Consider the following 72,089-nt stretch of genomic DNA (forward strand, 5'->3'; position numbering starts at 1 on the left):
ATTTATTTAATGCATCACTTGCTTCTTGGAAAAATGATTGGTTACTTGATTCAGGAGCAATTTGCCACATGCCTCATAGAAAATATTTTTTTGAATAATTTACTGACAATGTTGACGGAGTAGTATAATTTGCAAACCAATCAAAAATCAAGCCATCAGGGCTTGGCACAATCAGGATTAAATTTCCTGGTCTTCTAGACTTTCTTCTACATCATGTTCTATATCTCCCACAACTGAAGAGAAACTTGTTGTCCTTGGTCCACATCTGCCAGCAAGGTCACTCCATTCATATGTTTGATGGCAAGCTTGAGGTGAGAAAAGCATCTAACCACTCACTTGTCATGAGGGGAATAGAAGAAGAAAGGCTTCTCAAGCTGCAAGGTACCTCTGCTTGTGCACAACATTTCTCATACAATTCTCATTATGAAGAAGGTACACTTCCATCAAGTTTATTATGGCATGCTAGATTTGGAAATTTGAACTATGCCAGCCTCCGCTTGTTGAAGAAAAATGGTGTTGCTGGTTTGCCTACAATTCCTAGGAAATTTAAGCAATGTGATGCTTGCATTCTAGGAAAGCATAGCAAACAGTCTTTTCATGATTCATGTTTAAGAGCACATAGAAAACTTGAACTCATTCATTCAAATTTATGTGGTCCAATCCCTATTCCTTCTGCAAATGGAAATAAATATATCATGACATTTATTGATGACTACACCAAAATGTGTTGGGATTATTTATTGAAGAACAAATCTGATGCTTTTCAAACATTTAAAAACTTTCATAAATGGATTGAAAATGATGCCCAATCTCATATTGGGTCTATTCGCACTGATAATGGAAAAGAATACAAATCAAATGAATTTGAAAACTATCTTCCCCAACATGGGATCAAACATCAAAAAATTGTGCCTTATAATCCCCAACAGAATGGTGTAGCTAAAAGAATGAATAGGACAATATTAAATATGGTATGCTCCATGCTCTTCTTCAAAAATGTAAAAATAATGTTTTGGGCTGATGGTATTCTCTGTTTTGCATATATAAAGAATAGATTTCCATCTAATGCTATTAGAAACAAGACTCCATATGAAATGTGGTATGGGCACGTTCCTTCGGTAAAGCATCTCAGGGTCTTCGGTTCCACCTGTTATGCCTTGATACCAAAGGTACATAGAAAAAAACTTGGTGCAAGAAGTCGTAAGTGTATCTTCCTGGGGTATTCAAACACCTCCAAAGCATACCATCTCTATGATGAAGTCAATAAAAAGTTTGTTGTATCTAGAGATGTAATTTTTCTTGAATCATCCAAAATTGACAATGTTGTTGAGCGATAACTTGATCGCTTGGATAGATTCGCAAATGAAAAATCATTTCAAGAATTTGATAATCAGATTCCACATCTTGAAGGGGGGATTCCTATACTATATAAACATGTGGAATCTTATTCTGAAGAACTTTCTCCCCCGCATGAAACTCCAACAATGGATGATGCTTTAAGTGATGTGATTGATAGAATTGGGAGACTCAATATTGATTCAGTCCCAACTCAATCAATGGAGCACCCTGAACCATTTGAGAAAGGTCCTCCAAAGTGGCCGATAAAGACACTTTAAAGTGTTCATCCTAATGAGGTTGGAAAGACAGGAACTAGAAATTCAAACCGGTAAAATGGAGGTGATGTAGATGACTCTAATTCACCTGTTAATATGGATGTTTCTTATGATTGTGAATTGAATTTGTCTACAGGTTTTGAACCAACTTCCTTCAAATAAGTTGCTTCTCATGATGAATTGAAAGAAGCAATGCAAAAGGAGTATGATGCCCTCATAAAGAATGGCACTTGGAAGCTGGTTGATCCTCCATTAGGAACCAAACCAATTGGCTGCAAGTGGGTCTACAAGAACAAGTATAAAGCTGATGGCTCACTTGACAAGCACAAAGCCAGGCTTGTGGCAAAAGGTTTTGCACAGAAGGAAGGGGTTGATTATGAGGAGACTTTTGCCCCCACAACAAAATGGGCTACCATCCGGACACTCTTTGCCCTAGCAACTCAAAATGGTTGGAAAGTCCATCAAATGGATGTAAAAACTGCTTTCTTGAATGGAGATCTAAAAGAGAATGTTTTGTGTCCCAGCCTGAAGGATTTGCTGTGAAAGGACATGAACATAAAGTATGCAAAATTGTGAAATCCTTGTATGGCCTCAAACAAGCACCGTGAGCCTGGTATGAAAAACTAACTGAACATCTTCTGAAGTTCAATTTCAAACATTATGATCTTGATGATGCAACTTTATTTGTCAAGAAAGTTAGAAAAATAGTTGTATATCTTATGGTATATGTAGATGATCTTTTGATGACAGGGAATAATGAAATCTACATTGCATCCATAAAGAAGGAATTTGGGAAAAATTTTGAAATGACTAATCTGGGCTATGTTCATTACTATCTTGGTATTGAAGTAACTCAACATCCGAAGTCCATATTTCTTTCTCAAAAGAATTACATTGGAGATCTGTTGAACAGATTTGGCATGACAGAATGCAATCCTCTTACTACTCCAATGGAACAAAACTTAAAGCTCGCATCTATTGAAGGAAAAGAATTTGAGGATGCAACAAAGTATAGACAGCTTGTAGGAAGTCTCAACTACCTAACTACTACCATACCCGACATTTTGTTTGTTGTTGGAATCCTCTCCAAGTTTATGCAAAAGCCTTGTGAGGGACATTGGTCTGCTGCAAAAAGAGTTCTAAGGTACTTGAAGGGAACTTAAGACTTTGGAATCAAGTATACATAGGTGGACGACTTCAGCTTGATCGGATACTCTGATTCAGACTTTGATGGAGACAAAGAAAGTGGGGTATCTACTTCAGGATATTCTATGAGTCTTGGATCAAGAGCTGTCTCTTGGAGATCATGCAAAAAATAAATTCCAGCAGATTCCATAATAGAAGCATAATATGTGGCACCAGCTGAGGAAACAAAAGAAATTGTGTGGCTCAAGAAAATTCTTGAAGATTTGTAGGTAAAACAAGTACAATCAACTCCACTCATGATTGAAAATACCTCTGCAATAAAGCTGGCTAAGAAGCAAAAGTTCCATGATCAAACGAAGCACATCAATACTAAATATCATCTGATTCGACATCATGTTGAGGCCAAAACAATCCATCTCCGCCATTGTTCCACGAACGAGCAAATTGCAGACATCTTCACCAAAGCGCTTGGAAGAGAAAAGCTTGAACGATTCAGAGTGATGCTTGGACTCACAAACATCCCTTCAGATTAAGGGGGGGAATGTTGATACCTAATCATCAGGATTGGGTGAATAACTGAAATTGATGTAAATAAATAATAGAGAATATTAATATTCAATGGGAGATGAAATGAACAGTCTCTCCCTCATGTATATAATAAACAACAACCTAAATGAAATCAACGAATTGTTTTGACGAGTTACTGCCTAGTCTGACAGTCTCAATACTCTTAACCCATAGGCTTGCCCAAGACATATGGCAAATGGTGTTTGTGATGGTGGCTACTTGACCTAGAAAACACACAATACAAATATGCAAAAAAAAAGTAAGAAGAAGAATCATATGCACCTTATCATGGAGGGTGGCTATTTGACAATTGAAGTGATAGAATTCCTTGAGATTTTGTCTCTGTGAATCTTCTTACCTACGACTGACACACAAACAACAACCTCTGATTCTATGTTCCTGCAAACTAAAGTTAACATGAACATTATGAAAACCCAAATACAAACACAAGTAATATCAATTAGTACTATGTTGGTAGGGTGGGAAGTATATGCCCTCATTATACCAATGGTGTTAACAATAGTCGCTCCCTTCATAGTCCCTGTTCGTATATTCTCCTCTCACCATAGATCATTGTCAAGGTACACAATATTCTACAACTTCTTGCAAGTAGAAATCAGGTTCTCATTCTCACAACATTACGTTACATAAACTTTTCTCCCTTTGTTCCATGGAAAGTATTTCTTATATAGATGGGTTTGGAGTAGTGATCAAATGTATATAGACATTTTTTTGACACTATTGATATGGTGTTTTCATCCTTATCTTCTAGAACTGATCACTTTTGGCCTTTTCTACCCTTATCCATTTGCTATGCCAACCCTATCTACTTCAACTCTCTTTTGTTGTGTAACTAAAGCATTGCAACTCTCCCTACAGGTGTTCTAGGCTATTGAAGATGAAAACCACTAGTAAACCCAAGGGGGAATCACTTTGAGTTATCATAAACCTTGATTGTGACATTTTGAGTTGTAATATATGCCCTCTAATGTATGAGATTAGAAGAGAAGTTGGTGGTTGAAATACATTACAATTATAGTCTCAATGGGTACGATAGATGGAGGGAGCCAAGGACGTGGAACCTATAAAAGACTACAAAATTCATAGACAAATACAAATAATATATATCCCCAAGGTAGGTATACCCATTCTCGGTACTAAAATAATAGAGCATGGTTGCCCACGAAACATACTACAAACTCATGCATTGAGGACCGATCATGATACAATGTAGATCGTTGTCATAGTAGATATTAGTAGGGAAAAAGATACCAATGCCAGTGCCCAAATGATGGCCCTCAAAGTATATAATACATTCTCCAATGTAGCTTGGGGGATGCAATGTGCTTGAGTGAGATAGCCCCATGCCCCAAGGTCTTCGTCTCATCCCAATTGCATGAATCACAACATGCAAATGAATGAGACGATGTCAAGCATGTGTGGAGACTATCTAATTACCAAGTGGTAAGGGATCCCTTTAACATACATGAGGAAGACCACCACTAATGAAAATGGTTCCCAATTTATCTAACACAATCTATGGAGTGTGAATTCAAACGAATTGATGTCAAGCACTTATAAAATTGGTTAACATGGGCCAGTAAGGGAAACCCACTATCAATAGCAATGAAACCTTCTACTGACGATGAAAAGCTCCAAGGTACTAGATTATTTCTATATATACACCCTAAATAAGGTGTTGGCAATGATGGGAAGAGATCCATCAAAGGAGGCCCTTGATGTACCCCCCATCATTCAACATGAAACTGACACTAGGATGAGTTGACTTATGGTAGAAAATGAAGAAATGATGCACGAATGATATAGGATGAATGACGCAAAAGGTAGGACAATATTGCAAATGGCTGACTCTAATTAGGACTTCCCTTGAACATATAACAACATGACACAAGTGTTTACTTGACAACTTGGACTGAAGAATACCATACAAACATAGTGCTGACACAAGAGGCATCACCGTAGCCTAGGGACTAGAAGGGTAAACAATAGGGTGAGATATTGACTCAACAATAGAGTGACTATGTTAATGATGTGGTTCCAAAGCCAGGAAAAGACAAAATGTAAGAGTATGACTCAAACAGTGCCATGTTCAAGGGAGTCACAACGACCATGACAAAATGAAGAGAAATAGGCTCTTCCACCCTTTTACCTTTTTGTATAGATGATCCCCTTCAAAGTTTAATTCATGTGAAAGAGAATACAAGTGAGCTTGATAGTGTCGTTTTAATTTAGTCTTGATGAGATTGAAAAATAGTTAAAGGAATACTCAAATCAGTGTCTTTTTCATGAGTTTTATAGTGAGGTAAAAAAAGAGATAAAAGTACACTCATGTCTTTCTTGTGGTTTAACGAACATGAGAATAGGGAAGAGCTTGCTCACTGACTTTACTCTTGACTAACAAGTAGGAAAGCATGGAAAGAATTTGACATCTTCCAGTGATTTAATGAGCATGAATTGAGTGCAAAATAAGCTCGATATTTTCATTGTTTAATGAGCGTGAAAAGAAGACCAAAATAAAGCTAATTCTAGATAGACAAGTGGTATCATTGTATGGATTTAGTTCCTATGCTAACAAAATTTACCTAAGAAAAGCAAGAGAAAATGGCAAAGTGTATGGATATGGAAATCTACTCATCGCATTGATCTCTCTAAAAGGGTGAGAGAGGTTGCAAGATGGAGGTAAGGTTAATGTGAAGGAAAGAGATCGAGCATGGCTACAAAGGTGGGAAGTGTGATGAAGTCAAGCAATGTTATGATAAAAATCTAGTAAGACATTGAATATCATAGGCATAGGTGACCAAAAGTTAAAAATAAAAAGAGTGGGGATCCCCCTGTATGGGTTATAGATGGCTAGAAATAAAATATAGAGAGACATTAGGCTCAATTTTGATGTCATGGTGGGATCTAAAGAGGATTCACATACCTAAAAATGAACATAGCATGGGCACCAAGGCAAAAATCGAGTGCTACTCTAGGGCACCCATGAAGGGTATATTTTACCACACAAATTACGACATGCAAAAAGGCATGGTTAATGTTGCAACCTGATAGTGTTAGACCTAAAGCACATTGAAACGATATGGGAAAGATCAAAAAATGTAGTGGCAATATAAATGTGAATCCTAACCCAAATCCTATTTTTAAAAGTATAACTCAAGTCATAATGAAACGTGATACAAAATTCATGTTCTTTTCCAATAGAAAACCAAAAAATCCTTACATAATCATTAGTAGCATGATAATATAGTGAAAATACATTAAAAATACCCCAAAGAATGAAATATAGAACAAAAATACATTAAAAATACCCCCAAGAATGAATTTGAATATATTAATATTTTTGTATATTTACAATAAATGTATATTACAATGTTTTTCCTTTTGTGGAAAAGTTTACATTCGTTAAATTGGGCAATCCTTTAAAGATTGTATCATGGAACATATATAGATGACATCAACCACAACTGCATCACTAAATCTTTCATTGTTGAACATTTATTTTATCTCTAATCATTTAATTTTTTACAAACAAACTAAAATCTTGGGCATAGCTCTTTGTTACACCTCTTGCATTATCCTTGATCTGAATATGTAAACTTGAAGATCTTTAACAATTTGCAAGTGAAAATTATGTGTTTTGGGTAGAGGATTTATTTTATAAACACATAAAAAAAGTGAATTTAAAGAAAATTTACAGCGAAACAGAGATAAAATAAGGATATCTGAAACACAATCCAAAACATGATAAAAGAGTTCACCCCTCCCCTGGGACAGATCTCCTAGTCCAGCTTCCAATGCAGGGCCTCTTTCATTAAGTGATCATAAGTGTGTTTACATGATTTTACATTATTCAAAAAACAAAAATGATGTCTTCAATGGGTTTAGCACTATCAAAAATCCCCATATGGGTTCTTTCTGCACCTCATTTCGCCAAAAATTGAGTAAGTTATGCCTGTTACAAGTTTTTCCCAAATTATATGGCTAGTCATCCTATAATTCGATCCAAATCTAGCTTGAGCACCCCAAACCCAAGAACAATGTGCAAACCTGGCCTACAATCCTGCCCGCTGGGTGAAATTGTAGGACCCTTAATCCAGACATTGAGCCCACAGTTCCAAAAAACTTGGTCACGTTGTCACATACGACCACATTAGGGGTTGAGATTTCAGGGCCTAACTCCGCCAACTTTTTGATCACCTCTGATAAGGCTGCACTCCTAGACACATTGGGTCTCGGTGACTTGGAGATAGCCCCCTTATCTCCTTCGTGCCTACTGTCCTGTGGCTATCATGTGCCTTGGGGGTTCGCTCCCTCCTCTTTTCTACGTGCCCAATGTTATGGGGTGCCATGTGACCCCAAGGCTAGCCCATTAAACTTTATCGCCATGATTCTTTGCGTATGGATTTGACTGTGTTGTTTGTGGGGTGTTGTGATCGTGGGTCGAGCTAATGCTAGCCCCTTGGCCCCTCCGCCTGTAGTCCTGTTGGCGCTGGGGTGGCTAAGGGCTAGGGCTTAGCCTGGCCCCCTTCCCCATATGTGCTACCATTAAACTTTAAATAACACCCATCCACCATATTTATTAAGCAACACTTGTGGCGCAGTGGTGGAGCACTGTGTTTCCACTCCGGAGGTTTGTTGTTTGAATCCCATGGAGGCCTGATCTGGCTATAAACCAAATTTTTCTAAATAATAGGAGGACATGTGCTAGCCACTGATTGGCCCACATCGCTCTCCCTCATTGGTGCATCACAACAACCAATGAACCAAAAAAAATGACCATACACGAACCAATAAGAACAAGACAAGTGTCATCCATCCATAGGTCCTCATAAACACAATCAAATGGGCAGTCAACATACAAACTGCTTATTGGGTGTACTTGCAACTTCAATTTTTAAAATTTTAGTTGTTTGAAAAATCAACCAGAACATCATATGAGGAGCATATGATATCGGTTTTGAGTGAAACGAGTTGCGTTCGATTCAGATCATCGAAATATATTTAGTCTTTTAGGTTTCGAGCTCTATCACACACTTGATTTTTGAGAACTAAATTGATCCCCTCGATAACTCCTCCCCATTGGAAGCTCCTAGACCTCCAAAAGCTCATTTTCAGTCAACAATTAGATGAGGGTACAGTTCCCTCACCCTTCCAACCTCAATCTAATTAGCTTTTCTTTCATTTGTCTCTTTGATCTTTTCATGAAAGTACATCACTTTCCCTGATATTGGAGTCCTTATCTTGCTGTCAAAGATGACATCTTTCTACAATTTTCCAAGATATGCAGAACCAAAAACTTCCCTTGAAGGAATCTGAACATTCCCTCCTTGGTCTGAAATCAATGGAAACTTAAATAATTTTAAGTTCCTTTCAACATTTCGGTCATGACGATGCTTATCATTTCTAGCCTTGCACTTGGCTTGATTCTTTACCAAATGTGATCACCATCACCATGCACCATCCTTCTTCAAAGCCAAAAAATTATGAAACCCAAAGGAAGATGTTTTGGGAAAAATGTCCTCTTTTTCAAATAACCTTTACATTTACGTTTTTACCTCTGCATGCTTTAACATTAGCTTCTTGTTCATACCAATGTTCAACAATGAAGCAACATGCTCCAATTGCACTTCATTTTGTTTACCCCTTTTAGGAGGCAACTTGTTAGAATCTTGAAACATCTTATCACATGAATTAGAAACCTCAATGATATCATATTTCAAAGTTGATTCATATCCTTGAAATGCTTTAGGTTCTTCAACATATTTGTGCTTGAACATTAACAATGCAAAATTCTAACTAACATTCACAATCATTCCGTATAGGGTAGTCATTTTTGTATTCAAGCTTCTGTGATCCATAATGAATTAAACAAAGTCCTTGGGTAGAAATCACATGAGAGAAATTTTTGGCCAACGCGTTTTGAACCAACAAGTGTGGATCATCATCAGGACTAGATGAAGAGGCAGACCATGGCAAAGGCTTAAATAGAGAGCAATATAGAGACATAATTTCAAGTAACGGCTATATTTGAACAATAATGTTTAAATTATAATATTAAATTATTAATACATTAAAAACAAATATTATTAAGTAACGGCTATGTTAAACGGCTAGTTTTTGAAAAAATATTTAAATAATGATATTATTTCATTAGTTTATTAAAAATATTAATAGGTAACGACTGTATTAAGCAACTAGTTTTTGAAAAATAATATTTAAATTAATTTATTAAAACCAAATATTACTAGTTCTTGAAAAATAATATTTAAATAATGACATTAGTTTTTAATTTATTAAAATATTAATATGTAACAGCTATATTAAACAGCTAGTTTTTGAAAAAATATTTAAATAATGATATTATTTCATTAATTTATTAAAAATATTAATAGGTAATGGCTATATTAAATCGCTAGTTCTTGAAAAATAATATTTAAATAATGATATTAATTTATTAATTTATTAAAATACTAATATGTAACGGCTATATTAAACGACTAGTTTTTGAAAAATAATATTTAAACTGTGATATTAGTTTATTAATTTATTAAAAACAAATATTAATAAGTTAAGTTGTTGAGAGCCCTATTGTAGCTCTGTTAGACATAGGGAAGGATCACATCCCATGTGCATGGGTGCTTCGAGTTATACATGCATAGGATTTGCACAATCATCCTATTGACGACCTCTATTTGGCCATTAGTTTTGGGGTGAAAGGCCATGGTCTTAGTGGGCTTGGTATTTAACGACGACCAAAGGCTTAACCAGAATGCACTTAGGAACTGGTTGCTACGATCTGAGATAATGGACTATGGGATCCTAAAGTGTACCCATACTCGCTCAAACAAGAGTTTGGCAGTGGATTATACTAAGATACTCTTCTTGCAGGCCGCCATAATAGCCATCTTAGAAAATATGTTGATGATCATTAAAACATAGTCATTGCCATGCTTGGTATAATGAAGGCCTGATATGTAATCCATGGAGATGGATTCCAGGGTCCGAATAGGAGTAGGCAGAGGAGCATACAGGCCTTGTTTCTTGATTGTAGGTTTGGAAATTACGTAGGTAGTGAATGATTTGATGTTCTACTTCCCAACATCCTGTCAAAGGTTTGGCCAATAAAAATACTTCTGGAGTACTGCCATTGTCTTTCCTACCCCAAAATATCCAGCAAATCGACTGTATTGTGCCTTCCAAATAATCTTGGCATGCTTGCTTCAACGTACATAGAGGTGTCCGAGGTAGCATAATAGCGCATCCTAGAGGTGAAATTCTGGAACCTACTTACCTTCCAGGAGCATTTGGTATGTGGTGTTGAATTCTGGATTGCCCTTGTAAATATGTGGCCATTTCGAAGTCTTATGTCCACAAGAGTCAATCAGAGTGGTCAGCACCATGGCCGGTGATAGACTGAGGCAGTGTGAGACATTATTGGTGCTTCCCTTCTTATTGCAGAGATGACCATTTCTGATGGCGATTGTTCTGCAACTTTCCTTATGTCTGTATGAACTGCAGGGGTTGGTGGTCTGTGTGGATAATCATTTCCTTCCCCCATAATGTAATGCTTCCATTGTCGACAAGCCTGCACAATGGAATACATCTCTTTGTCATAGGTGGGATACTTTCAAACTGTGTCTTAAAGTGCCTCACTGTGATATGCCACCGGATGCCCCTGCTAGGTAAGAACGGCATGAATATCATAGTTGGAGGCATCTATCTCAATCTCAAATGGTTGTTGAAGGTCTAGTAATGTGAGCACTGGTGCAAAGGAGAGATGATGCTTCAACTCAAAAAATTCCTTTTGTTTGGATTCAAACCAAAAGAACTTTTCTTTCGGTCTGCCCTTGGTGACTTGATTCAAAGGTCAAGTGATATGAGAGAAACCCAACAGGAACTTGTGGTAGAAATTGGCAGGACTTAGAAAGATGCAAAGCTGTGTTAGAGTGGTTGTGACTGTCCAATCCCAAACAACTTGTATCTTGGTTGGGTCCACATGCAAACCCTGATCATCAATGATGTACCCTAGATATTGAACCTGGGTCATACCAAAAGGGCATTTCTCAAAATTGGCACACAATTTGTTTTAACACAGGGTTTGTAGGACCTGTCGAATATGGTGAAGGTGAACTTCCAAACTTTGGCCGAAGATCAAGATGTCATCCAAATACACTACCATGAATGAGTTGGTGAAGGGATGCAAGATGTCGTTCATTAGCCCCATGAAGGTTGTGAAGCATTTGTCAACCCGAAAGGCATGACCTGTTGAAATGTGGCAACAAGAATATTCCAATTTTAATTTGTCCTTGAATTAAAATTCGAAATTAGTCTCACCGGCTACTTGAAGAGAAAAATAATTAATTAATTCATTATGGATTAATTAGTTGGAGAAATTCAAGTTAGAAGTCTTTGTGAAGTCATGCAACAATTATCCCTTAAATTAAGGAGATTATCCCTTAATTAAGGAGATAAGATTGAGCTATATTTGAGTTGTAATTAGTTAGTTCAGTATATTGAGTTAAGTCCAGTTAAATTAGTTCCAAACTGTTTGAGGAACTAATTGTGAGTTCAGTGAGTTAATGCGTGCATGCATCCAACTAGTGTACTCTAGATAACTAAAGATTCTCTCATCAGTAACTCATGCATGTCTATTCAAAGAAAGACCAAGTTGAGATTAAAGATAGGGACAATATACTATCATTTGCATGTTTTCTCCTATAAAGGAAACTCATGCATGCAGAAGGAACAAGGTTCCTTGAGGATTGCGCAGTTCTGATAGGGTGTAGGAACAACGTGAGTGATCAGTGTTACACTTGGTAATAGGAGGATCACCCCGAGAAACTACGCAAGGAAATAGGAGGCTTGGAGGGCAGAGGAGAAGGTTTGTGAGAAGCCTTGTTTTCCTGTGAGCACCCAGGAGGATTGTACTGAGAGCTGGCTAGCTGTGAGAGCTAAGGCTTTGTGTAATTCTGATATATTTCCACCTTGTATGATAATATAGATAGTGGGGTTTTTAGATGAGGCTTTCCCCTGAGTATTCTTCTCTGTTTTCATGTGCATTGATTCTTCTCTGGTTATATGTGTTCTGCTTAATCTTGCTCAAATCTTTCAAGCTTCTGCTAATTGATTGTAGAAGTAGATTAAAGTAATTTGCTTTAGTTATATTGCGTTATCAAGTTAATCTACAGTCAGAATTTCTACATGACCAACCATTCGAAAAGGCCCTCCTTAGATTTGAAGGCAGTCTTCCACACATCGGAGGCTTCGATTGGTACCTTGTGATAACCAAACTTCAAGTCAATCTTGATGAAATATTTAGCCCCCTTGAGCTAGTCTAGGAGGTCATCAATCTATGGGATTGATACTTATTCCGAACAGTGATCTTATTCAGTTCTCATTAGTCAATACAGAGTCTCCAGGTCTCATCCTTATTCTATACCAACATGATAGGGCTCCCATAGGGTGATGAACTTGGTCGAATGTGCCATTTCTACAATAGCTCTCGAATCTTCCTCTTGATTTCATCGTTCTCCAAAACAGAGTATCGATAGATCGCTCCGTTGGGTAGCGACGTGCCCAGGGTAAAATGGATGGATTGCTTGACCTGATAGTGTAGGGGTACCCTTGTGGGTGAGGTGAACATGTCCCTGTACTCCTCCATGACCTTGTCCATCTGTTGTTGCCGTATGGAGGATCTGTGTCTAGAGGTCGTGGATGTGGCCACAATCTTCTTTTTTCCCTGAGGGCGAATCATAAGGTAGAAAAATTTAGCAATAATTAATATAATTTAACAATAAAAAGTAACAAGAATTAAGCATGGTTATAGTGGTTAGGTTTTAGTGTTCCTCCGGGGACCACCCAAATGAATATGCCACCCTGCTAACTAGAAACTACCTATCTAGCTTCCTAGTTCAGAGAAACTCCATAGGTTCACTTACCCTCCTGGCCCATGTACTAGTCATAGTGTGTTCGATTTCTTAGAGACAAATTCCTCTTGATGCCCCACTCAAAATTCACTTCCCTATCCAAAACTCCCTTTTGCCTTCCATTGACCTCCTCCCCCCCACTTTTCCACCAAAAAGGTGTCCCATCTGAAAACTTCAAAAAACAAAAGTTTTCGTCCTCCATCTCCCTCCTTGCACTTATCTCTCGTCAAGTCCAAAGTCTTCCCCCACCCACCGCCCTAATCAGTGCCACCTAATTTTCATTCATGATCCTCTAGCCACTGCCACCTTACCTCTTGCACCTACCTTATTGCAACCCCCACCCCAATTAATACCTTAGGTGGTTGAGTCATTCACACACCCCTTTAATGCAATAAAAAAATAATATAACCTTTTAAAGGTGTAGGTGGATTCTTAAGACCAATATTTTGAATCTCATTCTAGTACCACATATGAGATCTCCTTCTATGGGTCTCAAGCTTGTAAAACAAAAATAAATTAGCAAAATAAAACATTTTTGTTTATTTCAATTTCATACTTAGTTTTTTATTTTTCATTCACAACATACTTATCATTAATGTGTTTCGTATCATAAATTTAACAAAGACATTTTAAATGAGCACAAATTGATTCATAAGAAATTCATATAATTTAACAATAAAAATAACAAGAATTTTTTTGTTACAGTGACTTGGTAGCAATGTTCCCTCTAGGATCACTTGATTGAATATGTGACCCTACCAACTAGAAACCACTTATCTAGCTTCCTAGTGTAGAGAAAATCCTTAGGTTCTCTTGCCCTCCTAGCCCATGGATAGACTAGACTCGTAGTGTCTTCGAATTCTCAGAGACAATACCCTCTCGATGCCCTGCTCAAAATCTGCTTCCCTATCCAAAACTCCCTTTTGCCTTCCATCAAATCTCCTTTCCCCCACTTTTCCATGAACAAATGATTCCCATCTGAAAACTTCAAAAAACCAAAGTTTTCATCCCCCAATGCCCTCCTTGCATTGATCTCTCGTGAATTCCAAAGTATTACCCCACCCACCTCCCCAATTAGTGTCACCTAATTCTCATTCATGACCCTCTAGCCACCGCCACCTTACCTCTTGCACCTAACCCATTACACCTACCCCCACTAATTAATACATTAGGTGGTCAAGTCATTCACCCACTCCTTTAATGCAATACAAAATTAACAAAAATAATATAACCTTTTAAGGGTGAAGGTGGATTTTTAGGCCCAATCTTTTGGATCTTGCTCTAATACCACATATGAGATCACCTTCTATGGATCTCGAGCTTGTAAAAAAAACTTAGGAAAAAAAACATTTTTGTTTATTTCAGTTGCATACTTAGTTTTTTTGTTCACTCACAACATACATATCATTATTATTTTATTAACATACATTTAAAAACACATTATAAATAAGCACACTCTGATTCATAAGTAATCCATATACTTTGACAATAAAAATTAACATGAAAAAATGTGGTTATTGTGGCTCGAATGTAGTGTTCTTCCTAGGAACACCCAATTGAATATGCCACCCTACCAACTAGAAACCACCTATCTGGCTTTCTAGTGCAGAGAAAATTTGTGGAAACTCCATAAGTTCCCTTTCCCTCTTAACCCATGTCCATATCGTAGTCGTAGTGTATTCGATTTCTTAGAGACAACACCCTCCTGATGCCCCACTCAAAATCCACTTCCCTATTCAAAACTCCCTTTTTCCTTCCATCGACCCTCCTTTCCTCCACTTTTCCATGACAATATGATATCCCATTTGAAAATTCAAAAAACAAAAGTTTTTATCCTCCAGCTCCCTCCTTGCATTTATCTCTTGTGAAGTCCAAAGTCTTCCCTGCCCTAAATTAATGCCACATAATTCACATTCATGACCCTCTAGCCACCACCAGCTTACCTTGGATATTAGTGAATGTTACATTCACAAAACATATGTACTAGGAAGATCCACTTAAAGGGATCACTTTTTGCCGACTCAACCACAGAGCCTAACCCCAAGAGTGTTGAGATAATTGAACTCGTAACCTCTCAATAGAAAATGTGCTTTAACGACGAGAACTTGACCAATTGAGCTAACCCTCATAGCTATTAATCAATTATTAGTTACACTAGAAGGTTAATCATTTAACTAACTACTAATCAAGCTTAAGTATATTAATAAGTTTAAACATTTATCAATATTAAGGTTAATAATAACTTAATCATTAATCAATCATCTAGCATATTAAGCAATAGAATACTATTGTATTCATGCATGGTCTATGTAGCTAGCATTCACATACCTCATGTGTATACTAATAACACTAATAAGGAACTATCGCATCAAGACATCTCACAACAGGTAGGCTAACAATTTGGCACATCATAATATGGTAAGGGAGTGATAATTACACTCCATTAGCATTAGAATTCCTCTATTTGAAATATATTATGAACCCATCACTAGTCGTTGGCATCACATTAATTTGGGCTTTATTCAATGCCCTTTACAATTTTTCCTACACACACTTCAATACACCTGCTAATTTATTGGATTCCTTATATTCTCTCACAATTGACTCAAAACATTATTGTCCTCCCCATGTTAACAAGGAATTAAATGTAAACTTCATGTTTTCTCATTAATATCATTAAACAAATACTAGATTTCCTTATTTCTTCATAATCCTATGCTTATACTTTTGTGCTTATCTACTTCAACAAATAAACAACAACCCACCAATAACACCATTCTTATATCAGTATCTATGTGTTGAATGTACACCCAATATTATGCAAGAGAAAAAGAACCCCAAACTACACATTTAAGAGAAATCGACAACCTTACTTTACATTAAATGGGACATGTATGACATAAAACTACAAATTAATCTCTACCATATTTATTAGAAGTAATGAAATTAGATATAATACTCAAAGGATGAGAACAACTCAATGTTAAAGTACCACACTGCCCAAAAAAATTGAGGTGACTCAGGAAAATCCAATAAGATTTTGATGTGAATCCATTATGAAGCTAAAGATTTGAAAGACTCCAATAAGACTACAATAAATTACACTAGTTTATTGATAGTTGTAAAACCTTATAGGCCTGCCACTAGAATCCCAGTATTTCAAATAGCAAATAGTCCCAATGTGCTTAATTTACAATCTTTAAAAACAAATTCCTCCAAATTATTTTCATTAATATGATCTAATTGTAAAGTATAAGCAAATCCTAGATGCTAGCCCCGAGGGTTAGTTCAATTGGTAGAGTTCTCATCGCTAAAAGCATGTCGCTAATGGGAGGTCATGGGGTCAATTCTCCTCAACGCCCTCGGGGTTAGGCTCTGATAATAAGTTGGCGGGAAGTGATCCCATTGGGTGGATCTATCCAAATATTTCCTTAGAAAAAGATAAGCAATCCTAGATGCCAGCTAAATTAACATTGGATATCTTTTTGTTTTAGCATTCATACATTACTACAATATATTTCCTTCTCTTTGCCTTTAGCATTTCCATGTAATGTATTATTTGAGGAAGGAAAAACAATTTTGAATGAACATGACACAATAGTGGAAAATGTGATTTGCATAAAATTTACATCACTACATCATTGTTAGAGATTTACGGAATATCACTGTGTAATATATGTAATAGGATGGATCACATATATTACACAATGTTATTCCAGAAATCTCTAACAATATGAATAATTGTGGAAGTCTCCAATCATCACCACACCATTTCCCAACATCCTCTTTTTCAATGCATGCTCTTATTTACATTGTATTACTCGTAGAATGAGAGTCACATGAAATTATTCTATAATGTCTTGTGGTCATACATTCTTAAGAAACAAAATTTTAACTCAAGTTTTCATCATTGTTTCTCTGAACACATGTTTTTTGTGTTTGATTAGAATTGTTATGTTTGGTTGTTACATCTATTAACACTCAAGAGTTTTTATTGGATGTGAAAAAAACTATTAAGGTAAGCTTTTCAACCAAACTTTTAGGTTAGAGGCTAGCCCCTCCAACCTAGAGAGGCCTCTCTCTTACATCTCAATCACCCAGTGTCACTTCAGTAACTAACTATGTACTTGAAATAATGGCTAGATATTTAGTCAAGGGGTGTTGAAAAAGGGTTTGGTTGGGCATGAGAGAGACAGCCCATTGGGAAATGGAGTCAACAAGCTATGGTTTGTTGCAATCACGAAGACATTGGCTACATGATGAAATATTTACAAAGGAAAGATATATGACACACCATAGAAATTTAGAAGTTATCATTGTGGATGGCAGTAGAAAATAGGAAAAAAAATCCACTGCAGTAGGGCATGGAAACTGAACCCTAATGTATCTTTATAAGGAAGGACTGCGGGAATTTGAATTAATGAAACAGAGCATTAGATTATGAATTCCACAATTTATTTCATTCAAACATGTGAAAATAAACATTCAAATGGAATAATAGAGAAGGGAATAACCATCACATGAATCTTTGTGTTAATAATCATAAATCTTCTAATGTTGGCAACTGTAAAATGCATATAGATTTGAAAAAACACACAAACAATGTCTATATTTTTATCAAAATCCAACCCTTGGACCCTCCTTTTACATGTATTATATAGAATAATATATCAAGCTGAGATCCACAATGTTTGGCGAAATTAAAATTACAAAATATGTTAAAATATTAAACAAATATCAAGATCGAGAAAAATGGATCTAAAAACCTCCTCATCCATCTTAAGTTTGTTGTTAAGTCGAATTGATGAGGTGGCTCTCCAACTAAAAGCCGATTTGGATTTTTTTTTAAAATAGAAAAATTAAATCTCGTGAATTTCTAAAAAATAGGTTTCAAAGATGCATTCAGATCTTCCAAACCAGGACGCTTGTTGCAAAACTGAAAGAGGTTTTTGTAAATTAGCTCGTTCCCAACAAAAATCTCTTTTGGATCTTGAAAAAGGGTTGCAAGGATTCCTTCGTATCCTCCAAACCATGATAGCTGGGTAAAAAATGAGAGGTTTTCGTAAATTGGTCCATTCTTGTAAGAAAAAAAAACCTATTTTTCTTTTCAATAATTTATTTCCAACTATGCAGAAACTAATTTAAAGTTTTTTTAAAATGACTTTCACCTAATACTTCAAAAGTAACAAAAACCAAGCGAGAATAGAGTTGGTTTCTTTCAAAGGATTTTTTAACTTTTGGAAATGTAAAAAATACTGCTAATAACATCAATACTTTCTACATGTGTATTGAATATTGCATCATAATGGCATTATAAGTGTATCAAAATATAAAAAATTCGCATCTTATTGGCATCATCTATGTTTCAAAATACATAGATTTTGCATCATGTTACATTATTTTTTGTTCTTTAATAAAATTGATAGTAAATGGATTGATAAAGAGAAAATGGTAGAAAGGATCAACAAGGCCAAGACTTGTGTTCAAGGTGATGAATAAGGGGCTTCAAAGACTAGTTAGGTCTATAACCATCTTCTCTATTGAATTCATCATGGTGCTTTTAGATTTCAATGGTTTGAAGGATTGTTCCAGGGGATCAGTTTAGTGCTAAAATTCAAAATGTGAAACATAGCTCTAAACCTGAATGGTTGGATATATCTCGACGATCTGAATCCAATGCAACTTGTTTCACTCAAAACTGATATCGTATGCTCTTGATATCGTGTTTTGATCGATTTTCCAAACAACTAAAATTTTAAAAGTTGAAGTTGTCGGTACACCCAGTCAGTAGCCGATACACTGATTAGGCATTTGACAAGGTAGGTGACTATGTTTATGAGGACCTATGGCTGGATGAAATTTTTCTGGTTCTTATTGGCTCGTGTATGGTGGTTTTTTATGGTTCGTTAGTTGTTGTGCTACACTAATGAGGGAGAGTCGCATGGGCCAATTAGTGGTTGCCACATGGCCTCCTCTTATTTGGAAAAATTTGTTTTATAGACAGATCGGGCCTCCATGGGATTCGAATAGTAGGCCTTCGGAGTGGCAGCATAGTGCTCCACCACCGTGCCACAAGTAGTTCCTAATAACTATGGCAGATGGGTGTTATTTAAAGTTTAATGGTAGCACATATGGGGGAGGGGGCCAGGCTATGCCCTAGCACCTGGCCACCCTAGCACCCACATGATTGTAGGCAGAGGGGCAAAGGGGCTAGGCCTTAGCCTAAGCCATGGCCACAACACCCCACAAACAATGCAGTCAATGCCCAACACAAAGAACCATGGAGATAAAGTTTAATGGGCCAGCCCCAGGGTCACATGACACCCCATAATGTCAGGCGCACAAAAATGAAGAGGGGCCCAACCCCAAGGCACATGATAGCCACAAGACCGTAGGTGCGGTGGAGATAATGGGGCCAACCCCAGGTCACCGAGACCCAATGCGACTAGGAGCGCGGCTTTATCAGAGGGGCTTAAACAGTTTGCGAAGTTAGGCCCTAGAATCGCGACCCCCAATGCGGTTGCATGCATCAACGTGACAAAGTTTTTTGAAACTAGGGGCTTAATGGGTGGATTAAGGATCCTACAATTTCACTCGTCGGGTGGGATTGTAGGCAAAATTTGTGTGTCTCTTCCGGGTTTGGGGTGCTTAAGCAGGATGTGGTTCGAATTGTAGGATGACTAACCATATAATTTGGGAAAAACTTGTAACAGGCATAACTGTAGGTTTTAACCCCATACAAAAATTACCTGCATACTAATTCTAAAACACAAAAAATAAACAATGCGAGAGCATAACACATAAAACACATATACATAGAGATTTTCCCCTGGATCCCAAAACCGGGACTACCAACTTGATTTTTCATTATGTTCCTTTCAATGTTACAATACATATTTATACATGCTGAAGCATCCAATACCATGGACCGAAAACCATAGCGTCCAAAACCATGGACCGAAAACCATCGCGTCCAAAAACATGTGCGAAAATCATGCACAAAACCATAGAGTGGGGTTACCTACACCCCTCAAACCCCCTGTGACCCCCCCGCTGTGCAATCGGCACAAAAAAAGGGGGTCTCCACCCCCCCTCTAACCGCCCAGTTAACTACGTGGGCTAGTTGTGGAAGTAATATAACACAACCCAACATTCTCCCACTTGTTGTTTTCTTTCCACAGGGGGCCACAAGAGAGTTTAGTCATTTATCCAGCCCTGCAACTCCCATTGTTTCTCTACACCAAGAGAACTTCTTAGAGCTCACATATTTTGTCAATGCATCTGCAGTATTCTTCAAAGTGTCCACCTTTACCGGCAACACCTTTTTGTCTTCTATCATATCCATCACAAAGTGACACTGAACATCAATGTACTTTGTCTTTGAATGACATGCAGGGTTCTTTGCTAAGAAAATTGCACTTTGGCTGTCATAGTCTATCCTTATAGCTCCCTGTACTAACCCAATACTTGAACACAATCTTTGCAACTAAACTTCTTCCTTGCTTGCATGTGTGGCTGTCATGTATTCTACCTTTATAGTTGATAGTGCCACTACAGACTGTTTCTTACTCATCCAACTGACTGCACCTCCAAATAGGTTAAACACATACCCACTTGTAGATCTTCTCTGATTTAGATCTCCAGCCCGATCTGCATCAACAAAGCCACGAATATCCAACACTCTGTCCAATTCTGGTCTTCCTTGGTAGCACAAACCATAATCACTAGTGCCACACAAATACCTGAAAAGCTGTTGCACTGTTGTTCAATGCTTCTTTCCTGGTTTTGACATAAACCTGCTCAATACTCCCACTGCATGTGCAATGTCTGGTCTAGTACAGACCATCGCATACATCAGGCTACCAACTGCACTTGCATATGGAACATGGGACATGTCCTCTTCCTCTTCTTGTTTCTTGGGACACTATTCAGCAAACAACTTTACACCTACAAGAATAGGAACCTTCACCGGTTTACTATCCTTCATATTAAATCTCTACAATATTGTCTCAACATACTTCCTCTGGTTTAACCAGAGCTTCCTCTTTGCCTGATCTCTTTTCATTTTGATGCCCAAAATATAGTTTACAACACCAATATCTTTCATGTCAAATTTGGAGGACAATTGGGTCTTCAAATCCTCAATAATTTCTTTGTCATTTCCAACCAGCAACATATCATCCACATACAAGACCAAATAAATAACACAGTGACCAATTAATTTAAAATACACACAGTGATCTGCTTTGCTTCTGGTGAAGCCAAGTCCCCGTATAAATGTATCAAATTTTTGACACCACATCCTTGGTGATTGTTTTAACCCATACAGAGACTTCTTTAACTTGCATACCAGTGCTTTCTTACCCTTCACCGCAAAGCCTTCAAGTTGCTTGATGAAGATTTCCTCTTCCAGATCCCCATGAAGAAACGTTGTCTTCACATCCATCTATTCTACCTCAAAATCAAAAGCAGTAGCAACAAATAAAAGTAATCTAATAGAAGTTACCTTGGCAACAGGAGAAAAAATATCACCAAAATCAATTCTCGACACCTGGGAATAACCTTTTGCTACCAAGCGAGCTTTGTATTTCTCCACCTTTCCTTCTTCATTTGTCTTCTTCTTGAACACCCATTTGCTGCCAATTGGTTTCCTTCCAACCAGCAACTCCACCAGATCCCAAGCCTCATTTTCGTGCAAAGATGCCACTTCATCAACCAAGGCCTCTTTCCAGAGTTTTCCATCCTCTGAATCTATTGCTTCCTTCACAGTTCTGGGATCATCATCAGTAATAGATAAAGCAAAATTTGAATAGAAAGAAGATGGACTATTCCTTTCTGGCTGCCTTCTTTCTCGAACCGATCTTCTCACAGCCAGAGTTTGTGGCTCTTCATCTTTTGATTCCTCCTCTGTTGTAGAGTCTGATTCTTCCTCCTTTAGCTCAAACTTTATCTTCTTAAGTTCCTTTGGTTGGAATTCATGTTTAATAACATCTTTCACCTCTCTAAACACCACATCTCGGTTGTACAGAACCTTCCTTGTTACTGGGTTCCAAAGCTTATAACCCTTTAAACCATCCTTATACCCAATAAAGATGCAGTTTTCAGATTTACTATCCAACTTGGTTCGTTTCTCCTTTGGAACATGTACATATACATCACATCCAAATACCATCAGATGTGAAAGAGAGGGTTTCTTACTAGTCCATACCTCTTGTGGAGTCTTATCCTCCAATGCTGATGAAGGTGATATATTGACCGGGTAACATGATATCTCCATCACCTCTGACCAGAATTCCAGTCCTAACTGGACACCACTGAGCATGCTTCTTGCCCTTTCCATCAACATCTTGTTCATTCTTTCTACAACTCCATTTTGCTGAGGTGTATAGGGAGTAGTCTTCTGTCATGCTATACCACACTTCTTATAGAATTCTTCAAATTCCTTACTGCAAACCTCTCCATCGTTATCTGTCCTCAATACCTTTATCTTCTTCTCTATCTGGTTTTCCACCAGAGCCTTAAATTCTTTAAACTTGTCAAAGACTTAATATTTCTTCTTAATGAAATATATCCATGTATTCCTTGAGAAGTCATCTATAAATGATACATAGTACATAGAATTACCCAGTGATGGAACCTTCACAGGTCCAAACACATCACTGTGCACAAGCTCTAATATCTGTTTCGCCCTCTTACCACCAGAGGGGAAACTCACCCAATTCTGCTTCCCATATACACAATTTTCACAGAAATCAAAATCCAGAGAGTTATTACTCATACCTTCTATCATACCTTTACCATGAAGTATTCGAAGGCCCTTCTCTCCAATATGTCCAAGACTTTGATGCCACAGCATGGTCTTCTCTCCAGAGGCCACTAGATTTTCTGCTCCACTTTCAGGAACCATGGAACTGTTGCACCCATCAACAATAGTGCTACCTTGCAGCTTGTATAGAGTTCCAATTCAAACTACCCGCATCAATATCACTGCCCTCTGAACCATCTTGCAGGTATCCTTCTCGAACACTGTTTTTACACCTACATCATCCAGCTTGCTTACAGAAATTAGATTTCTGGCTAATGCATGTTAGAAAATTATATATTACGGAGAAATTGAACACATAAAATATTGCAGAAATATAAACACAGAAAACACATAAAACAAGAGAGACACAGATATATGTGGTTCACCCAGTTTGGGCTACGTCCACAGAGAAACAACCAGTCCTTCCTTTTATATTATCCAACAAACTGAAGAGATACAACCTACAGTAGATTCACTGTAACACCCTCTTTGCTCTCAATCTCCTCTCTCTTTCTCACTCAGAATACAGATCTACATAGACACAATACAATTCCCTCATATATAGTGAGGGGTTGACTTCTAGGGCAAAAAACCCTAAATTAAACATAACTTCTACCGTCAGATCTCCGCCTAATGAACAACCCAAATTGACTAGAAATTACTATACTTTTACAAGGCAATTTTACATCTATTCTTAGCTTCGGGGGTGCTACCCTCGAAACCCCTTGTTAGGGGGGGTGCTCCCCAAAGGTCGCAGTTGCCCCCCCGGACCCCCCTTGCGGCAAATATTATACGGGCAGCGTTGCTGCCCCATTCCAAACTGGGGTCCAATGTGGCGATACCTTTAAATACAGAAGATAATTAGGCTCCACACCCAACAATGCAGGAATATGTAAAACACCCGGAATTGTTCTAACCCTTCCACCTTGCAACTTCAACTTTATTTTTCTGCGACCAATGATTCTAGCCTTCCTATCATCCCCTAAGAAGACATCACCACCATTCTATTTCTCATATTCGCAGAACCACTCTCTATGGGGAGTGAAGTGAAAGGATGCACCTATGTCAATCAACCATGCCTCATGATCTACATGTGTACTTGAAGAAACCAAGTACACATACCCACCTTCGTCTAAGGTGGTTTTCGCTTCTGCAGAAGGAGCATCATCATATCCATTTCCTTTATCAGGAGCTTTAGATTTACAATCCCTTTTGTAGTGCCCTTCCTTTCCACAATTCCATCACACCACCTTTACAGGTTTTCCTAGAGATTTAGATCTCCCACTTGATGACTTATTTTTGTTTCTGTTCTGGGACCATCCTCATATAGACAAGGCATCACCATTCTAGCTCTCCATATTTTTCTGTCTCATCTCCTCCATCAGCAAGGATGAGATTATTTCATCAAACTACAAGGCAGATACATTGCTACCTATTTCAATAACTAGACTATCCCACGAATCTGGTAGAGAACACAACAAACTAATGCACTTATCTTCATCTGAAATTTTAATATCAACAGATGCTAACTGACTTACCACCGTATTAAATGCATTCATACGCTTTGTCATCGAGTCTCCATCTTTCATCCTCAAGTTATATAGTTTTTTCCACAGGAATAGTTTATTCACCAGAGACTTAGATTGGTACAAAGTCCGTAACTTGTCCCACAAAGCTTTCGTTGTACTTCCCGTGAGACATTCAGTAATATTAAATCTGAGACACACAATCGTATTGTGCACTTTGCCTTCTGATCCAACTTCTTCCATTCTTCATCAGATATCCCCGTTGGTTTAGTACCCAGATCTACTGCGATCCACTAATCTTTATCCACCAACAGATCCTCCATCTTGAGTTTCCACAACTCAAAACTCTGACCATTAAATTTCTTGATCCGGATTTAAACAGGAACACAACAAATTACAGAGATAACCATATACACAAAGATGCAGTGGAAATAATACTTCATTTCATTAATGGAAAATACTGAAATATGCTTACAACCAGAAATGGAAATAAACCAGCTAGGGCGATGGTAGCTTATCTCTGCGAAGAGATGTGATGGCTACATGCCTCTGAACTATGTTACAATGACGCTCGAAGGCCTATTTATTGTTGAGAAACAATGGAAAACCCTTAACATTCCAAAACCTAACCCTAGGAGATGAAACGCCAAACTGTGGGCCCCGTTTGGAGTAAATTGGTACATCAACTTCCCGGGGTCGTAACTTTGGCATATGATCTCCATTTGACGCATACAATAGCTCGTTAGAAAGATCTATCCGAGCACTATCATTGTTGGAATGGGAAACATCGGTCCATTCCATGGACCCATGTTGCCCCCGGATTCCCCAAAAAACGTCGTTTAGGGCCTCAAAACGGCTCCGGAAGTTCAGGACCCGAAAAACTGCTAAAAATAGTAAGTTGTGCTACAATTAAGGAACTGAAAATGATGAGAAAGACAATGGTGGGGGTCCAAGTGGACTTGGCAGGTGGCCACCAATATCCACCTGGATCATTCCTCCCCCCTTAGGAAGCAATGGTCCCCATTGCGTTGAGCTCCTCCATGAGATGAGGAAACTTTTGCTGAACTTGTTCCTTGGTGAGCCACTTGCCCTGCTGAAGGAGTTGACCTTCTTTGACAACTCGATACAGTTGGATATTCTGTTGGCGAGTGTTCTTGATCTGTGTGTCCATGATCCAATCAGTTGCAGCTTGTTCCATGCAATCTAGATTTAATTATGTGGGTTTGAGCTGTTCTGCAATGTCGGATGTGTCTAGCAATGGTGGAAAGTATGGCCGAAGGCGGTCCACATTGAACACTGGGTGCAGGCCAAGGAATGGGGGAATGTTGAGCTCAAATGCATTGTCTCCCATAGCCTTAGTAATGGTGTAAGGACCATATCGAAGTGGTCTCAATTTTCGATAGGCTCCAGTAAGGCGTTCCTTTTGCAAATGCAACCAGACTTTGTCGCCCACCTGAAACTTATGTGGCACCCGGTGTTGATCATGTCGCTGCTTGTACTTGGCATTTGATTTCTTAAGAATGTCATGGACTTGCTGGCGAATATGTTGGATGCTCTCAATGAAGCTGGTGGCCTTATCTGTTTCGGACTGGACATGGGCTGAATTCATGTGAGTAGCTGCAAGTGGCATGGCCACATCAATGGGGCATAGTGGCTGGAATCCCAAACCCACCTGAAAAGGGCTATGGCCAGTGGAGCTGTGAAGAGCTCGGTTGTAGCTGTGCTGAACATAGGGGAGGCTCTCGTCCCATGTGCGTGGATGCTTTGAGTTATACATGCGCAGAATGTGCACAATCATCCTATTGACAACCTCTGTCTGGCCATCAGTTTGAGGATGGAAGGCTGTGGACTTCGTGAGTTTGGTGTCCAGCATTGACCAGAGACTGGACCAAAATGTGCTGAGAAACCGACTGTCCCGATCTGAGATGATAGACTGTGGGATCCCAAAGTGCACCCACACTCGTTCAAAGAAGAGTTTAGCAGTGGCTTCTGCTGTGATATTCTTCTTGCAGGCCACCATAATGGCCATCTTCGAGAACCTGTCGATGACCACAAAAACACAGTCATTTCCATGCTTAGTGGAAGGAAGGCCTGACATGTAATCCATGGAGATGGATTCCCAAGGTCGACTAGGGGTAGGCAACGGGGTATAGAGGTCGTGCTTCTTAATGGTCGGTTTGGCAATGGCACAGGCAGTACATGATCTGATGTACTTCCCAGCATCCTGTCGAAGATTCGGCCAATAGAAATAATTTTGCAGTACTGCCACTGTTTTCTCGACCCCGAAATGCCCAGCAGCCCGACTGTAGTGTGCTTCCCAAATCATCTTGGCACGCTCGCTTGAAGGAACACAAAGGTGACCGAGGTGGCATAATAGGGCATCCTAGAGGTGAAAATCTGCAACATGCCGACCCTCCAAGAGTGTCTGGTATGTGTGACCGAATTCTGGGTTGCTTTTGTAGAGAAGTGGCCAATCAAAAGTCTCGTGCCCACAAGATTTGAGCACGGTGGTTAACGCCATGATCGGTGGTCGACTGAGGCAATCTGCAACATTATTGGTGCTACCCTTCTTATACTTGATATTCAAATGGAACTGTTGCAGGTATGTAGACCACTTCTGATGGCGATCATTCTGCAATTTCCCTTGGGTCTGTATGAACTGCAAGGGTCGGTGGCTGTGTGGATGGCCGTTTCTTTCCCCAAAATGTAATGCTTCCATTGTCGGCAGGCCTGTACAATGGAATACATCTCTTTATCATAAGTGGGGTACTTCCGTACTGTGTCTGAAAGTGTTTCACTGTGATATGCCACTGGATGTCCATGTTGAGTAAGGACTGCCCCAATAGCATAGTCAGAGGCATCTGTCTCGACCTCAAATGGTTGTTGTAAATCTAGTAACGCGAGCACTGGTGCCGTGCAAAGGCGATCTTTCAACTCCATGAATGCCTTCTGTTGAGATTCAGACCAAAAGAATTTTGCTTTAGCCCCTCCCTTGGTGACTTGATTCAAGGGCCAAGAAATATGAGAAAACCCCAACACAAACCTGCGGTAGAAGTTGGCAAGACCGAGAAAGTGGTGGGCTCCAGTATTGTAGCAATAATGCTACAACTCCTGGAGCTTTCTATCTCTAATTTTATCAACCCGGTAGTTCGTAACAAACTTGGAAGCGACGGTGCTCTATGCACAAGTACTAGCTCTTGTCGCAGCTGTCACTTGGTCAGCTGGCACAAGTACGCTAGGGCTCAAGCCAACTTCTATATGTTCTCAGAAGAAGTTTTCTAAATGATGAACGAAGGTTATCTTAAAGGAAATTAACCTACTTTGCAAGAATGAACTGAAAGCCAACCAAACAGGGAAACCCTAGTAAACCCTAATCTAACTAGTTTAACCTCTATGATGCAATGGTGGGAGTGAAAACTTCTAGAAATGATGCCATTACTTCTAGTGAGATGAGATGCATGAATTTGAACTACTTTCATTGAAGAGAACACATTTTTGTATTTTTGCTCAAGTGGGTGGAGTTATTGTGATTGTGCTTCTTACTAGGTCTTGGCTGCGCAGGGGTAGTTCGAGGGAAGGAAGGCTTGGAAAAGGTCAGGAGGGCTAGGAGAGGTTCCAGGGGATCCCTAACATCATTCCACAGGAGTCCACAACGTTCAGGTGCTTGGCAACCGAGTTTGCAGGCTTCTACAGGATGTCTGCAGGGGATCCTACAGGAAGCTCGAGACTTCTACAGGAAGTCTACTAACTTCTACAGGATGTTCTGCGGTTGGAGTTTTTGGTGATGGAGGAGTGAAGGAGCGGTATGGGTGGATAGGTAGGATGAAAAGGGAGCTAGTGATGGCTCAGGGACAGAGAGATGGGATGGAGAGAGAGTGCATGCAGTTGGTTGGTGGATAGAAGGGTGGAAGCAATGAAAAGTCAAAAAGATGGAGCTACGTGAACAGTAGAAGGGTTGGAAGGCAAACGAGCTGAACAAAGGTTAAGCAGGTGGCTTAGGCGTGGTTGAGAAGAAGAAGAATATAATAGAACAATGTTGTGTAGTGTAAATGGAACAAATCCTCTATGTCTTGCACAAAACTGGGAATTCCATCAACCTATTTTAACTGTGTTATTAAACCAACGAACAGCAATGTAAACATCAGAGAGAAATCGTGCATGGTGTTGGAACGAAGAAGTACTGCTCAAGATCAGAATGCATGGATGGTTCTATGACTGAAATGATTGTGTTGCAGCTTGCATGAACATATAAGACTGCGTTTTTTTTGTGGTTGGTACGGTCTACACCCCCAATCTCTAAACAGAGATGGCAGTGAGTGCACTGTCAACCTTTTCTTGGAGCTCTAATGAATGCTAATCCTCCTACCCTAATCTAAGCTACTGAAAGCACTTTAACCATAAACTAATCCTACTCAATCACATTAAAGAAATTAAATCAGCAGACTGTGTTTTCCAAATGCATGTCAAAGCAAAGAAATGAAGTGCTGAAAGGAAAGACAAGTAACAATACAAGGAAAAGGAGGTCTATTGCTCTCAGGTTGGGCCCTAACCTGAGAGCTATAGCTCCTCTTAAGAACTCAGGATTGAATCCAAATCTGCCTGCCTTTATTAAAAGATCATAACCATGAGTCTAACATCATGCCAAAACTGGCTTACAAAAAGCAAAAACTGAGCTGTAGCTCGTACTCAGAAATTGCAACAGTAGTTCAAAAGTTCAAAAAGCTCCTATCAAAGGCTATGACCTCAATATTTATACATGATGAGGATCAAGCTGGCTTCCTCAATTAGTGGAGCTCGGCTGTCCAACTAAAAGTAAACTGTTGTTCCTGTAGAATCCGTTGGCTGCCTTTTAGCTCGGTGGGGATAGCTGTTGGAGCTCGGAGTTGGGGTGGAGATCACGAGGGAGGTCATTCAAGACTGTGGACAACCTCCCTATAAACCTGCAATGCCACCTTTGTTGTCTCCTTGTCTCCTCCTGCGTGGTCTTTTCTCCATTTAATGTCAAAAAACCTGAAATCATCATGTATTAGTCACATAGGAATAATGCCTGCCCTTCTTCCTACAAATAACACGAATATACTAAGAAATGATGCATAAGTGATAAAAGATGAAGGGTTGAGCAAGGTAAGTAGGCCAAATGAGCCCAAATTGTTACCAAAAATTGAGGCTCATCATCACCCCCCAGCTAAAATATTTGCTCATCCTTGAGGAACTTAGTCCAACTCTTCATCCTTCATTGCTTTTACTGCTACCCTTATATCCCAAGCCTCTGTGGTAGTGTCCTCCTTGCTGATATGAAACCCAGCTTTCCTGTTCACCTCTTCCCATTGTTCACTGTCATCCTCCTCTGTGCTGCCTTCAATCAATCCTAGCAGCAGTGGTGGGCTGAGTTTAAGGCCAATCCAGCTGGCCTGGAGGTTTTGCATGGATTTCTTGTAAAGGGCTACCCTTACCAGAGCTTCCCTCATCCGAGTTGGGGTATGGTACTCTCGGATTTTCAAACTGTGTGCCAATGTATTCCATCTGCGTGTGCATGCTTGGACAGCATTTTCTCCTAACAGTCTCTCCATGTCTTCATAATGAGCTATGGCTTGGGCCTGTTGATCCATATATCTTAGTGAAGCTGTAGGATCAGCAGACAAGCGTTGTTGTGCTGAGATGAGTGCAACTGGATCCTCTGGTTCTGCCCGAATGAGCAATGGCTCGTTCAATTCTCGGTTCATGACCGATTTTGCTTCTGCTGCTCTTTGATCCTCATGGTTCAACCATGAAGCGAACGCCATTAATTGCATATCTCCCAAGGCAGTATTGGGATCCCAGGAAACTACATTAGGCAAGGCCAAATTATGGAGGTAAAACTCTGCTAATTTGGCTTTATCCTCTGACGAACTAGTGCTGCACAACTCAGAAAATTGTTGTGGGTCTTGGATCTGAGAAATACCTCTTTGTGCCAAGGTATTTATTTGGAACTGCAGCCATTGGTCTTTCAAGTACAAACCATAGGACTTGGCAGGTTGTCTGCACTGTATTGCCTCCATGGCCCAACTGGCCATGCAGGCCAATTGTGCCTCTTTTTGCTGCAGCTGTTCTTTTAGAGCTTGCACTTCAATTTGTGCTTGCTGTTCTACTTCCTGTAGAAGTGTCATTGGCTCCCCAAGACCGGTGGTCAGTTCCTTTTTGCCTTGCTGTTCTTCTGTGGTGTCCTTGGAGGATGTACCTGTCCCTGCCCTCAGCTCCTGTAGCTGCAATCTTAGCTTCTGGTTTTCTTCCTGTAGGTACACTCTTTGGCAATTGGCCACATGTTTAGCCATGGCTAATTCACTCCTGGCCTCCTTGAGTTGCTCTTGTAAAGGACCTATGTCTGCCACACCCTTTGACTTGGCGATCTTCATCCACGTGTGTGTACGGACTCTTTCTTCCTCTAATGCAAAAAACAGGGGCACAGTAAATTTCTGCGGTATGATTTTGCCCGCCTCTAAAAAGGTGTAGTATGAACTCAGACTAGGCTGAGGGCTGGGCTCTGGTATATGTTCTTTTTCAGCCTCTTTAGGTGGCTCTACCTCGCCCTCCCTTGGTGGTGATGAGGGTCCTTCTCCTTCCATCTTCTCTGTTTCCTGTAGCCGGGCCAGAGTTTCCTGTAGAACATTTTCAGCCTCCTGTAGCCGAGCTTTTTCAGTCAACAAGTCTAACTTTTCTTGCCACGTAGTTTTCTTTGGGCTCCCCCTCTCATAGGTGACTGATATCCTCGAGGGGGACGTTTCCTTGGGCGATGTAGGGGCATCTTCAATAATAATCGGGCTGCTGGACGGAGGCTGTGGCTTGCCCGTCTTTATCCTAACACTTCTTCGAGCTTTAAAGTATAGAGGGGTCTCCCTCTTTCTCTTCTCTTTTGGCTTAGGTGGCGTGCTGAGGGCGGCCAGCACAGCTGCTGCCTCCCTTTCACGAATATCAGCTTTCTTCTCCTTGGGTTTCACTTTTTCAGGGCTTCCTGTAGAAGACCCTGTTTTAGCCAATTTCGGGCTTCCTGTAGAAGACCCTGTTTTAGTAATTTTCGGGCTTCCTGTAGAAGACCCTTTTTCAATAATTTTCGGGCTTCCTGTAGAAGCCGGTTTCGGCTTTCCTGTAGAAACAGGTGTTGCCGCCTTGGTTTGCTTTGCTGCATGGGTTTTGCTTTTTGGTTTGGTTGCGGGTGCTGATGTGGTACTTTTGCTGATGTGGACCTTCTCAGCTTTGTCCGTTCTGCCTTGCAACCTTTTCTCTCTTTCTGTCAAGATGGGTGTGTCATCTTTCTCCTTGGCATCCTTTTTCTCGTGCTTCTTCCTTTGTTCTTTCTTCTGCACTGTGGTCGGGGTCTTCTGGCCTGTTTCTTTCTTTCCCGCGGCCACTGATTCTTTTTCCTCACTGCTGGAGGAACCACTTTCTTCGGTCAACATCCTTATGTCTCCATCTCTTGTCAAGTTTCTGAATGCTTCCCATGAGAGGGGAACCTTGTATGAATGAAGCGCATCCTCCATGAGAAGTTTGATCAATCCATGGTGGGCTACCTGGTCTGGTATGCCTTCTTTTAACTTTGTGGCACACTCAATTAGAGACTGTAGCAGGAAATAGGGGATGCTCAGTTTATTTTCTACAGGAAGATCAATCTGGTGCCTCAATTCAGTGAGCAACCTAAAGTGATACCCGTACACAATGCTAAAATGGCCTTCACAGGTTATATACTTCATGATCTGCAGGCTAACTTCATTCCATGGTGGCAGCAAACTGGTTCTACGCACCCCATTCTTGTCTTCCGAGAATTCCTCCTCTGGGGGAAAGAATTCTTTCTTAGCCTGTTGGCTCAACTTCCTTTCTTCCTTATCCCATGGCAAACCCATTGGAAGTTCAGTAATTCGACTGATATATTGCGGGGTGAGCTTGAGGCTTAGGCCCCTGAAGTTCACGGTGGCCAATGTTTTGGATTTCGGCCTCAGAGCCTGCAAAAACTCTTCTGCCACTTCGTTGTCATAACCCTGCAATTTGTCACAGAAGGATATCCATTGTGCTCATATGAAGAGCTCCACCACCTCCTGGTTTTCTCTTAACTTTGTTGAATCAGTGGGTTCTCTTCTAATGAACCCACTCGGCATGATAAAAATTGTTGCTTTAGCTAGAGGTGGCGACGCGGAAGAAATTTGGTCTACTGAGACAGAGCGTAGAATTATGCTTCTGTCATGCACATAATCCACGAAGCTTATCTCTGAGGACCTTAACACAGCTTAATTACACTGACATCCTATAGAATGACAGTTTATGCACAGCAGACAACAACTGCAACAATTTTCTACGACCAGACTGTAGACGACGATTCTGCCACCTTCAAAAGCCAATTGCATGGAGAGTTTAGGTTTACCTTTTTAATCCGCCACCTTTTGACGTGAGGAACCCGCCTTCCTGTAGAAACAGCGTTTTTGTAGGAGCAGTGCGTGATTTCTGGGAAAGACTGTAGTTGGTCTGCGCTCTTGGTGTTGCTTCACAGGCGTTCTGATGGCCAAAGGCTCGGAGTATCGAACTGCAGAGGGATCCGGATGATCACTCGAGTTTCAAACGGTGAATGATAAATGCAAGAGGTGCAATCTAGCCGATTAGATTTGAATCGGCGGAATCCGTGGCGTGGGGGTGAGTTGTCCCTGCCGGACCGTTGGACGACATCATCCCATCATTTGCCTGCGAGTTCCCTTACTGCCGCATCATCCCTCCGCAGATCCGCCGTCGTCTCTTCTGTTAAACTCGTTTTTCCCGACGAGATTGCTCTCACGTGTGTGCTTCCCATTCCTTTTGTCATGGCCGCCACCCAAACATCTGACTAGACCATTAACTGGTCGACGTGGCCAGTCAAATGGCCATACAGCCGCTCAACCCATTCACCTCACACTTTGCAAACAATTTCAAAGTAAAATTCATGCAATCTGACGGAAGAAAGGGTCGAGACACTTACCTGTGCGGCTGCAACATGATTTTTCGGCTTTCGAACGATGATGAGTGGATTCGTTTGCCGCTGATGAATTTGCACAAGCCTGGAGGTTCATGTTTACAGGCTGCCGACGATGGATTTGATGCTTGGCTGCATGCGCCCGCGTTTTCATTGCATATGGCCAGCGCTGTGAATGGTGCACACTCTAGCGGGCTTAACTGTTACAGGACTCCCGCAGGATGTCTTGTAACAGTTCTTCCTCCTCGGGTGCATGCTGCACGACGAAGGATTTGGCCTCACGATCACACTCCCTGAGCTCATGGATGGCTGGGATGGATATGGTATGACATCTCAGCATTTTTTTATCTTAAAAATTGCTTTCTCTTTGATAACTCAACGATCTGCTTTGCTGGTGCAGGTAACTTCATTGCATGTCGACAAGGATGGTAGAATGAGGTGACAATAGTGTGCAAGGGTGACAACAGTATCTTGCATGCGTCCAAACCGATCCTTAGTCGTTAGATCTCCTCATAAAATGAATTATGGGCCGTCCCGAACTTCTATAGGAAGTTTCCTGTAGAAATACAGAGCTTCCTGTAGAAAGTTTGCGTTTCCTGTAGAAAGTCTGCATCTTCCTGTAGAAAATCTGCATCTTCCCATAGAAGACTCAAGCCGTGATGAAATTGTGCACATACCTTGGAGAAAAGGAGTATTCTTGGAGGAGGTGCTGGTGAGGTCTCCTGACAGCATGATAAGGATCCTTGGCTCTGAGTTGAGAGGCTTCCTCTCCTCCATAGAACACCTGCAACCTGCATGCAATTTTACATTATGAACTTGTTGTCCTTGTCTTTTTTGCTTATTGTTTTTTTCTTTTTTTTTTTTCTTTTCTTTTTCTTTTTTTTTGAAAGATAACAGGGGCGCCTCAATGAGGTTTTCACCCTTGCCATCTGCCTTAAGCGCCTCAGAGAGGTTTTCACTCAAGGATCTTTTCGAATCTCTTTTTTTTTTCTTTTTTTTTTTTGAAAGACACTAGGGGCGCCTCAATGAGGTTTTCACCCCTACCACCTGCCTTGGGCGCCTCAGAGAGGTTTTCACCCAAGGATCTTTATTATTTTTTCTTTTTCTTTTTCTTCTTTGTTTTTTTTTTTTTTTTTTTTTTTTTTTAAATCTTTCAGGGTATGCCCAAAGCAGAGGCAGAACCCTTCTCTATGACCATCACTGATTTCTCCATAGTTTTGATGAACTCTTGTCTTAAGAGAGGCTTCCTGTAGATCTTCAAGCGATGCCCATTGACAAGCATGGGGATGGATTCCTCATCAATGGTTCGAATAAGAACAGATCCATTGTCATGACATTTTTCCACTGCATATGGTCCTAGCCATCTGGTTCTCAGCTTCCCCTTGAAATCTTTGTATCTAGAGTCATACAACAAGGCCCAATCTCCCGGCTGGAATTGCTTGTCATGGAGATGTTGGTCATGCCACACCTTTCTCTGAAGTTGAACCACTTCTGAGTGAAGGAGGGCTTGCATTCGGTGCTCGTCCAGTCCATTCAGCTGCAATAACCTTTCTTGTTGTGCATGGCTGAGATCTAGATCTAGCTGAGTTGCCATCCTCAAAGTGTTGTACTCAAATTCAATGGACAGCAAAGCTTTCTTCCCATAGACCAGCTCATAAGGTGTGAAGCCGGTGGTGGTCTTCCAGGTTGTGTTGTAAGCCCATGTGGCCTCAACTAGGCGATCTGCCCAGTCCTTTCTCCTGCTGCTCACCATCTTAGTCAAGATCCCTTCTAATGCTCTATTGGTGACTTCCACCTGCCCATTTGCTTGAGGGTGATAGGGGGTGGAAGTCCTATGCTTGATCTTGTGATGAGCTAGTAGGTCTTCAACTAGGTTGGATGTGAACTGGCTCCCTTGATCGGTGACCAGCTCTCTTGGGTAGCCAAACTTGTAGAAGATGTTTTCTCTTAAGAACTCGGCCACCTTCTCTTCTGTTGCTGCTTTGATTGCTTTAGTCTCCGCCCACTTTGTCAGGTAGTCAGTGCACACAATGATCTAAGACCTTTGCCTCGAAGGAGGGTTGATTGGACCCACAAAATCCATACCCCACTTCTCAAATGGCTCAAGAGTCACTTGAGGTTGGAGAGGCATCTCATCCCTTTGAGTCGGTTTCCCCATTCTTTGGCATTGGTCACATTGGCTGATATATCTTCTGACACCTTGATGAAGTGTGGGCCAATAGTAGCCTACCTGCAGGATTTTGAAGGCAGTCCTCTTTGCTGCAAAATGTCCTCCACAAGGCCCATCATGACAGGTGAGGAGGATATCAAAGACTTCCTCCTCCCTTACACAACGCCTTAAGATCTGATCGGGGCCAAGCTTGAACAGATTGCCCCCGATCCAAGTAAATGAGGCACTTTTTCTGATGATTCTGCTCTTCTCTCTTGAAGATAGGTGCGGAGGGAACTGTGCTGAAACAAGGTAGTTGGCTATATCATCAAAACATGGAGAGAGTGCTGAGATAGCAAATAGATGTTCATCGGGCATCTGGTCATCCACTGTCCCATCCTCATCTGCATATAAATCCAATCTAGATAAAAAGTCAGCAACAACATTTTCTTTACCTGGTTTGTCAACAATGGTCAAATCAAACTGCTGCAACAAAAGTAACCATCTAATAATACGAGCATTCACATTTGGTTTATTCATTAAATATATAATTGCAGCATGGTCTGTATGTACAAATGTTTGGTAGCCAGTGATGTAATGTTGGAACTTGTTCAGTGCATGGACCACAGCCAAGAATTCTTTCTCGGTTACAGTGTAATTCAGCTCAGCTTTGGACAAGTTTTTGCTAACAAAGTAAATGGCATATGGAAGTTTTTGTTCAACTTGTCCTAAAGCTGCACCTATGGCTTTGTTCGAGGCATCAGTGTGGATGTGGAAAGGTAGGGCCCAGTTTGGACCTCTCAAGATTGGGGCTGACACCAACTTGTCCTTCAATTCATTCAAAGCCCTCTGACAATCGTCAGTCCATTTAAACTCCACATCTTTTGCCAACAGGCCAAAAAATGGCGAGGCTAGCTTGCTGAAGTCTTTAATGAATCTCTTGTAATACCCTGCTAATCCTAAGAAACTTCGAACATCCCTTACCTTTTGAGGAGGTGGAACCTTCTTGATAAGAGCAATTTTGTTAGGATCCACCTGTAACCCTTGGCAAGAAATGGTATGGCCTAGCACGGTCCCTTCAGTCATCAAGAATTCACATTTTTCAGGACTAAGGGACAGGTTCATCTCAATGCATTTGGTTAGGACCTTTCCCAGATTGGACAATGCTTCCTGGAAGTTGGACCCGTAAGGAGTGAAGTCATCCATATAGATTTCCACCGCATCATGGACCAACTCCGAGAAGATGCTCAAGACAGCTCTCTGGAAGGTAGCAGGAGCGTTGCATAGCCCAAAGGGAAGAACTCGGTAGGAAAAGGTACCCCAAGGACAAGTGAAGGTGGTCTTATCTTGGTCTTCTGGGCTGATTTGGATCTGGTTGTACCCGCTAAACCCATCCAGGAAAGAGAAGAACTTCTTTCTTGCCAGTCCATCCAACACTTGATCTATGAAAGGTAGAGGGAAATGGTCTTTCTTGGTAGCTTTGTTCAGTTCTCGATAGTCCACACAGATTCTCCACTTCCCATTTTTCTTGGGAACCAACACCAGAGGGGACACCCATTCACTATCTGAGATGGGGTAAATGAATCCGGCATCCAACAGTTTTTGCAATTCTTCCTTGAAAATGTCCTTAAGGGCTGGGTTCATTCTCCTCTGAGGTTGCCTAACCGGTTTACAATCCTCCTTGATGTATATGTGATGGGTACAGACCGAGGGATGGACTCCTTTCATCTCCTTATAGCTCCAAGCAAAAGCATCTAGGTGACTGGCCAACAGGCTACACAGCTCCTTTTCCTGGGAAGGAGATAGGGAGGAGCTGATCTTTAACGTTCTCTCAGGGCCGAACTCCACATTCTTGACTCTGGGAGTGACAGGGTTGGTTGTACAAAGATCCACTAAGGTGCTGGCTTGGGCATCCCCCACCAATTTCTCTAAGGATAGTGCATTGGAAGGTGGATTTTGGATCAAGGTCTCAATCCAGTCATCCTCTGTTGGGGGGTCTCTTCTAGTGGTATCTAGGGTGCACAAAGGTGCTGAGTACACTTCATCCTCTTCTCCTTCCTCCAACCAAAGTGGTAAGTCATGCTCTAAGGAAGGTTGGGCAGGAGGGTATAGGACTAGTTGCTTGGACATAGGACCGTTTTTGATGGTCATGTTTCCTGCACGGAAACTGATGTAAGCATCTGCAGTGGCTAACCAAGGCCTTCCCAAAATGAGAGGATATCCAGTAAGCTTTGCCTTGGGTTACAGAACCAGGAAATTTGTAGGGTATTCCCAAGAGTCGACAGAGACCAAGACATCCTCCACAATCCCTTCGGGAGTCACAGTGGAGCGATCTGCAAGTTGCAGAACTGTCGAGGTCTTCCTCAAGGAACCCTGAAGATTGAGTTTGAGCATGGTATCCCTGGTCATCACATTAATGGCAGCCCTCAAATCAATCAAGGTGTGAGGTATGATGGTGCCATTGATGTGGACATCTACTACTGGACTCCCAGGATCTAGATACTTTGGGCAGATGACTTGTCCTAACATAAGGTCAGACAGTTGTCCTAAGACATTGATGGTTGAAGCATCTCTCTTTCGCCTGCCTGGGTGTTTGAAACACTTTTCCTTAACTAGTTTGTTGTATATAGGCACATCCTTAATGGCTTGGAGAAGTGGTATTTTCACACACAACTGCTTGAGCTCTCCCAAAAGCTCATCCTCTTCTAGGTTGGGTTGTGTGGTGGCTGTTAGTCTCTCAGGAAAGGGTGGAATAGCCTTTGGTTCACTTTCCTGTTTATCTTCCTCATCCTCTGGGGGAGGAGGTTGGCGATCCGGAAGAGTCTTTCCAGATCGAAGATTGATCTCCTGGATCTCCACAGCATAAGTAGGGCATGATGTTTCCCTAGTGTATACCTGTTGGGCCTGTCTATTGTTGGGGTTCGGGTTCGGTTGAGCAGGTATTTGAGGTTGCCTTGGAGGAGCAGGAGGTAATGGCTGAGGTTGAACTGGTGGTGGAGGCAAAATGGCAGGAGGAGTGTTGTACTGGGGCCTCCACCCCGACTGAGGTGCATTCCACTGAGGCTGTGGCTGGGCATGTGAATGATAAGAATGAGTAGTGGGTTGAGTAGGGTACTGAGGTGGATAAGGCCACGGAGGATGCATAGACCAGGAAGGATGAGCAGGGGGACCCCAGGAAGGCATAGGAATCGATTGGTTGGGGTTGTAATAAGCTTGAGGTGCCCCTTGCATCCCCTGCTGGTAAGGTCTAGGTCCTTGTGGCCTCGTTTGGTTGAAGTAATAGAGAGGTTCAGTGGGAGCTTCTGTCCCTTGGTACATAGCTTTAAACCCAGGTAAGGTTGGACATTGATTTGTGGGATGTTCTTCCTCACAAACGAAGCACACTTCAACCGAATGCAATGGGCATTCGTTCTTAGGGTGTCTCCTTGTACATCTAGGGCAGAAGATAGCCAAGGCCCTCTCAGCTTCTTCCTTCTTCTGCTGGATCCTGAATGTGTCCAGTTGCATGGCAATAGTCTATCTCACCTCACTCTTAAGATCTTCTAATTGATTGGCAAACTCATGCTTGGAGAAAGGGACACCAGTTGAGAGGAGGTTTCCTCTACCTCGTTTCCGAGCTGCCCTGGAGTGGTTTCTAAACACAGTCTTGATGTCCTCATAAGGCAGTTGGTAAATATCCCCCCCAGCTAACATGTGAAGGGTATCTAAGAGGTCTTCAGGGACTCCTCGGAGCAGGACCAACTTGAGGGATTCAGGGTCAAGTGTGCACCTGGCCTGCTTATAGCTAAGTTGGAACCTCTCCTCATAATCCTCTAAAGACTCATCATTTCCCATGGTCATCCGAAAGATTTCTCCCTTGGTTTCCTTAGACCTACAATAGTCCCGGTACTTGGTATTGAAAGCTTGCTGCATCTGAGCCCAAGTAGTGATACTATTCCCAGGTAAGCCCATGAACTAGCGTAATGCTGCATCCTTAAGAGTTGAAGGGAAGAGTTTCAGCTTCTGCTCATCTTTAGTATAATCATAGGTTCTACAAAGGACAGCAAACTCAAACAGGAAGGTATCAGGATCTTCAGTAGTCAGTCCATGGAAGTGAGGTAAAGCGGAGGGGCTAATGTTCTTCATTTTCATCTCTCCATTGGTCTCTCGGATGGGGAAGGCACCTTCTATTCTCTCATCTTCTCTTCCATTGTCAGCCATGGCTGCAGATGGGATGGTCTCTAATTCTTCTTCTGCTATAGGATCTTCGTATATCTCAGGAGGTTCACCTATAGGTTCTTCTGGATCACTGTCACCGAAGAAGAGAGAAGGGTGACTCAGTGATGTGGTGGGGGTGTTGGGTAGGAATTTGCCTGTTTTATCTCGGTTCCTACGAGGCATGAAATGGAAAGACTTTTTTTTTTTTTTGATTGCTTTTGTTTTTCTTTGGTACCTGCAAAACTGAAACAGATTGATCTACAACTAACTATCTTACTGAAATAAAGATGCAGAATTAAATTGAAAGCATGAAAGAACTAATCTACTTTGCTCAAATGAAATTGCATGAATGGAAATGCTAGTCTACGCTTGCAGAATTGAAAGGCTAATCTACGCTTGAAGAAATGAAATTGAAGAATTGAAATGCTAATCTATGAAAGCAGGAAATGTCTATGCTACTTTTGCAGAATGGAAATGAAATAAACTACTTGGCAGAAGGCAAGAGTAAGAAAATAGAAGAAAAGCAACAATTACTAATACTCTGACGCTTCCCCGGAAACGGCGCCAAAAAGATGGTGGGCTCCAGTATTGTAGCAATAATGCTACAACTCCTGGAGCTTCCTATCTCTAATTTTATCAACCCGGTAGTTCGTAACAAACTTGGAAGCGACGGTGCTGTATGCACAAGTACTAGCTCTTGTCGCAGCTGTCACTTGGTCAGCTGGCACAAGTCCGCTAGGGCTCAAGCCAACTTCTATATGTTCTCAGAAGACGCTTTCTAAATGATGAACGAAGGCTATTTTAAAGGAAATTAACCTACTTTGCAAGAATGAACTGAAAGCCAACCAAACAGGGAAACCCTAGTAAACCCTAATCTAACTAGTTTAATCTCTATGATGCAATGGTGGGAGTGAAAACTTCTAGAAACGATGCCATTACTTCTAGTGAGATGATATGCATGAATTTGAACTACTTTCATTGAAGAGAACACATTTTTGTAGTTTTGCTCAAGTGGGTGGAGTTATTGTGATTGTGCTTCTTACTAGGTCTTGACTGCGTAGGGGTAGTTGGAGGGAAGGAAGGCTTGGAAAAGGTCAGGAGGGCTAGGAGAGGTTCCAGGGATCCCTAACATCATTCCACAAGAGTCCACAACGTTCAGGTGCTTGGCAACCGAGTTTGCAGGCTTCTACAGGATGTTTGCAGGGGATCCTACAGGAAGCTCAGGACTTCTACAAGAAGTCTGCTAACTTCTACAGGATGTTCTGCGGTTGGAGTTTTTGGTGATGGAGGAGTGAAGGAGCGGTATGGGTGGATAGGTAGGATGAAAAGGGAGCTAGTGATGGCTCAGGGATAGAGAGATGGGATGGAGAGAGAGTGCATGCAGTTGGTTGGTGGATAGAAGGGTGGAAGCAATGAAAAGTCAAAAAGATGGAGCTACGTGAACAGTAGACGGGTTGGAAGGCAAACGAGCTGAACAGAGGTTAAGTAGGTGGCTTAGGCGCAGTTGAGAAGAAGAAGAAGATAATAGAACAATGCTACGCAGTGTAAATGGAACAAATCCTCTATATCTTGCACAAAACCGGGAATTCCATCAACCTATTTTAACTGTGTTATTAAACCAACGAACAACAATGTAAACTTCAGAGAGAAATTGTGCATGGTGTTGGAACGAAGAAGTACTGCTCAAGATCAGAATGCATGGACGGTTCTATGACTGAAATGATTGTGTTGCAGCTTGCATGAACGTATAAGACTGCGTTTTTTTTGTGGTTGGTACGGTCTACACCCCCAATCTCTAAACAGAGATGGCAGTGAGTGCACTGTCAACCTTTTCTTGGAGCTCTAATGAATGCTAATCCTCCTACTCTAATCTAAGCTACTGAAAGCACTTTAACCATAAACTAATCCTACTCAATCACATCAAAGAAATTAAATCAGCAGACTGTGTTTTCCAAATGCATGTCAAAGCAAAGAAATGAAGTGCTGAAAGGAAAGACAAGTAACAATACAAGGAAAAGGAGGTCTATTTCTCTCAGGTTGGGCCCTAACCTGAGAGCTATAGCTCCTCTTAAGAACTTAGGATTGAATCAAAATCTGCCTGCCTTTATTAAAAGATCATAACCATGAGTCTAACATCATGCCAAAACTGGCTTACAGAAAGCAAAAACCGAGCTGTAGCTCGTACTCAGAAATTGCAACAGTAGTTCAAAAGTTCAAAAAGCTCCTATCAAAGGCTACGGCCTCAATATTTATACATGATGAGGATCAAGCTGGCTTCCTCAATTAGTGGAGCTCGACTGTCCAACTAAAAGTAAACTGTTGTTCCTGTAGAATCCGTTGGCTGCCTTTTAGCTCGGTGGGGATAGCTGTTGGAGTTCGGAGTTGGGGTGGAGATCACGAGGGAGGTCATTCAAGACTGTGGACAACCTCCCTATAAACCTGCAATGCCACCTTTGCTGTCTCCTTGTCTCCTCCTGCGTGGTCTTTTCTCCATTTAATGTCAAAAAACCTGAAATCATCATGTATTAGTCACATAGGAATAATGTCTGCCCTTCTTCGTACAAATAACACGAATATACTAAGAAATGATGCATAAGTGATAAAAGATGAAGGGTTGAGCAAGGTAAGTAGGCCAAATGAGCCCAAATTGTTACCAAAAATTGAGGCTCATTAGAAAGTTGTGGAGCTCTGTTAGAGTGGTTGGAGAGGGCCAATCTTGAATGACTTGGATCTTGGCTAGATCGACATGCACCCCCTGTTCATCAATGATGTATCCCAGATACTGAACTTGGGTCATGCCAAAAGTGCATTTCTCCAAATTGGCACATAGCTTGTGTTGCCGCAGTGTTTGGAGAACGTGTCGGATGTGGTGGAGGTGCTCTTCCCAACTCTGGCTGAAGATCATAATGTCATCCAAGTATACTACTACAAAGGAGTTGGTGAATGGCCGCAAGATGTCATCCATTAGCCTCATAAAGGTTGCAGGAGAATTCGTCAATCCGAAAGGCATGACCAACCATTCGAAGAGGCCCTCCTTGGATTTGAAGGCAGTCTTCCACACATCAGAGGGTTCGATTGGTACCTGGTGATATCCTGACTTCAGATCGATCTTGCTGAAATATTTCGCCCCCTTTAGTTGGTCTAGGAGGTCATCAATCCGCGGGATCAGGTACCTATTACGGATAGTGATCTTGTTCAGCGCCCGATAGTCAATACAGAGTCTCCACATCCCATCCTTCTTCTGTACCAACACGATCGGGCTCCCACAGGGCGATGAACTCGGACGGATGTGACCTTTCTGCAGGAGCTCCTGAATCTGCCTCTTGATTTTATTGTTCTCCAGAACGGATCGCCGATAAATTGGTCCATTGGGTAGCGGCGCACCTAGGGTCAGATCGATGGAGTGCTTGACTTGACAGTGCAGAGGAACCCCTGCCGGGGAGGTGAAGATGTCCTCGTACTCCTCCACAATCTTGTCCATCTATAGTTGTCGTGTAGAGGGACCCCGTTTGGAGGCCGTGACCACTGTCTTCTTCTTTCCTTGAGGGCGTATCATCAGGAAAACAAATTTCCTGGTTTTGGAAATGATCTTACTGCATTGTTTTGCAGTAATCAAAGAGATGGCGGCAGGTGGTGCTACCTCTGGTATCCTGAACAACTTGTTTCCCAATGTAATAATAACAGCACGGGGCCTTGATTCATACACAGCATGTCGCTTCCACAAGTATGGTTGTCCAAGTAATACATCACAAACTTCAAGGGGATCAATGTCACACAATACCTCATCCGTGAAGGGCTTGATGTTGTATGGAAGGCGACACTGCTGGCTCATGCGAAGATCTCGCCCTTGGTGAAGCCCCCCAATGGTGTATGGTTGTGGATGTGTTGTGGTCGGTAAGCCCAACCGCTTCATGACCTCTGCCGAAATGAGGTTCTTTTGACTCCCACTATCAACAATGAACTGTATCGGGGAGCCCTTTACCCACATCTGGGAGTGGAAGAGACGCTCCTCCTCCTCTGGATCTTCGGGTTCATTTTTCTGGATCTTTGCGGTAGCAACAGTGGCGCTGGGATCCGCATCAATGATCTGCTTCCCTTTTTCATACCCCTTATTGGGTTCTGACTCAGAGTCAGAACATGCATCTGATTCTGAAACCTTTAGCTCAGCCACCAGTGACTGCTTGGCCCGACACTCACTTGTGTTGTGAGTGGAGCTCTTATGGAACTCGCACCATTTTCCAGTGTCCTTTCTCGGCTTCGCGGCGCTGTTCTTTGCTTGCAGCTTCGGCTGGTTGTCTTGGGCTGTCCCGCCTTGGCTTTGTCCTTTGTTCTGTGGTTTAGGGGCACCTTTCCCCTGCTTTGGATTCGCAGATCCAAAGTCTCGCTTCTTTTGTTTAAACTTCTGCTCGACCTTGACGGCATATCGGTATGCTGCGCCGAGCGAGGGGATGTTTAGGAATTGTATTTCTTCCTGGATGTACTTGTGCAGGCAGCCACGGTATTTGAGTATCAAATGTTGCTCTGAATCCTTGATACCAAACTTTGTGCGAAGGGTATGGGAAAGATTGGTGAACTCCGACACGTCTTGGTCCCTTCCCTGCCGCAGCGTGGTCCACTTTATGTATTCATCCTCATAGCTTCCAACAGGGTAGTACTGTTCCTTGATGGCATCCCAGAACGAATCCTAGGTGGGTGCAGCTGAAAATAGTGAGCCAATACTTTCATCCTTCTGCTCGCAGTAGGTTTCCCACCAGTCCTTGACGTGGGGGGATGCTTTGAGAAGAGCAAAAACAATCTTTTCCTGACTCGAAAATTCATGAACAAAAAAATAACCCTCTAGCATATTTAACCATTTATCTACGGCATCTGCATCTATCTGACCCTCAAATATGGGGATTTCAAAATTAACTTGTACCTTAAAGGGTGTGGCGTTTCCAGAGTAGCTGCTGGAAGCCGATGCGTCGCTTCTGGGTAGCCGCTGAAGGATCTGGGCAAAGCTGTCCATCATCGCGTTCCGTTGTTGCTCGAGGGCTTCTTCGAGCAAGATTTTGATGGGATCTCCTGCCCCCTCGTCTTTCTTCTCGTCAGCCATGGGAGGCCATCGGGATTTGCGAGGCTGGTCTTGTAAAGGTTCAACCAGTTCAAGCCCTAACTCCTTATATCCCGACCTTGTTGGGGACATGCAAAGAAAAACAGAGAAAAAGCAAACTGCTCTGATACCACTGATCCGGATTTAAACAGGAACGCAACAAATTACAGAGATAACCATATACACAAAGATGCAGCGGAAATAATACTTCATTTCATTAATGGAAAATACTGAAATATGCTTACAACCAGAAATGGAAATAAACCAGCTAGGGCGATGGTAGCTTATCTCTGAGATGAGATGTGATGGCTACATGCCTCTGAACTGTGTTACAATGAGGCTCGAAGGCCTATTTATTGTTGAGAAACAATGGAAAACCCTTAACATTCCAAAACCTAACCCTAGGAGATGAAACGCCAAACTGTGGGCCCCGTTTGGGGTAAATTGGTACATCAACTTCCCGGGGTCCTAACTTTGGCATATGATCTCTGTTTGACGCGTAAAATTGCTTGTTAGAAAGATCTATCTGAGCACTATGATTGTTGGAACGGGCAACATCGGTCCATTCCATGGACCCATGTTGCCTCCGGATTCCCCAAAAAACGTCATTTAGGGCCTCAAAATGGCTCCGGAAGTTCAGGACCCGAAAAATTGCTAAAAATAGTAAGTTGTGCTACAATTAAGGAACTAAAAATGCTGAGAAAGACAATGGTGGGGGTCCAGGTGGACTTGGCAGGTGGCCACCAATATCCACCTGGATCATTTCTTGATCTCTATCTTCCCACTACTCGCCATCTTCTTTCACCACCAGAATTGATCTCGCAGATCTCCCACTGAACAAGGTCTACCATAGGCCCAAGCAAAAACCCTCAGCAGTAAAGGCATCCCCTTGAAGCCAAAACAACTTTGATTCCAAATGTAGGTCTTAACCCCATACATAAATTACCTGCATACCAATTCTAAAACACAGAAAATAAACAATGCGAGAGCATAACACATAAAAAACATATACATATAGATTTTCCCCTGGATCCCAAAACCAGGACTACCAAATTGATTTTTTATTATGTTCCTTTCAATGTTACAATACATATTTATACATGCTGAAGCATCCAATACCATGGACCGAAAACCATCGCGCCCAAAAACATGTGTGAAAATCATGCACAAAGCCATAGGCGGGTCTGCCAAACCTAACACCCCTCAAACCCCTTGTGACCCCCCCACTGTGCAATCGATGCAACAAAGGGGGGGCTTCCCCCCCCCCTTCTAACCCGTTGTTTAACTATGTGGGCTAGTCGTGGAAAGAATATAACACAACCCAACAATAACTTACTCAATTTTTGGCCAAATAAGGTGCAGAAAGAACCCAGATGGGGGTTTTTGATAATATTGAATCCATTAGAGACATTAATTTTGATGTTTGGATAATGTAAAAGCATATAAACACACTTTTGAGCACTCAATGAAAGAGGCCCTACATTGGAAGCTGGACGAGGAGATGTAGCCCAGGAGATTGTGAAGGCTTGATTTGTTTGCAAGTTTTTTTCTAATGGTTACAAGGTTGAAGCTTAAAAGAGTAGAAGGAGAACTTTTGGAGCCAAGATCTCAAATTTTTTCAATGAAAACAAACACACCTCAAGCTTCAATAGTCATGGAACATGAAGAAGGTCCTTAAGGGATGTTTGAAGATGAAATAACTTTCAGAAAAGCATTCTTTGAGATGTCTAAAATGGTAAAGGTTCTTTATGAAGAGAGAAATGCAAGTTTGTATGAAGAGAGCTCAAAACATCCAAGAGGAGATGGAGGAAAAACAGACATGCCTCAAAAAGGGAATGGAGGGAATGGTGACAAACCAACACCTTCACCTCCATCATCCTCATCCTCATCTTCATCATCATCTTCTTCTACTTATTCTACCCTTTCACAAAAACAAACACCTCCAAATTCTCCAAAAGGACATGGTAAAACACCTTTGCTAAAACTTGATATTATGTTTGAATTGTCTATGTACAATGGAGAGGTAGATGCTGAGAAATTAGATAAATGGATTTGTCATATTGAAGTGTATTGTAGAATAAAAATAATCAAGGATGATGAGACCAAAATTGAGCTTTCTTCTCTTATATTGGAAGGTGCAACACTTATTTGGTGGGAAGCCAAAACTCAAGAGTACATGAAGAAACATGGTAAGGTTTTATCCTCTTGGAATGATTTTTTTTGTTGCAATAAGAAGGAAATTTTATCCATTACCATACATGAAAAAAGCTATTATTGGTTGACCAAACTTTAGGCAAGCTAAGGGGAAAGATGTGCAATCTTATACTCAAGAATTTAGGAAAAGAGCTTTTATTTTGGGTATAGATTTGTCCTCTCAAGATAATTTGCCCAAATACATTGGAGGATTACATAGTTACTTGAGACATACCATTCTCATGTTTAACCCTACAAAACTAGATGAAGTTTGTGTACATGAAACTCATTTAGAGGCAAGAGGGAAAAATGTTTCTGAAGAAACTAGTGAGAAGTCATTCAAGTATGGAGAAAAAGGAAAAGAGAAATTTAAAGGAAAAGATAAAAAGAATGCCACAATTAAGAAAGAAGGAAAAAATATCACATGGAAACAACGTTCTAAAGAAGGCCATCATGAAGACCATTGTTCGAAATATCATCGTGAAATGAGACCCAAAAAGTATAATAACAAGGAGAAATACAAGATTGCTGCAACTACACAACAAGATTTAGGTTTTGACTCTGGGGATGAAACTATTGAAGAAAGCGTAACTAGGTTTGGTCTTCATGACATTGATTTTTGTAAACAAGAAAAATGAATTTATTAATTATGGCCTTGTTGCATGGGTTTCATGAGCAAGAGGTTTATTTTATATATGGCTCCCATTGAGAGCCTTAGGATGTCAAAGAGTCAATGTCATGCTCTATGTAATGTATATGAGTCAACCTAGAGTATAGATCAACTCCCCAAGACAAGCACAATCCTCTTGAAGAAGGAAACAAGATAAACAGTGAAAAGAATAGTCAAGTTGGCCAAAAAAATGACATAAATAATAGTCATGTCGGCTCAAATGAAGTGACACAACAGTTCACACTCATGTCAGCTTATTTATGGAGGCATAACCACTATAAATACCCCACTGAACTTCGCAGAAAGTACAGACAGAGATCTCGGACTAGTCTACAACTTTGGATGGGTATAGGAAGTGTAGTAGGAAAATATCTCGGTGATAGTTACAATGATAACTTCAGACACCTCCCTAAAATCTCAGGCAAGTAACATAGTACAGGAACCTCAGATGAAAACAAAGTTATAGTATTTCAGTTGGAGGAGGACTCTAAGGTTCTCAAGTAGGCATTACAGAGGTATATACTATCTCACAGTCTCGGCATAACTATAAGAAGGATCTCAATACTCTATCTCAACATATATACTATAAACACAGTCACAATGATCACTATCTCATAGCCTTAGAGTATTCATGAAGAAGATGATCTCAATGATCATATAGTCTCGGCATATCTTCTAGATACAGCCATGATCATAGTCATAATCATGGTCTAGGCAATAAAGATCTTGGTGGTAGTGCTGCAAGGTCCAATAATGATGTAACAATAATAATGGTGTTGTAGAGATGACTTCGGTGAGAAGGCTGCAATGATATAAGTGAAACAATGATGAAGCAGTATTGATGATGACCTCAACAACAACGAAGAAGAGGATTGATGTCTTGGTCTTGGATTGACATAGTAGTTCAAGGGTCATGGTCTTGGTATTTGTCAATTGGAATCTCTATAAGAAGAATTTTGTGCAGGTTTTCCTCTCCAAGAGGGAGAGGTTTTGGCCTTGGCAGAATGCCAACATCTTATGTTCTTGTCTCTTTTTTTTGGTATCTATTTGATGAACTAAAGTAGACACACTCTAATAATAATAAGTGAAAATCAAAATAAGAAGAAAATTGAAAAACACCTCACAAATAGTTATCATGCTAAGAATAATCTCATTAATTACATTAGCCCTAGATTCTTCAACATGGTATCAGAGCTAAGGTGTTGAAGTCAAAGGAAAGGAATCAAAAGAGACATACAAGGATCAACCTTCACGAAAGGCATCAAAACAAGTTCAAGGTTTTTGTCAAGATTAAAGAATCAAGTCTACAACAAGTAGTATACAACATTAAGGTAACCCCACATCAAGAACTTGTGTCTCCACGTCACCATCATCAAAAGATCACCAAGACTCTCATCAAGATATCTACAAATCTATGAAACTCAAAGGACCTCAAAATGAAGATCTTATCATCTTGGAAAATATTTAAGCAGTCCATACCTACCCTACAAAAGAAGGCATTGTCATCTTCAAGGTTATAATCAAGCAAGGATCATCTCCTTATCTAAGAAGAAGATCATCCAAGAAGAAGCCCTCATATATCTTCTTCAACCATCCTCAAAGAAATCAAGGTGAAGATTTCATCTTCACATGACAAGTAAGCATATTTTCAATTTATAAACTTGGTTAAATGACTTCCTGATTGTGTTATCACTTAAGAATTCTAATGCCAAAATTTCTCATACTAGTTTGATGATAAAGGTCGGTGCTAGTCTAAGTTTGATTTTTGTTTTCCTTAGAGTCTAGTCTTAGGGGTCTTGAGTCAAATATGCATTCTCATTCATCACTGGTCATTCTCATTCATCACCGGTCTCATAGCCATGTGTCAGCTTTGTTTAAAAGTTACTATGTGCCACAAAGCCCTTTGGGTGATTTCGTAGCGCATGTAACCATTTTGAAGTGTTTTCGCAGCGCATAAATCCTTTTTAGCAGTTTCGAAGTGCAACAGGTTTTAGGTGATTTCGCAGTGCGATATGTTTTAGGTGATTTCGTAGCACATAATTCAAAATTTACACTGACTGTGCTACGAAATCGGAGATTCGTGCATTCCGCAGAGAATATTTCCTAACTGTCAAATCTGTCAAGTTAAGTTATAGTTGCGTCATTCATTGTCAGTTTATGCACTCCACATATCATGTCCAACCACTTATCTCCATCATTATAGCCGCTAGGTACATTGGTACACACGAATTACAAGTTCCATGAAAAATGATGATTGTATTCACTGCATGCGGAACAAGCCTGCAAGTTTTCAATTTGAATACATTGTTATCAAGCGAGGCAGTTATCAAGCGAGGTAGCCATTCAGGCAAGGCAGAGATTGAAGTTTGAGCAGCGACAGTGTTTCAAACCTTCATGGAGGGATCGGCAGAAAGAAAAGACCACAGATCAGGCAGATGTTTGAGAAACGAACCTGAAGGTTTAGACATAACCTTGAAGAACAGAGAAGTCGAGCATGCATTTAAACAAGCTAGATGTTGGAATTTTTGCAAGAAACTCTAGGGAGGTCATGCACAAGTCGCCAAGGAATTTGCCTTGAATTTCACATGACTAAACTCAAAGGTTGGCATATTGGAATTGCAGGTCTCACCAGACATAATATCCACAGTTACAGAGATTCCAAGAGGGCAAGAAAGTTGGTTCAAGAATTTCAAATTTGATATGACCCCATGCAAAGAATTTCTAAAGCAGGAGTTCATTAACTCAGATTTAAACAAGTCTGTTCCTAGAAGTTATGTCAAAGAATCATATGCCCATTTGCTTACTTGTATACAGAAGTACCTTACCTATGAAGGGAGATATAACAAGGTGTATTCATATCATTTTAAACTTCTGTTGCATTTCACAGGAAAGACATCTATTGATCTACCTTTTTACTTATTCTGCAGCTTAAGCAAAATGTGTCAGAAAGTGCAGCTAAGAAAATAAGCCTGTGAGACTTCATTGTTCACAGTCAGAGATCAAAGTGAAAGAGGCTAGAGCAGTCAGATACTGAAGAGAACAGAGATGCAGAGTCTTCAGTCGACAGAGGCAATAGCAGTCAGAGACTTTGATGACAGAGCAAGTGGACCGGCCAGATGTGTTGCATGGAGAACATTCCAGAGTTACAGGATCGGGTTTGAGAGGAAGCCTTTCTTGTTGAGAGGGAGTGTTGAAAAGTGTGCAACAAGAAATGCTTGTTGAGAATGCAACAAGATGATGGAGCTTAGTGAAAAGAGTCGCTTCACTAAGTGGGCCCGCAGGCAAATTATGGCGCAAGTTCTATTTTTTATCACAGTGTGGATGATCACAGTGTGGACGATCACAGTGTGGGTGATCACAGTATGAGTGATCATAGTGTGGGTGACCACAGTGTGAGTGATCACAGTGTGAGTGATCAAAGTATATTTTTAGATTGGCTGTCAAAAATAGAAAAGTCAAATATTATTGTCTCATAATAATATTTGGACTATAAACTTGATCTTATTCTCTTGGAGCACTTCAGGATGAGCTACGGATGTGTCTCAGAGGGAAATACATGGTTACCTATGGGATGACTAATATTTGCATGCAGGACTTCAGTTAGAACTCAAGTGAGTTGAGTTTAGTGGACTGGAGGTGCAGTTGATGGAGTTGTGTTCAATTTAGCTTTGTTAAACTAGTTGTATTTAGTCTAACTGATCAATAGACTAGAGATGAGTTGGGTGAATTAGTTATTAATTAATTCACAAGTTATTAACTCATAATGCAACTATATAATGCATTAGTTAACTTAGTTTCATGTCAGTGCATGTTCAGTTCAACAGGGACAGGTGTTAGAGGATCAGATTGCTATCAGTTGTGACTATAGTTGTGCATGATGATTTGCACAATCAGAGGGATTGAGTATGCCAATGAATTGGCCAATACTAAGAATTGTAGCCTGTGCTCACGTCCAACACAGTGTGAGTGATTATTTGCAGGTCAAATATGAGTTTGGTAAGTCATTCTCATCAGTTCTTGAGCAGGTATTGAGCTGGAGAGGCAGGCAAGCAGTGGAATAGATTTGGAGATCAGATCTGAGTTGTATTGCGTGTAATAGGTGGAGCTGGTACTGGATTGCTTGTGATAAGAATTGTACTTTGTAATGTTACATGATTCGATCAATATAATATACAGATAGTGTGGGGTTTTTAGTGAGATGCTTTCCCCGGGATACATATTGTGTTAATGAGTTTGATTGATGCTTCTATGTGTGCCTGTGAATGTTTCTGCTTCTGTAAATTGATGATCAACGTAGAGGAGATTATGTATTATACATGTTTCTCTTATAATTGTATGATCAAGATAATCTCTGTGAATATGTGTTAAATTATTCAAAATTTCTACATCAGCTGCTCACCAACGTCAGATGTATCCAACAATGGGGGAAAGTATGGTTGTAGTCTATCCACATTAAATAGTTGGTGCAGGCCAAGGAACGGTGGAATGCTGATATCAAAGGCATTGTCCCCTGCATCCTTGGTGATGGTGTATGATCCATATTGGAGAAGGATAAGCTTGCAGTGGAGCCCAACGAGGCACTCCATCTGTAAATGTAACCAAACTTTGTCGCCCACTTGGAACTTGTGTGGCACCCGATGTTGATCATGAAACTTCTTGTACTTAGCATTGGATCTGTCCAATATGTCATGGACCTGCTGGTGGATGTGCTGAATGCACTCAATGAAGTTATTAGCCCTATCATCTTCATACTGGGCATGATCTGAATCTTTCGGAGTAGCTGTAAATGGTATGGCCACATTAATGGGACATAATGGCTGGAATCCTAATCCCACCTAAAAGGGGCTGTGACCAGTTGAGATATGGATAGATCTATTGTAGCTATGTTGGACATAGGGTAGGATTCCATCCCATGTGCATGGATACTTCGAGTTGTACATGCATGGGTGGTTGATGATTCTCGACAAAATGGGAGAATTCATGATCCAATAAATTCAACCTTTATAACACTTATCCCAAAGGTGGACGATCCCCAATCTTTTGATGATTACAAGCCTATTTCTATGTGCAATTTCATTTATGAAATCATTGCCAAGATCATAGCCATGCACCTGTGACCTGTGCTATACAGGAATGTATCTAAAGAACACTTTGGTTTTCTAGAGGGTCGCTAGATCTATGAATCTATTGGGGTGGAACAAGAAGGTTTGCACAACATAAAAATATGGAAGTTGAAAGGGATTGTTGCAAAAATTGACTTGTCAAATGCTTATTAAAGAGTCAGCTGGAAATCTGAATGATTCTTACTCACTTAGGGTTTTATGTCCCTTTTAATAACTAGGTTATGGGATGTATGAATAATGTCTCCTTTGCAGTTTTGATTAATGACTCAACATCCCATTTTTTTCATGCCCAGATAGGACTAAGTCAAGGTTTCCCTTTGTCTCCTCTCCTATTTATGTTAGCAGTTAAAGGGTTGAGCATATTGATTCTGGATGCTACACGTCGGGGTGACCTATAGGGCATTGCAGTGGCAGTAAATCTCTTTATCACTCGCTTATCGTAATGTTTTGCAATGGTTCGAGACAGGACTTGGAATCCATTAAGGAATCCCTTGCTCTATTTTAGAAAACCATAGGAATGATCATCAATGTTCATAAATCTACCCTATTATACAATGGGATACCCAATGGAGTGGTGAGGAGGGCTTAGACTTACTTAACTTTTGCAGTTAAGTAGATCTGTGAAAGCCTTAGATGATCTTGACATATGCTGGAAGACAACAAAATAAAAATATAAACATAAACACAAAGATGCAGTAGAAATAAATCTTCATTTCATTAATATCAAAGAACTGAAAGATGCTTACAAGCAGGATGGAAATAAACTAGCTCAGGTGATGGTTTCTTATCTCTAAGAATAAATGTGGCGGCTACATGCCTTTGAATTATGTTACAAATAGGCTCAAGGGAATTTTTATTATTGAACGAAAAAGAGAAACCTAAACAACCAAAACCATAACACCAGGATATGGAATGCCAAGAGTTTGTGGGCCCTGTTGGGGTTAGTTGGGTAGCCAACTTCCTAGGGTTGTAACTTGGTCATATGATCTATTTTGATGTATGATACCTCATTGGAAAGATATCTCTGGGTAATATATGATTTTTGGTCTACCCATAGACCTCAAAAAAATGTCGTTTAGGGGGTCAAAACAACTTTGGAAGTTCAAGACCCAAAAAAATACTAAAATTAATAAATGCTGCTATAAAGAGGGTGTTGGGCATCAGATCCCTCCACAACATGTTTTGGGGCTCAAAGCCCAAGTTTTGGTCAAATGTATTATAAGACTCTGCGAATTATGGGTGTGGAGCGCGAAGTATAGGTTGAGTCATTGGGTTGTCCGCCCTAAATTTTGTAATGTAATATAATGTCATGTCGGGCTACCCATGGTCCACAGACCATGGGATTATATAAATAGAGCGAGGCTCTAAGTTGTAAAGACAACGAAGGAATAAGAGATAGAGGAATATGGATCGTTCGAGCATAGAGCAAGAGTCTAAGTGTATTGGGTCATAGTAGTAGGAAGAGGCTCTGCAGCTGAGTGCACAGAGGCCTAGTAGAGTCCGCAAGTGAGTGCATGGACCCCTCTAGTTGAATACCCAGGGCAGTGTTGAGTCTGTAACCTTGAATGAAGAATAATAAAGAGAAGTTGATTCCAAATTCTGTGCATTTGATTATGTATTGCATTCTATACATTTATACTATTTTGTTTATCACGCGCACCTATATGATTGCTGGATCTACTATTAATTATCACTAGTCTTACACATATAATTTAAGTAATCAGGTAATAACAGGTTAAATAGTAAGGAAATTGGGTATAATATGGATTGTCCCTGAGTAGGTCTGCGTGAAGGCAACATCACATGTTGCGAGAGACTAATATATGCACATAGCGACGTACATGCAGGGTCAAATCACGGACTGCCAGACTCATCAGACATCCACAAGGTGCAGAAACTTGGTTCTAGCACCCTCGCATACTACTTCAGGTGAGACCTTAGTCTGCACTCCATGGACTGTTGCCAAAAGAGCCAGTAGTACAAGGATTTGTTTGGCTAAATCACCTATGAACCTGGGTCAACCCCATACAAGCTAAAAAATGGTTCTGTTACCAGGACCGGGATCTGCATAAGGGATGTTTGATGTCGTGCCACTAGAATCCAACAAAGAAAGAAATTGAAGGGTGGTTGTATAAGAAGATTCACGAGTTCGGGGTGCAGGAAAACTGAAATCTATGAGTATCTAAGGAACAGTGGTTGGAGCACTACTTGTATAAAGAAATCCATAAAATTTTCTTTGCATCCTTTCCTTCTGAACTGTATGAGTGGATCGTGAAGCTAGCAGACAGTCAGGGAAGGTGTAGGCTCGACAAACCAATAGTGTGGACTCTGGAATTAGTGTGCAGACTAGAAGTGTCAGGAGATAAGATCGCCCCAGCTATGGACCATTGGCTTGACCGAATTATAGGAGGATTTATCACTGAGTTCGTGGTAGACAAGACCATCAGCTATAGTGAGGCGGAGCGATGTTTCCTCAAGGGACCGCGAGGTAAGTATATCAAATATTTGAACACTTGGATTAAGATGCTATTATGTGAAAAGCGGGTTATGCGAATAAATTAATGTTTGGGACTATGTGAAGTGGGAAGATCTAAAGAAGCAGAAGTAGTGAAGAATTAGAAACCAGTCCCTTAATTTTCCCCTCGTGGGAAAGCGAGGAGGAGCTCGTGAAAGTTTCTCTGAGAAGCGCGGTCAGTTTGATAAGGCAGCAAATTCTGCGCTTACCACCTCTACCTACACCGCCACCTGTCTCACCCTCCTCACATCCATCTCCACCCACCCCACCACGGCCACAGCCATAGTTCAGTATGGAGAGTGCGATCAAGCTACCGGTATTTAGAGGAGTAGGGAATGAAGATCTGGACCAATTCTGGTTCGTGGTAAGAGCAATATGGGAAGCACAAGGCATCGTGGATGAAAATATCAAGAAGGCTACACTGGTGAGCACGTTTCAGGATCACACATTAACATGGTACATTAAGCACTATAATGACCATCCAAATGTAGGAATCACAGAAATCTAGACCGCGATGAACAGAGAATTTAGCAGGCCAAAGTTGGAAACACAATCAATCATCGGGTTTAAGGAGATCATAATGCTCCTGGGTGAGACCACCTGGGATCTGGACCAAAGGCTGAAGGGTATGATTCGCGAAGCCAACATGACGTTGATGGATGCACAATACCATGCATGGTTTGTAGCATCACTAACACTGCACTTAAGGACAGCGCTGTCATAACAAAAATGTTCCACCCAGGCCGAAGCTTTGGAGATGGCAATGAGATTACATGAGACCCCTATACAATACCCTGGGTTGGGAGTCCAAAAAATCCACAGGCAACTGCAAAATTTGTATTTGGAGATGGAGAGTTTGAAATAGGACAGGACACCTCAGCTAGAGGCGCACGAGGAGGTATGGTGCATAAAATGCAAAGGCCAAGGGCATGACAAGGACCACTATCCAGTGTTCGTGAATTACTTGGTAGGAGGAGGGCTGATGTCGTTAAGACCTGAGGCACAGGTAGGACCCATCACAATGCCTGCACTATGGTGCACGATCTGTCAGATGGGAGGAGAACACACTACGAATAATTGTCATCTATTGCAGAAGTATACGCAGATGTCCCAATTGTTTTGTAATTTTCGTAGGTAAATAGGCCATGATGAATGCACCTGTAGAAGCTATGAACTAATGATGGATCGGACTCCTGGCTACAAGGTGCAGAAAAAAATGTGAGCCATCGACCCAAATGCAGGAATGGCACACGTTGGATTTCAGGGGTGCGGTCGAGGTCGAGGCAGAATGGGACCAGGAAGGGGTCGCAGATAGTTAATTTGTTACAATTACGGAGGGCTAGGGCACTATGCCTACGATTGTACACACCCAACAAGGACATCATGTTTGTACTATACTCAGTTTGATCATGAGGTAGAAGACTACCCTTCGTTGATAGCGAGGATGCGTGAAAAAGGGGTACTCCAGCTCCCTCTGACTCAGAATTTGTAGATGATGAGGTCTGAGCTGTGCGAAGAAGACCAGAATGTAAACATGATGCTCATCAGAGGTATGACCACTAGCGATGATAAAGGGAAGAAGTCAGAAGAAAGTGTGTGGGTTCGCAAGGTTCCTGCAAAGGAACCCAAATTTGATTTAGAATGTGCGAAGGAGACATTCATGGAAGCTAAGAAGAGCTTCACTAAGGCCTCCACTTCAGGTAGTAAGGATCAATTAGAACCAGGGATGGATCCTTCAATGCTCACTACCTTTCTAGAGACATGCATGAAACTGTTGCGTGATAACAAGGCAATAAAATGACTACAAGAACTTATCACTAGGTGCACGGGGTTAAGAGAACCGCGCATGGTCTGGGAACTTGGAAAGCATGCATTGCGCACAGGAAGGGAAATGAAGTTGACTGCGCAAATAAGAAAATATGAAATGGATCAGGTAATCCTGGATCTCAGATTGGACGCGAATGTACTACCAAAACAAACATGGGAACGCATGGGCAAACCCGCACTATAGTGGTCTCTTATTCAGTTACAAATGGTGAACCAATAGATGATCTTACCCATGCGAAGATTGTAAGGGGTAAAAATAGATATTGAAGGTACCAGCGCGCAGGTAGATTTTAAAGTGATAGAGATTGTCGATGACAGTAATCCCTATCCTGCGCTACTAGGAATAGACCGACCATTGATATGAACAGAGTCATAAATCTGAAGGGGTGCAAAATGATCTTTGAAAAAATTCACTATGCGTAGTAGTACTGCTAGATCGAGCCAAAGGAGTGCGATACACTGAATTGTTGCGCGACGATGATAGTGATGACAATATCGATTGTATTTACAAGATAACTGCATGAGAATAGGATAGGGTGAATCTGACTGCAGATGGAAGAATTTCGTGTGAGTGTGAAAACTGTTGCACTTCATATTCAGACGAAGAAGTAAAGCGATGGTAGAATCAGTTGCATGAAGTAACAATGCTTAATTGCAACATGATGGTTAGATCACTGCGCTGTGTGACAACAAAGGACGGGGATCTGCCGACATATGATGGGTTGACAGTGATGGATGAATTCTTGAACAAATTTGAAAGCGCAGTACCAGAACAGCAACGGTTCAATGCTCGAAGTGGGCCCTAAGTGCAACGATCGCATGGTGGTGGGGTACGCATCAAGGAAGATTTGAGGATTGGCAGTGATGCAAAAGGATGATGCACTTACATTTGGAAAACCCCAACTAAGAATGAGAGCCAGTCAGTAGGGGCGGAACAACTTGCAAGCCCACCTTTCTCGATGGGTGCAAACATATGTTGTACAACCCACACAAGTGCACACCACTCCCAGAATAGAGAATTGGAACAAAACGCAGTAGCAAGAAAGGTGACGTGCACTACCAATTATCCATAGAGAAGCATTCGATAAGGTGTGCAAAGTACTGAACAGGGTTCACCAGGCGAGACGCACTGATTGGGACCTACGTGTGCCAGCGGTTCGATGGGCCTATAAGACCATGTGAAAAACCCTGACCGTGAAAACGATCTCAAAGGTGTGAAACATAGTAGAGATCGTAATTTCTAAAGAGAATGCAAAGAAGAATCCACATGTAATAGTTGTCGCAGCTATGATAGTGCACGAAGACCAGGATGAAGAAATCAGAAAGATACGTAAGGTCAGACACATAAGGATTCAGGAAGTCGTTCGGCGAGGGAACCTTAGACTTTGCGAACTCGAAAAAAATTGGGTACGACTAAGGAATAAAAGCATTTGGATGGATGATGAGGTCAAGAGGTTGGAAAATGAGATCAAGCAAGCATGTCTCATCAATAAACCAAGGATGACAAGGCAAGGTGGGGATGATCATACCACTGAATTAGAAGACTATCGCTAAGAATTTATGGCTCTGCTCCCATGGCTATAACCGCATCTCACCAATCACAGTAACCAGGGGAGTGCACTACATACGATAGAATGCACGACACCAGCTATTGCAAGGGAAATTGGGGATTTTCCGCGGACTATACTGGAAGGCGAGTTGAAGCCTTGCACAGGTGGTGTGACCACCTGACTAGTTGTAGGAAGCACAGTCTCAACACTCCGGGCAGTTGAAAGAGAGTGTAGGACTATAAAAGAATCTGTTTGGGAGGTGCGCGATAAGGGAGGTGTGCATAGAATCAACATATCACAAGGTTTGCGCCCGCGCATGGGGGCTGCGCTACTGCGTGAGAAGGCTGGGAAGTGACCGTTGGTGTCACTGTTCATGATGGGATGTCTGATTTGAGGCCAAATGGAGTGGGTGATGGGCATTTAAGATGCGAATTAAGGGCAAGATTTGGGACAATCTGCCGCCAAGAAAGCATTGATGGCCCAGAATTGGGGGGAACGGTCGAATTTGAATTCAAAAGGCACTATAAAACTCCAAGGGCTAGCCACGAGACAAAACTTGTTCACTTGAGCTTTGAGCAGTTGATTAGAGCACAGAGTGTTGAGTGCCAAGCGATATTCGAGCCCCTAAGTTCGTGAAAGACCACATACAATTCAAACAAGATGGCAGCTACTAGGAGAGGTTTGGGCTTTGCAGAAAAAACTGTTGATGAGGCCGCGCAGAACCCCATGATACACGATGTTCCCAAAGATACTGAGGACATGCCAAAAATCCTGAAATCACCTCGGACGCTGAGACCGAAAAAGATAAGTAGGCAGCGGGACCAATCCGCATGTCCCTGAGGAATCCACGGTTCGGTAAGCTCTCAATGGAAGAAAAGGGCAAGGCTGTCACTATTGAGATAGATGATGATGAGGAGGACCTACAGGCTCTCATTATTAATGTGGAGGAAGAAGAAGACATGGAAGATGATATCCAATTGGTGCACTCTGCAACGAAATTGCCCAAGTATGTCCCTCTGCGAAAAGGGAAAACAGAGGTACCAAAGGATTTGGATGCAATGAAGAGTGTGATCTAGACCCCGCTCCTCTCTAATGGAATTACCTTTGAAGGTCTGCTCCTAGGATGTCTGCCTACCCTACAATTCGAAGATTGGGACCTCGTAGACAGTGAGAAGTTCCCACACTTAGAGATGAAGAGCCTAATGAAACAAACTACGGAGGGGCCGGTGATCACATTACAACTGTGAAAATGGTTGAACGGTGTGGAGAAGGCTGGGTTTTTGCATCTATTGTGGATACCACACTTTCACCATGCGCCCATCACCATTTTCGTCATCAAGCAGTTGCTTTACCTGGTGCATGATGGGTACTAATGGCTGGAGGAGCCTATTCCCATCACGGCGGACCTCATCGACATAATTTCTTGGCTTCCCTGTAAGGGAAAGTAACTTGCGATGATAGCAGGAAAAAGTGGTGATTTGGCTCTCACAGAAGCCATGAAGAAAAAATATAAGCTCGAGAAGAAAAAGAGTGGTTACGCAATCAACAGTATCAAGGATAAATAGGTGTGCGTAGCCACCCAACTCTTGGCCGGGAAGGTAATGAGAAAATGCTGCAGCAATGAAGTACCAGCACTAGTAGTTGCGTTGGCCGAACAATACATAGAGGGGGTCCAATTCAACTGGGTCGAGTTCCTCTACGAGGAATTCTTGATCAACTGCAAGGAAGCCCAGGAGCAGGGTAAGACCTTCCACTACACCACAAGGGATTCACTATGGGAGCAATACCATAGCACGTGGGTTCATATTGGGAGATATTTATTGAGGAAAAAATGACATAATATATTGCGGGATATATAAGGGATAAAGGGTTTTTATATTGGTAGGTATAAAAAATGGAGCTCAAAGTTAATGAAAAATTATAAAGGGGTATTAAAAATGTTAATGAAAAATTGGATACCTACAATATCTAATGAAAGTAGGGGTTTTTTAAATTGGGAAGGTGTATTGGGTTTGTGTTGGTAGTGGGTTGAATAATGTTATTTTTAGAGTTATTTTCCAATATGTATTCAAATTAGGGGTATTGTTTCGTATGCCATGAACGCATGTGATATGTCATAGGTTCATTGAGTGAAGCCCCCATGCACTATGCATGGTTTCTCTTGTCCATTTTGCTGGTAGTGGGAGAAATGCTGGAGGACAGTCAGTTCTTGAGCATTGAGCTTGACTTACCAGAGGCCGCGAAGTACGCGTCACTCTGGGCTACCAAGGATGTGAAGCGAATTCGTGATACAAATATCTTCTGGGTGCTCATGGAGGCGTGCATCCGGATGTGGATTAATTGGAGGTCGTGCTTGTCCCCCACAATGCACAACAGTCTATGGAGCTTTGCAAACTTCAAGGCAGACATGCATAATATTTACATCAAGGCATGAAAGGATCCAGTGCAGCAGTGGACCAAGTTCCCCTTCATCGCCACTATCGATGCAATTTTTACAGTGTTAGAATCATGGCCTCCCAAGTGGCGTGCCCCGGATTTGGCGGAGTTGGATAGGACAACAGCACATAAAAGAAAGGATGAGGCCAAGCTGCGCGTCACGTAGTTGGCTGAGAAGAGGCACAATGAAAAAGCAGTAGCAGAGGTAAGGGCAATCTGCGAGGCAGCACAAGCAGTCGAGGAGCAGGCAAAGGTCACTGAAGGAGCAGCAGCAGTGCAGACAACACAGGCCACAACAACGCAGGAAGAGGAGGGCCAAGAATTGTCTATAGGATAGGAGGCAAAGGACACAGACCTTGCAGAAGAAGGTGTAGAACTGGGCACAACTTCCTCCCAACTCAAAAGGTTGCGCATCATAGAGATCAGGTCCATGGAAAAAGGTCAAGGCCTCCAAATTGACCATCGACCCAATCACATTAATAGAAGCTGACCTCTAAGACATGGGTGAGATGGTTCACGATGTCACCAAGGAAGCGCTCGAAGAAGTCATGTCAGAGAAGCAGACTATGTTGGGGGCCCTAAGGGCGCACCTGTAGGAAATATAGGTGCGGCCCCTATAGGAAGGAACCGTAGCCACCTATGTCACAGCAGGCACATCAGTAGTAGAGTAGATGCTATGCACAAGGATGGATAATACCATAGTTCTACCAGAAGGGGTGCTAGCAGTAGAGAATGAGATCGATAGAGCCATGGTTGGTAGGATCAAGGGACTTGGCCTTAATTTGGTTGCCCTTCTGCAAGATACAATTTACCAACTGCAGGATTGGATGACATTAGAGCCCGAGCCAGGGAGGGTTGCGTGATTCAGGTGATAGGTGAGAAAAAGATCAACATCAAATAGCTCAGCCTGCAGCGTGACGAATTGGTGTCACAAAACTAGCAGTTAGTACAAACAGTGTATGAAGCGTGCGGGCGTGTCCCAGAGTTGTCCATCATTGTGGACCTGCCAACAGAAGTATGGATCCACTGTTTGGCAAGTGGAGTCCAAAACACGTGTGAGGAAACAATGTGAGTAAAGCTGGAGTTGAATCTCTAGATTGCTGAGCTACGGTTGAAGGTGCAGCCTTCTACTCCCCCGAAAGATAGAGAGTAGCGGGTTAACACTATCCAAATAAGGTTGGAAGAAATTGGACGGGCAGTGCAGGACTGTACCAGTATGTTGGATCAAGCCTTTGGCATCCTCACATCATTGTAGGAGGACCCCAACATATAGCGCCTGGAAACAGAGGTGCGCGAACTTTAGGAGTAGTATGATAGTGTCTAAGGAACTGCGCAGACAGTCGTCCTCACTCAATGACTCATAAAAATGCAGTAAGAAAGGGCACTGAAAGAGCAGGTGGATGCCACAAGACAGAAAGAGGCACTTCTCAAAGCACGTGTCCATCCATGGATTGACAATGCCTTCACAATTACGGCAGATATTGAGGGCAATCTTGCATAGATGCAAGGGCTCCACGCTCTAAGTCAGGGATGTGGTCCTCACAAAGAAGCATCAAAAGAGAGCATGCAGCAGGTCCAGCAAACCACATAACAGTGCGCTGTGGACCTCTGAGCAATGTGGGACTAGTTGGAGGGACTCCACACCCAGATCGCCGCATTGATAGAGTGACTCGAGAGCAAGTCACGATGTTTGTATTGGGGGATTTTTGGGCATCAGATCCCTCCACAACATGTTTTGGGGCTCAAAGCCCAAGTTTTGGTCAAATGTATTGTAAGACCCTGCGAGTTGCGGGCGCGAGCACGAAGTATAGGTTGAGTCATAGGGTTGTTCGCCCTAAGTTTTGTAATGTAATATAATGTCATGTTGGCCTACCGGACTATGGGATTGTATAAATAGAGTGAGGCTCTAAGTTGTAAAGACAATGAAGGAATAAGAGATAGAGGAATACTGATGGTTCAAATATAGAGAAAGAGTCTAAGTGTATTGGGTCATAGTAGTAGGAAGAGGCTCCGCAGCTGAGTGCCAGAGGCCTAGAAGAGTCTGCACCTGAGTGCGCGGACCCCTGCAGCTAAGTGTGTAGGGCGGTGTCGAGTCTGTAACCTTGAATGAAGAATAATAAAGAGAAGTTGATTCCAAATTCTATGCATCTACTTGTGTATTGCATTCTATAAATTTATACTATTTTGTTTATCACGTGCACTTATATGATTGCTAGATCTACTGTTAATTATAACTGGTCTTACACAGATAAGTTAAGTAATCGGGTAATAACAGGTTAAATAGTAAGGAACTCGGGTATAATATGGATCGCGCCCGAGTAGGGCTGTGTGAAGGCAACATCACAGGTTCCCAGGGACTAATAGATGCACATAGCGACGTATGTGCAGGGTCAAACCGTGGACCGCCAGAAGCTCATCAGACATCCCCTGGATGTGGAAACCTGGTTCTAGCACCCTCCCATACTACTTTAGGTGAGACCTCAGTTCACGCTCCGTAAACTGTTGCCAAAAGGGCTAGTAGTACCAGGATTTGTTTGGCTAAATCACCTCTAAACCTAGGTCAGGCCCATACAAGCCAACAGAGGGAAACTAATGAAACCCACTGGAGGTCAGCATGGAATAGGCGGGTGGCAACTAATATCCACTTGGATCAGTCCTCCCCCCTTAAGAATAAATGGTCCCAATTGCCTGCAGAGCCTCCATGAGGTAAAGAAATTTTTCTTGAACTTGATTCCTGGTGAACCACTTGCCTTGGTGGAGGAGTTTGCATGCTTTGACAACTTGATATAGCTGGATCCTCTACTGGTGAGTGTTCTTGATATGTGTGTTCATGATCCTGTCAGTTATGACATTTTCCATGCAGCTTCGGTTGAGTGCTATTGGTGTCAACTTCTTAGAAATGTTGGATGTATCCAACAATGGGGGAAAGTATGGTTGCAACCGATCCACATTAAATAGTTGGTGTAGGCCAAGGAACGGTGGAATTATGATCTCGAAGGCATTGTCCCCTATAGACTTGGTGATGGTGTATGATCCATATTGAAGCCGACGAAGCTTGCGGTGGAGCCTAATGAAGCGCTCCATCTGTAAATGTAACCAAACTTTGTCGTCCACCTGGAATTTATGTGGCACCTGATGTTGATCATGACATTGCTTGTACTTAGCATTGGATTTTTCCAATATGTCATGGACCAGCTAGTGGATGTGCTAAATACACTCAGTGAAGTTGTTATCCCTATCATCTTCAGACTGGACATGATCTAAATCCTCTTGAGTAGTTGTAAATGGTATGGCCACATTAATGGGACATAATGGCTAGAACCCTAATCCCATCTGAAAGGAGTTGTAACCAGTTGAGCTATGGATAGATCTATCGTAGCTATGCTGGTCATAGGTTAGGATTTCATCCCATGTGTGTGGATGATTCGAGTTTTACATGCGTATAATGTGCATGATCATCTTGTTGACAACCTCTGTTTTTCCATCAGTTTGGGGGTGGAAGGTTGTGGACTTAGTGAGCTTGGTATCCAACATCCACTCGAGGCTTGACCAAAATGTACTCAGGAACCTGTTTTTCAGATTTGAGATAATAGACTGTGGGATTCCAAAGTGTACCCACACTCGTACAAAGAAGAGCTTAGCAATGTATTCTACTATGATACTCTTCTTGTAGGCTTCCAAAATGGCCATCTTATAGAATATGTCGACAACCATGAAAACACAGTTGTTTCCATGCTTAGTAGAAGGAAATTATTACATGTAATCCATGGATATGGATTCCCAAGGCTGACTATGAGTAGGTGGAGGAGTCTATAGGCCTTGCTTCTTGATTTTCGGTTTGGAAATGGTGTAAGAAGTGCAATATTTGATGTACTCCCCAACATCTCGTTGAAGGTTCAACCAATAAAAATACTTATGCAGCACTGCCACTATTTTCTCTACTCCAAAATATCCATCGACCCCATTGTAGCGCACCTCCCAAATCATCTTGGCACACTCGCTTGAAGGAACATAGAGGTGTCATAGGTGGATTAACAGTGTGCCCTGGAGGTGAAAATATGAAACTCGTTTTCCTTCTAGGAGAATCTAGTATGTGTTGCTGAATTCTAGATCGCTCTTGTAAAGATGCAGTCACGCTTGTGTCCACATGTGTCGAGCGCAGTGGTCAGTGCCATAATTAGTGGTTAGTTGAGACAAGATGAAACATTATTGGTGCTTCCCTTCTTGTACTTGATCTTCAAATGGAACAGTTGTAGATATGTGGAGCATTTTTTATGGTTATCATTCTAAAACTTTCCTTATGTCTGTATGAACTACAAGGGTTAGCAGTGTATGTCGATAACCGTTTCCTTCCCTAGAATGTAATGCTTCCATTGTTGGTAGGCCTGCACAATGGAATACATCACTATGTCATATGTGGAACACTTTCAGACTGTGTCTGAATGTGTCTCACTGTGATATGCTACCAGATTCCCCTGCTGAGTAAGAACTACGTCGATAGCATAGTCGAAGGCATCTATCTCAATCTCAAATGGTTGCTGCATGTCGAGTAATGTGAGTAGTGGTGTAGAGCAGAGGCAATGCTTAACCTCGAACAATTCCTTATGTTTGGATTCGTACCAGAAGAAATTTCCTTTTGCTTCACCCTTGGTGACTTGACTCAAACGTCAAGTGATATGAAAGAAACCCAAAATGAACTTGCGGTAGAAATAGGAAAGACCAAAAAAGCTGCGTAGCTTTATTAGAGTGGTTGGGGCTAGCCAATATTGAATAACTTGTATCTTGGATGGGTCCACATGCACACGCCGATCATCAATGATGTACCCCATTTATTGAACCTAGGTCATACCAAAAGTGCATTTCTCCAAATTAGCACACAACTTGTGTTATCGCAGGGTTTGGAGGACTTGCCAAATATGGTGTAGGTTCTATTCCCAACTTTGGATGAAGATCAAGATGTCATTAAAATACACTACCACAAATTAGTTGGTGAAGGGCCACAATATGTCTTCCATCAGCCTCATGAATGTTTTGGGAGCATTCGTCAACCCAAAGGCATGACCAACCATTCAAAAATACCCTCCTTCGATTTAAAGGCAATGTTCCACACATCAGAGGGTTCGATTGGTACTTGGTGATAAATGAAATTCAAATCAATATTACTGAAATATTTTCTACCCTTGAGCTGGTCCAAAATGTCATCAATTTGTGGGATTGTATACCTATTCTAGACAATTATCTTATTCAACGGTTGATATTCAATACAGAGCCTCCAGGTTTTTTCTTTCTTCTATACCAACACGATCAGACTCCCACAGGGTGATGAAATTGGCCTGATGTGCCCTTTTTACAATAGCTCCTGAATTTGCCTCTTAATTTCATTGTTCTCTAGAGCAAAGCATCGATAGATCAGTTTGTTGGGTATCAAAATGCCTAGGGTCAGATCGATGGAGTGCTGACCTCACAGTGCATGGGTACCTCTGTTGGTGAGGTGAAGATGTCCATGTACTCCTCCATGACCTTGTTTATCTATTGTTGTCATGTAGATGAGCCCTGTTTGGAGGTTGTGGATGTGGCCACAATCTTCTTCTTTCCCTGAGGGAAAATCATAAGGAAGACAAATTTCCCAGTCTGGGAAATGATCTTACTGCATTTCTTCACAAATATCAAAGAGATGGTAGTAGGTGGCGCTACCTCCAGTATCCTGTATACCTAATTTCCCAAATAAATAATAACAATGCAAGGCATAGACTGATACACAATAGGATGCTTCCAAAAAAATGGTTGGCTTAATGATACATCACAAAATTCAAGAGGATAAACATCACACAATACCTCATATGTAAAGGACTTGATCTTGTAGGGAAACCAACATTGTTGGCTGGCGTAGAGATCTCATCCTTGGTGAATCCACTCGATGGTGTATGACTGCAACTATGGAGTGGTTGATAGGCCCAACCACTTTGTAACCTCTGCTGAAATGAGGTTCTTTTGGCTTCCACTATTGACAATGAACTACAATGGAGAACCCTTCACCCACATCTGTGAGTGGAAGAGTTTCTCCCCCTCCTCTGGATCTTCGGGCTCAATCTTTTAGATCTTGGTGGTGGTGACTGTGGAACTAGGCTCCGCATCAATAATATGCTTCCCTTTGTCATTTTTGTTTTCAGGTTCTGACTCAGAGTCAGAACATGCATCTGATTCAGAAGCCTCCAAATCGGCCAACAATGACTTCTTGGCTTGACACTCACTTATGTTGTGAGTGGGGCTCTTATGGAACTCAACCCATTTCCCTATGTCATTATTTGTCTTTGTGGTGTTATTCTTTGCTTATGGATTCAGCGGGTTGTCCTGGGTCACCTTGCCTTGGATTTTTCCTTTGTTCTACGGTTTGGGGGTGCCTTTCCCTTGCTTTAGATTCACAAATCCAAAGTCTCGCTTCTTTTGTTTAAATTTATACTTGATCTTGACAATGTATCGATACGCGAAGCTAAGCAAGGAGATGTCCCTTAACTCCATGTCATCCTAGATGTACTTGTGTAGACATTTGTGGTACTTGAGTAAAAAATTTTGCTCAAAATCCTTGATACCCAAATTCATGCAAAGGGTATGAAAAATATTTTTGAACTCTGGCACGTCTTGGTCCCTTCCCTGCCACAACGTGGTCCACTTTATGTATTTATATTCATAGCTCCTGATAGTGTAATATTGTTCCTTGATGGTGTCTTAGAAAGAATTCCAAGTGGGTGTAGGTAAAAAAAATTAGGGTTCCCTGTCGCCCTTCTCTTCACAATAGGTTTCCCACCAATCCTTGACATGGTGGGTGACTTTGAGGAGTGCAAAGGTAATATTTTCCCGATTGGAAAAGTCATGAACTGAAAATATCCTTCCAACATATTTAACTATATATCGACAATGTCTGCATCTATTTGGCCTTAAAATATGGGAATGCCAAAGTTGACTTGTACCTTAAAGGGAGTGGCACTACCAGAGCAGTTGTTGGATGAAGATACATCGCCTCTAGGTAGTTGTTGAAAGATCTGGGCATACTTATCCATCATCACATTCCTCTTGTCTCTCAAGGGCTTCCTCAAGAAATATTTTGAATGAATATCCTACTCCCTCATATTTCTTTTCTTCTGCCATGGGAGGCCATCGGGGTTTGCGAGGCTGGTCTTACAGAGGTTCAATCAGTTTGAGCCCTAACTCCTTATACCCAAAAAACTGCTAAAAATATTAAATGTTGCTATAATAAAGGAAACTGATGAAATCAACTAGAGGTCTAGGTGGAATAGGTGGGTGGCCACCAATATCCACCTAGATCATCAAATATCTGGGCTTCTGTTTAAAACCCAATTCATATAGAAATCACGACTGGATGTTGTTATTGGCCTAAGTGGAGAAAAGGCTTAAGCATTGGAGTTTCAAATGTTTTTCGAGAGCTGGTAGGTTATTCTAATCAAATTAATCCTTGAAGCCATCCCTACTTTTTGATTAGCTCTTACTTGGGTTCTGGAAGGAATTTTAACCACTATAAGGAAACTTTGTGGGAGGTTCCTGTGGGATGGGTCTAAATAAGAAGTAATTCTTTCATGGGTGGCTTGGGAAAAGATAAAATTTCCTAAGTCATGGGGTGGTTGGGGCCTTAAGGACCTTCTTATTTTTGTGAAAGACCTTTTGGAAAAGGTCAGTTGGAGGCTTCTCACAATAGAGAGTTTATGGACATTGGTGGTTTTTAGGAAATATATTTTTCCACTCTCTCTTCATGAATGGATTAGAAGGCTGAATAAAAGAACTGAGGTTGCCACATTATAAGCATATGAAGGGTATCACAGATCCAGACTTCCGGACAAAGGGCAGGGTATGGGCAGGGCATAACTTGAAAGTAAGCTCATATCTTTCCCAACTCAAATTTCCGGAGAGGTCAGACACCAAAATAAAATATCTTGTGGGATGCTTTGTTGAAAAAAGGAAGACTTTAGAATGACCAAATTATATTTATTAAGGTGTAATATAATATAATTTGGTAATTATAAAGTATTACTTTAACTAAGCATTTACAGCTTGATGTAAGACCCGTACAGTTTAACTCATTTGGACAGCCGTGTGGTTGGGTGTCATGGTTAGCTCCCTCGGGACCACATTATTTTTTAGCTCATAATGTGGGAACCTCAGTTAGGAAGGCAAGCTGATACTTAGTCTTGACATTCTAACATCATGCTTTAAGCTGTGGGTAGTTACAATCATAAAATTGGATTCTATGTTGCTTTACGGGTTCCATGAATGAGTTGCCTTTGATATCAACTGTATACCACTCCAAGATCATTAATAGATCAAATTTTAATCTTCGAAGAGCTCAAAGAGTCTCAAGATTAAAAGGTTGTGTAGCCACTTAACTCATTTTGGACAGCCGTGTGGTTTGGTGTCATGGTCAGCTCCCCTCGGGACCACATTATTTTTCTGCATTATAGTTATGTGGCAACCTCAGTTTGGAAGGGTCAAGCTGATATGTATCCTTGACATTATAACATCATGTGTTAAAGTGTCTGCTCAACCCAGAGATCAAATTTTAATCTTCGAAGAGCTCAAAGAGTCTCAAGATTAATTGGACTAGTCCACTTTTATTAGGCCACGTACGCTACAACTGTCTTCTACTCCAAAAGATTAAATTTTAATCTTCGAAGAGCTCAAAGAGTCTCAATATATCAAGGAGCCCTTTGCTCAAACTGTATACCACTCCAAGATCCCACTTGGATGAATTTACACAACACTACTGCACCGAACTCCAACTACTGAAGGTAGCTCCAACAGAATCAGGAAGGCTCTAGAATGGCCTAAATATATTGGATTTTTTAAAAAGGTATAATCTATCTACTGCAAATTCAAGATGGAAAAATCCGATATAATTAGGCCATTCTAGAGCCTTCCTGATTCTGTTGGAGCTACCTTCAGTATTTGGAGTTCAGTGCAGTAGTGTTGTGTAAATTCATCCAAGTGGGATCTTGGAGTGGTATACAGTTTGAGCAAAGGGCTCCTTGATATATTGAGACTCTTTGAGCTCTTCGAAGATTAAAATTTAATCTTTTGGAGTAGAAGACAGTTGTAGCGTACGTGGCCTAATAAAAGTGGTAATATTGAGACTCTTTGAGCTCTTCGAAGATTAAAATTTGATCTCTGGGTTGAGTAGACACTTTAACACATGATGTTATAATGTCAAGGATACATATCAGCTTGACCCTTCCAAACTGAGGTTGCCACATTATAAGCATATGAAAACTAATGTGGTCCCGAGGGGAGCTGACCATGACACCAAACCACACGGCTGTCCAAAATGAGTTAAGTGGCTACACCACCTTTTAATCTTGAGACTCTTTGAGCTCTTCGAAGATTAAAATTTGATCTATTAATTATCTTGGAGTGGTATACAGTTTTTAGCAAAGGCCACTCATTCATGGAACCCGTAAAGCAACAAAGAATCCAATTTTATGATTGTGACTACCCACAGCTTAAAGCATGATGTTAGAATGTCAAGACTAAGTATCAGCTTGACCCTTCCTAACTGAGGTTGCCACATTATGAGCTAAAAATAATGTGGTCCCGAGGGAGCTGACCATGACACCCAACCACATGACTGTCCAAATGAGTTAAACTGTACGGGTCTTACATCAAGCTGTAAATGCTCAGTTAAAGTAATACTTTATAATTACCAAATTATATTATATTACACCTTAATAAATATAATTTGGTCATTCTAAAGTCTTCCTTTTTTCAACAAAGCGTCCGACAAGATATTTTTATTTTGGTGTCTAACCTCTCCGGAAATTTGAGTTGGGAAAGATATGAGCTTACTTTCAAGTTATGCCCTGCCCATACCCTGCCCTTTTTCCGGAAGTCTGGACCTTGAATCCTTAAGTAATATGGAAAGAAACCATTTATTCTTTCAATGTTGTTGTATTAGGCCTAATGGACCAATCTATTGATGCTCTTTTATGGAGAAAGATGAAATCAAGAGGTAGATTCAGGAGTTGTTGCAAAAAGGGCACATCAGGCCATGTTCATAACCCTGTGGGAGCCTAATCGTGTTGGTATAGAAGAAGGATGAGACTTGGAGATTCTGTATTGACTATTGGGCATTGAACAAGACCACTGTCTAGAACAGGTATCCAATCCCATAGATTGATGACCTTCTGGACCAGCTCAAGGGAGCCAAATATTTCAATAAGATTGACTTGAATTCCCGTTATCACCAAGTACCAATCGAACCCCTCGATGTGTGGAAGACTTCCTTCAAATATAAGGAGGGTATTTTTGAATGGTTGATCATGCCTTTCAGGTGGATGAATGTCCCCGCAACCTTCATGAGGCTAATGGACGACATCTTGCGACACTTCATCAGCTCATTTATGGTGGTGTATTTGGACTGTTGGGTTGTGTTATATTCTTTCCATGACTTGCCCACATAGTTAACTGGGGGGTTAGAGGGGGGGCAGAGCCCCCCCTTCATTGTGTTGATTGTGTGGGGGGGGGGGGTCACAGGGGGTTTGAGGGGTACCCATAACCCCACTTTATGGGACCCACCTATGGTTTTGTGAATGAGTTTCGCACATGTTTTTTGGACGCGATGGTTTTTGGTCCATGTTATTGGATGCTTCCGAATTTATAAATATGTATTGTAATATTGAAAGGAACATAATGAAAAGTCAAGCTGGTAGTCTCGGTTTTGGGATCCAGGGGAAAATATTTGTGTATATGTGTTATGCTCTTGCAT

Source organism: Pinus tabuliformis, chromosome 3_1, assembly GCF_031772625.1.
Source record: "Pinus tabuliformis cultivar Carrire ecotype Pingquan chromosome 3_1, CPIR1, whole genome shotgun sequence".
Taxonomy (NCBI): Eukaryota; Viridiplantae; Streptophyta; class Pinopsida; order Pinales; family Pinaceae; genus Pinus; species Pinus tabuliformis.